The 72,089-nt window shown below is 43.9% G+C and overlaps 2 protein-coding genes and 1 long non-coding RNA gene across 13 annotated transcripts; all 3 read left to right on the top strand.

Moving 5' to 3' along the window:
• Positions 1 to 28,741: 28,741 nt before the first annotated feature.
• Positions 28,742 to 35,627, top strand: LOC109878342 (ganglioside GM2 activator). Its single transcript, XM_020470603.2, has 4 exons — positions 28,742 to 29,240; positions 29,346 to 29,498; positions 33,088 to 33,270; positions 34,367 to 35,627. The coding sequence occupies exons 1-4, from the start codon at positions 29,139 to 29,141 to the stop codon at positions 34,523 to 34,525; spliced, it is 597 nt and encodes a 198-aa protein (XP_020326192.1). The 5' UTR covers positions 28,742 to 29,138; the 3' UTR covers positions 34,526 to 35,627.
• Positions 35,628 to 45,376: 9,749 nt separating this feature from the next.
• LOC109878348 (coiled-coil domain-containing protein 69-like) lies at positions 45,377 to 67,750 on the top strand. Of its 11 annotated transcripts, XM_031797784.1 has the most exons (10): positions 45,428 to 45,664; positions 50,123 to 50,186; positions 55,644 to 55,828; positions 60,662 to 60,703; positions 63,827 to 63,914; positions 64,859 to 64,932; positions 65,068 to 65,169; positions 65,414 to 65,533; positions 65,829 to 65,926; positions 66,454 to 67,750. In XM_031797784.1, exons 1-10 carry the CDS (start codon positions 45,644 to 45,646, stop codon positions 66,620 to 66,622), a joined length of 963 nt encoding a protein of 320 aa, XP_031653644.1. In that variant the 5' UTR covers positions 45,428 to 45,643; the 3' UTR covers positions 66,623 to 67,750. The 11 variants fall into 11 exon arrangements, with proteins under 11 accessions (XP_020326199.1, XP_031653644.1, XP_031653648.1 ...); XM_020470610.2 differs by lacking the exon at positions 60,662 to 60,703 and having other exon boundaries at positions 45,377 to 45,664; XM_031797788.1 differs by lacking the exons at positions 45,428 to 45,664; positions 50,123 to 50,186; positions 60,662 to 60,703 and adding exons at positions 50,193 to 50,424; positions 50,466 to 54,116.
• On the top strand, positions 55,835 to 57,583 carry LOC116355014 (uncharacterized). Its single transcript, XR_004204235.1, has 2 exons — positions 55,835 to 57,026; positions 57,073 to 57,583. It is a non-coding gene; the product is annotated as an uncharacterized LOC116355014 (long non-coding RNA).
• Positions 67,751 to 72,089: the final 4,339 nt, after the last annotated feature.

Genomic DNA, 72,089 nt, shown 5'->3' with positions numbered 1-72,089 from the left:
AGCAATATGCCATCCCATCTGGTTTGGGCTTAGTGGGACTATCATTTGCTTTTTAAGACAATGACCCAAAACACCTCCAGGCTGTGTAAGGGCTATTTGACCAAGAAGGAGAGTGACGAAGTGCTACATCAGATGACCTGGCCTCCATAATCCCCTGACCTCAACCCAATTGAGATGGTTTGGGATGAGTTGGACCCGAAGAGTGAAGGAAAAGCAGCCAACAAGTGGTCAGCATATGTGGGAACTCTGTGGTTGAGAGAATGCCAAAAGTGTCCAAAGCTGTCATCAAGGCAAAGGGTGGCTACTTTGAAGAACCTCAAATATAAAATATATTTAAAGAAATGTTGGTTACAACTATATATGTTATTTCATAGTTTTGATGTCTTCACTATTATTCTACAATGTAGAAAATAGTAAAAATAAAGATATTTTGACCGGTAGTGTGTGTGTGTATGTATGTATGTATGTATGTATGTATGTATGTATGTATGTATGTATGTATGTATGTATGTATGTATGTATGTATGTATGTATGTATGTATGTATGTATGTATGTATGTATGTATGTATGTATGTATGTATGTATGTATGTATGTATGTATGTATGTATGTATGTATGTATGTATGTATGTATGTATGTATGTATGTATGTATGTATGTATGTATGTATGTATGTATGTATGTATGTATGTATGTATGTATGTATGTATGTATGTATGTATGTATGTATGTATGTATGTATGTATGTATGTATGTATGTATGTATGTATGTATGTATGTATGTATGTATGTATGTATGTATGTATGTATGTATGTATGTATGTATGTATGTATGTATGTATGTATGTATGTATGTATGTATGTATGTATGTATGTATGTATGTATGTATGTATGTATGTATGTATGTATGTATGTATGTATGTATGTATGTATGTATGTATGTATGTATGTATGTATGTATGTATGTATGTATGTATGTATGTATGTATGTATGTATGTATGTATGTATGTATGTATGTATGTATGTATGTATGTATGTATGTATGTATGTATGTATGTATGTATGTATGTATGTATGTATGTATGTATGTATGTATGTATGTATGTATGTATGTATGTATGTATGTATGTATGTATGTATGTATGTATGTATGTATGTATGTATGTATGTATGTATGTATGTATGTATGTATGTATGTATGTATGTATGTATGTATGTATGTATGTATGTATGTATGTATGTATGTATGTATGTATGTATGTATGTATGTATGTATGTATGTATGTATGTATGTATGTATGTATGTATGTATGTATGTATGTATGTATGTATGTATGTATGTATGTATGTATGTATGTATGTATGTATGTATGTATGTATGTATGTATGTATGTATGTATGTATGTATGTATGTATGTATGTATGTATGTATGTATGTATGTATGTATGTATGTATGTATGTATAATGAAAATGAATCCAAAAAGGTACTTAACACAGTTTTATTGAAGTATATACAGACAGTATGGTAATTATAAAAAAATGTTCCCATAGATAGAATAACCTATCTGTCTCTCAAGACAATAAAATAGGTAGGAAACAAGTCAATATAACCCATACAGATGTTATCCGGTAGGTCAGGTCCCGTATCTGACATGTTGGGAACCACTTTCCTCTCTAACCTCTAGACAGACAACCAGGTAATGGGCAGTAAGAGTCAGATAGTAGAATCTATTCTAACTCTTAAACACGTGAATGATGGATGAATGAAGGTCTCTCTGTTTAACCCCAGTCAGTCATACAACATAAATACGACTTTAACTTTTTGTTTAGTGTGTCTGTCAGTACGTTCCCTTCCTTTCCCCCAGGGTAAATAGGGTCATGTAGCACACGGGCTGGGGGGCAGAACGATGTAGCACATTCTAGAATATTCAGAAAGAGGAGAACATTTAAAGTTAAAATGGAACATTTCAAAAGCTAAATTCTAAACATTTAAAGTTAAAATGGATCATTTCAAAAGCTAAATTCTAAATTCCACATTGTAAACTCTAAATTCTAAATTCTAGTAAAAAAAAAACACTGCAATGTGTATTAATTTGTTAATAGTTTGATTTAGGTTTGTGTGACTAATATATGTTGGAGACATCAACTAACATTACAGTAATTACCCTCATTTGGGGCCAAACTGACTGAAATGTAACATGCCCATTCGCCCCTCCTAACAGATAAGGATCCATCCTGCAGGTTAATACAGGAGCCTTGTTTTACTGTCCCTGAGTGAATAGAAAGATACAAGATCTTTCTTAAGTCTGTTGGGCTGGGTTGTCAGAGTGGCCAAGGACACACACACACACACACACACACACACACACACACACACACACACACACACACACAACCCCTCTGGGCTTTCAGGAGTCTTCAACAAGTAAACACCAGCCTCCAACCACTGACCACCTAACCACCTGAACAGCGGATACACACACACACACACACACACACACACACACACACACACACACACTGTCTCTGTCTGTGTGGAGTATTTACTTGGTGGTGGCAGTCAGTCAGAGAACAGTGCTTCTAGGAAGACTGTTAGAGCTGTTAGCTTGTTAGGGAGGTTGAACACAGTATCAGATTACACCGTTAGTACAGATGTGGTATTTTAAGTTGCTAACCCTGTTGTTGCAGGAAATTTCAACCTGCACTGCAGGAAATGCAAACTTGTATTATATTCAAGGTTTAAAAAGGTTCTGAAGTTTGTCATTTAATTCAAAACATAACAGTTAACAACCCCTACAAAAATGCCCATTCACTATAATCCACACAATAATTCACATTTCCTGTTGGTACAGGATTATTTTCATGCTGTGAGAAACTGGTCAAATTAGGATTCTACATCTGTAGCTTCTCAACTAAGGGTGGAAATGGGAATTCATCAACGATCAAAAGAATAACGGTTGTCTTTAGTGTTGTCTTTGACTGCAGTGGAACATGTCAGTACCAGCCAAGACGGTCTGTTAACTCAGCATTCTTTTGGGAATGACTTGACAGAAGACAAAATAACCGTTAAAAATTTTCATAAATATGTTTTGACTAAATTCAAAGGTTAGTTGTGTTTATATTCCAGTGGATATGTAAAGATCTAATGACAATCTGGGAAAATACTTGAGGCCCCTGTTTCACAATTTGGGACGATCAAAGTTGTGAGACTTGGAATGTCAGTCCAAAAGACCAAAGTACTACTTTAGTGCTAAAATCAAATCAAATCTAATGTTATTTGTCAAATGTGCCGAATACAACAGGTTTACCGTGAAATGCTTACTTAATAGCCCTTAACCAACAATGCAGTTTTAAGAAAATATAGTTAAGATAATATTTACTAAATAAACAAAAGTTTTTTTTAAAACATACAAAAAAATTAACACAATAAAATAACAATAACGAGGCTATATACAGGGGATACCGGTACCGAGTCAATGTGCGCTGGTACAGGTTAGTCAAGGTAATTTGTACATGTAGGTAGGGGTAAAGGGACTATGTATAGATAATAAACAGAGAGTAGCAGCAGTGTAAAAAGGGGGGGGGTCAATGTAAATAGTCCGGTGGCCATTTGATATTGTTCAGCAGTCTTATGGCTTGGGGATAGAAGCTGTTAAGGAGCCTTTTGGACCTAGACTTGGTGCTCCGGTACCTCTTGCCATGCGGTAGCAGAGACAACTGTCTATGACTTGCGTGACTGGAGTCTTTGACAATTTGGGCCTTCCTCTGACACCGCCTGTATATAGGTCCTGGGTGGCAGGAAGCTTGGCCTCAGTGATCTACTGGGCCATACGCAGTACCCTCTGTAGTGCCTTATGGTTGAGATGCCGAGCAGTTGCCATACCAGGCGGTGATGCAATTGGTCAGGATGCTCTCGATGGTGCAGCTATAAAACGTTTTGAGGATCTGGGGACCCAGCCAGAATCTTTTCAGTCTCCTGAGGGGTAAAAGGCGTTATCCACTACAGCCCCGTCGATGTGAATGGGGGCGTGCTCGGTCCTCCTTTTCCTGTAGTCCACTAACAGCTCCTTAGTCTTGGTCACATTGAGAGATAGGTTGTTATTCTGGCACCACACTGCCAGGTATCTGACCTCCTCCCTATAAGCTATCTCATCATTGTCAGTGATTAGACCTACCACTGTTGTGTCGTCAGCAAACTGATGGTGTTGGAGTCGTGCTTGGCCACGCAGTTGTGGGTGAACAGGGAGCACAGGAGGGGACTAAGCACATACCCACGAGGGGCTCCAGTGTTGAGGATCAGCTTGTCAGATGTGTTGCTACCTACCCTCACCACCTGGGGCGGCCCGTCAGGAAGTCCAGGATCCAGTTTCAGAGGGAGGTGTTTAGTCACAGGGTCCTTAGTGATAAGCTTTGTGGGCTCTATGGTGTTGAACACTGAGCTGTAGTCAATGAACAGCATTCTCACATAGGTGTTCCATTTGTCCAGGTGGGAAAGGGCAGTGTGGAGTGCGATTGAGATTACATTATCTGTGGATTTGTTGGTGCGGTATGCAAATTGAGTGTGTCTAGGGTTTTCGGGATGATGTTGTTGATGTGAGCCATGACCAGCCTTTCAAAGCACTTCATGGCTACCGACGTGAGTGCTACGGGGCGGTAGTTATTTAAAAGATTGCGTGACTTGCAATTGTGTTTTTATTCAATACCTGTATGGGCCCTAATTTGTGGTTACAAGGAAATGATGGTATTAAAACACAATATGATCTCATGAAAGGCAGCACGATAAGAGGTTTATGAGGAGTTGATTGATTTGTTTGTCAGAACTTCTTCACACATTCTTCACACAAAAACATTGCTATAGCATAGAGATCTCTAGAGGGGTGGTGCTGTCTCACTAGGAACCATGTATAGCATAGAGATCTCTAGAGGGGTGGTACTGTCTCACTAGGAACCATGTATAGCATAGAGATCTCTAGAGGGGTGGTGCTGTCTCACTAGGATCCATGTATAGCATAGAGATCTCTAGAGGGGTGGTGCTGTCTCACTAGGAACCATGTATAGCATAGAGATCTCTAGAGGGGTGCTGCTGTCTCACTAGGAACCATGTATAGCATAGAGATCTCTAGAGGGGTGGTGCTGTCTCACTAGGAACCATGTATAGCATAGAGATCTCTAGAGGGGTGGTGCTGTCTCACTAGGAACCATGCATTGCATAGAGATCTCTAGAGGGGTGGTGCTGTCTCACTAGGAACCATGCATTGCATAGAGATCTCTAGAGGGGTGGTGCTGTCTCACTAGGAACCATGTATAGCATAGAGATCTCTAGAGGGATGGAGCTGTCTCACTAGGAACCATGCATTGTTTAGAGATCTCTAGAGGGATGGTGCTGTCTCACTAGGAACCATGCATTGCATAGAGATCTCTAGAGGGGTGGTGCTGTCTCACTAGGAACCATGTATAGCATAGAGATCTCTAGAGGGATGGAGCTGTCTCACTAGGAACCATGCATTGTTTAGAGATCTCTAGAGGGGTGGTGCTGTCTCACTAGGAACCATGCATTGTTTAGAGATCTCTAGAGGGGTGGTGCTGTCTCACTAGGAACCATGCATTGCATAGATATCTCTAGAGGGGTGGTGCTGTCTCACTAGGAACCATGTATAGCATAGAGATCTCTAGAGGGATGGAGCTGTCTCACTAGGAACCATGCATTGTTTAGAGATCTCTAGAGGGGTGGTGCTGTCTCACTAGGATCCATGCATTGTTTAGAGATCTCTAGAGGGGTGGTGCTGTCTCACTAGGATCCATGCATTGTTTAGAGATCTCTAGAGGGGTGGTGCTGTCTCACTAGGATCCATGCATTGTTTAGAGATCTCTAGAGGGATGGTGCTGTCTCACTAGGATCCATGCATTGTTTAGAGATCTCTAGAGGGGTGGTGCTGTCTCACTAGGAACAATGTATTGTTTAGAGATCTCTAGAGGGGTGGTGCTGTCTCACTAGGAACCATGCATTGTTTAGAGATCTCTAGAGGGGTGGTGCTGTCTCACTAGGATCCATGCATTGTTTAGAGATCTCTAGAGGGGTGGTGCTGTCTCACTAGGATCCATGCATTGTTTAGAGATCTCTAGAGGGATGGTGCTGTCTCACTAGGATCCATGCATTGTTTAGAGATCTCTAGAGGGATGGTGCTGTCTCACTAGGATCCATGCATTGTGTAGAGATCTCTAGAGGGATGGTGCTGTCTCACTAGGATCCATGCATTGTTTAGAGATCTCTAGAGGGGTGGTGCTGTCTCACTAGGAACCATGCATTGTTTAGAGATCTCTAGAGGGGTGGTGCTGTCTCACTAGGAACCATGTATTGTTTAGAGATCTCTAGAGGGGTGGTGCTGTCTCACTAGGAACCATGCATTGTTTAGAGATCTCTAGAGGGGTGGTGCTGTCTCACTAGGATCCATGCATTGTTTAGAGATCTCTAGAGGAGTGGTGCTGTCTCACTAGGAACCATGTATTGTTTAGAGATCTCTAGAGGGGTGGTGCTGTCTCACTAGGAACCATGCATTGTTTAGAGATCTCTAGAGGGGTGGTGCTGTCTCACTAGGATCCATGCATTGTTTAGAGATCTCTAGAGGGGTGGTGCTGTCTCACTAGGATCCATGCATTGTTTAGAGATCTCTAGAGGGATGGTGCTGTCTCACTAGGATCCATGCATTGTTTAGAGATCTCTAGAGGGATGGTGCTGTCTCACTAGGATCCATGCATTGTTTAGAGATCTCTAGAGGGATGGTGCTGTCTCACTAGGATCCATGCATTGTTTAGAGATCTCTAGAGGGGTGGTGCTGTCTCACTAGGAACCATGCATTGTTTAGAGATCTCTAGAGGGGTGGTGCTGTCTCACTAGGAACCATGTATTGTTTAGAGATCTCTAGAGGGGTGGTGCTGTCTCACTAGGAACCATGCATTGTTTAGAGATCTCTAGAGGGGTGGTGCTGTCTCACTAGGATCCATGCATTGTTTAGAGATCTCTAGAGGGGTGGTGCTGTCTCACTAGGATCCATGCATTGTTTAGAGATCTCTAGAGGGGTGGTGCTGTCTCACTGGGAACCATGCATTGTTTAGAGATCTCTAGAGGGGTTGTGCTGTCTCACTAGGAACCATGCATTGTTTAGAGATCTCTAGAGGGGTGGTGCTGTCTCACTAGGATCCATGCATTGTTTAGAGATCTCTAGAGGGGTGGTGCTGTCTCACTAGGAACCATGTATTGTTTAGAGATCTCTAGAGGGGTGGTGCTGTCTCACTAGGAACCATGCATTGTTTAGAGATCTCTAGAGGGGTGGTGCTGTCTCACTAGGATCCATGCATTGTTTAGAGATCTCTAGAGGGGTGGTGCTGTCTCACTAGGATCCATGCATTGTTTAGAGATCGCTAGAGGGGTGGTGCTGTCTCACTAGGATCCATGCATTGTTTAGAGATCTCTAGAGGGGTGGTGCTGTCTCACTAGGAACCATGTATTGTTTAGAGATCTCCAGAGGGATGGTGCTGTCTCACCAGGATCCATGCATTGTTTAGAGATCTCTAGAGGGGTGGTGCTGTCTCACTAGGAACCGTGCATTGTTTAGAGATCTCTAGAGGGGTGGTGCTATCTCACTAGGATCCATGCATTGCTTAGAGATCTCTAGAGGTGTGTTGCTGTCTCACTAGGATCCATGCATTGTTTAGAGATCTCTAGAGGGGTGGTGCTGTCTCACTAGGATCCATGCATTGTTTAGAGATCTCTAGAGGGGTGGTGCTGTCTCACTAGGATCCATGCATTGTTTAGAGATCTCTAGAGGGATGGTGCTGTCTCACTAGGATCCATGCATTGTTTAGAGATCTCTAGAGGGATGGTGCTGTCTCACTAGGATCCATGCATTGTTTAGAGATCTCTAGAGGGATGGTGCTGTCTCACTAGGATCCATGCATTGTTTAGAGATCTCTAGAGGGGTGGTGCTGTCTCACTAGGAACCATGCATTGTTTAGAGATCTCTAGAGGGGTGGTGCTGTCTCACTAGGAACCATGTATTGTTTAGAGATCTCTAGAGGGGTGGTGCTGTCTCACTAGGAACCATGCATTGTTTAGAGATCTCTAGAGGGGTGGTGCTGTCTCACTAGGATCCATGCATTGTTTAGAGATCTCTAGAGGGGTGGTGCTGTCTCACTAGGATCCATGCATTGTTTAGAGATCTCTAGAGGGGTGGTGCTGTCTCACTGGGAACCATGCATTGTTTCGAGATCTCTAGAGGGGTTGTGCTGTCTCACTAGGAACCATGCATTGTTTAGAGATCTCTAGAGGGGTGGTGCTGTCTCACTAGGATCCATGTATTGTTTAGAGATCTCTAGAGGGGTGGTGCTGTCTCACTAGGAACCATGTATTGTTTAGAGATCTCTAGAGGGATGGTGCTGTCTCACCAGGATCCATGCATTGTTTAGAGATCTCTAGAGGGGTGGTGCTGTCTCACTAGGAACCGTGCATTGTTTAGAGATCTCTAGAGGGGTGGTGCTATCTCACTAGGATCCATGCATTGCTTAGAGATCTCTAGAGGTGTGTTGCTGTCTCACTAGGATCCATGCATTGTTTAGAGATCTCTAGAGGGGTGGTGCTGTCTCACTAGGATCCATGCATTGTTTAGAGATCTCTAGAGGGGTGGTGCTGTCTCACTAGGAACCATGTATTGTTTAGAGATCTCCAGAGGGGTGGTGCTGTCTCAATAGGATCCATGCATTGTTTAGAGATCTTGAGGGGTGGTGCTGTCTCACTAGGATCCATACATTGTTTAGAGATCTCTAGAGGGGTGGTGCTGTCTCACTAGGATCCATGCATTGTTTAGAGATCTTGAGGGGTGGTGCTGTCTCACTAGGATCCATGCATTGTTTAGAGATCTCTAGAGGGGTGGTGCTGTCTCACTAGGATCCATGCATTGTTTAGAGATCTCTAGAGGGATGGTGCTGTCTCACTAGGATCCATGCATTGTTTAGAGATCTCTAGAGGGATGGTGCTGTCTCACTAGGATCCATGCATTGTTTAGAGATCTCTAGAGGGATGGTGCTGTCTCACTAGGATCCATGCATTGTTTAGAGATCTCTAGAGGGGTGGTGCTGTCTCACTAGGAACCATGCATTGTTTAGAGATCTCTAGAGGGGTGGTGCTGTCTCACTAGGAACCATGTATTGTTTAGAGATCTCTAGAGGGGTGGTGCTGTCTCACTAGGAACCATGCATTGTTTAGAGATCTCTAGAGGGGTGGTGCTGTCTCACTAGGATCCATGCATTGTTTAGAGATCTCTAGAGGGGTGGTGCTGTCTCACTAGGATCCATGCATTGTTTAGAGATCTCTAGAGGGGTGGTGCTGTCTCACTGGGAACCATGCATTGTTTAGAGATCTCTAGAGGGGTTGTGCTGTCTCACTAGGAACCATGCATTGTTTAGAGATCTCTAGAGGGGTGGTGCTGTCTCACTAGGATCCATGCATTGTTTAGAGATCTCTAGAGGGGTGGTGCTGTCTCACTAGGAACCATGTATTGTTTAGAGATCTCTAGAGGGGTGGTGCTGTCTCACTAGGAACCATGCATTGTTTCGAGATCTCTAGAGGGGTGGTGCTGTCTCACTAGGATCCATGCATTGTTTAGAGATCTCTAGAGGGGTGGTGCTGTCTCACTAGGAACCATGCATTGTTTAGAGATCTCTAGAGGGGTGGTGCTGTCTCACTAGGATCCATGCATTGTTTAGAGATCTCTAGAGGGGTGGTGCTGTCTCACTAGGATCCATGCATTGTTTAGAGATCGCTAGAGGGGTGGTGCTGTCTCACTAGGATCCATGCATTGTTTAGAGATCTCTAGAGGGGTGGTGCTGTCTCACTAGGAACCATGTATTGTTTAGAGATCTCCAGAGGGATGGTGCTGTCTCACCAGGATCCATGCATTGTTTAGAGATCTCTAGAGGGGTGGTGCTGTCTCACTAGGAACCGTGCATTGTTTAGAGATCTCTAGAGGGGTGGTGCTATCTCACTAGGATCCATGCATTGCTTAGAGATCTCTAGAGGTGTGTTGCTGTCTCACTAGGATCCATGCATTGTTTAGAGATCTCTAGAGGGGTGGTGCTGTCTCACTAGGATCCATGCATTGTTTAGAGATCTCTAGAGGGGTGGTGCTGTCTCACTAGGATCCATGCATTGTTTAGAGATCTCTAGAGGGATGGTGCTGTCTCACTAGGATCCATGCATTGTTTAGAGATCTCTAGAGGGATGGTGCTGTCTCACTAGGATCCATGCATTGTTTAGAGATCTCTAGAGGGATGGTGCTGTCTCACTAGGATCCATGCATTGTTTAGAGATCTCTAGAGGGGTGGTGCTGTCTCACTAGGAACCATGCATTGTTTAGAGATCTCTAGAGGGGTGGTGCTGTCTCACTAGGAACCATGTATTGTTTAGAGATCTCTAGAGGGGTGGTGCTGTCTCACTAGGAACCATGCATTGTTTAGAGATCTCTAGAGGGGTGGTGCTGTCTCACTAGGATCCATGCATTGTTTAGAGATCTCTAGAGGGGTGGTGCTGTCTCACTAGGATCCATGCATTGTTTAGAGATCTCTAGAGGGGTGGTGCTGTCTCACTGGGAACCATGCATTGTTTAGAGATCTCTAGAGGGGTTGTGCTGTCTCACTAGGAACCATGCATTGTTTAGAGATCTCTAGAGGGGTGGTGCTGTCTCACTAGGATCCATGCATTGTTTAGAGATCTCTAGAGGGGTGGTGCTGTCTCACTAGGAACCATGTATTGTTTAGAGATCTCTAGAGGGGTGGTGCTGTCTCACTAGGAACCATGCATTGTTTCGAGATCTCTAGAGGGGTGGTGCTGTCTCACTAGGATCCATGCATTGTTTAGAGATCTCTAGAGGGGTGGTGCTGTCTCACTAGGAACCATGCATTGTTTAGAGATCTCTAGAGGGGTGGTGCTGTCTCACTAGGATCCATGCATTGTTTAGAGATCTCTAGAGGGGTGGTGCTGTCTCACTAGGATCCATGCATTGTTTAGAGATCGCTAGAGGGGTGGTGCTGTCTCACTAGGATCCATGCATTGTTTAGAGATCTCTAGAGGGGTGGTGCTGTCTCACTAGGAACCATGTATTGTTTAGAGATCTCCAGAGGGATGGTGCTGTCTCACCAGGATCCATGCATTGTTTAGAGATCTCTAGAGGGGTGGTGCTGTCTCACTAGGAACCGTGCATTGTTTAGAGATCTCTAGAGGGGTGGTGCTATCTCACTAGGATCCATGCATTGCTTAGAGATCTCTAGAGGTGTGTTGCTGTCTCACTAGGATCCATGCATTGTTTAGAGATCTCTAGAGGGGTGGTGCTGTCTCACTAGGATCCATGCATTGTTTAGAGATCTCTAGAGGGGTGGTGCTGTCTCACTAGGAACCATGTATTGTTTAGAGATCTCCAGAGGGGTGGTGCTGTCTCAATAGGATCCATGCATTGTTTAGAGATCTTGAGGGGTGGTGCTGTCTCACTAGGATCCATACATTGTTTAGAGATCTCTAGAGGGGTGGTGCTGTCTCACTAGGATCCATGCATTGTTTAGAGATCTTGAGGGGTGGTGCTGTCTCACTAGGATCCATGCATTGTTTAGAGATCTCTAGAGGGGTGGTGCTGTCTCACTAGGATCCATGCATTGTTTAGAGATCTTGAGGGGTGGTGCTGTCTCACTAGGATCCATGCATTGTTTAGAGATCTCTAGAGGGGTGGTGCTGTCTCACTAGGATCCATGCATTGTTTAGAGATCTCTAGAGGGGTGGTGCTGTCTCACTAGGATCCATGCATTGTTTAGAGATCTCTAGAGGGGTGGTGCTGTCTCACTAGGATCCATGCATTGTTTAGAGATCTCTAGAGGGGTGGTGCTGTCTCACTAGGAACCATGCATTGTTTTGATATCTCTAGAGGGGTGGTGCTGTCTCACTAGGAACCATGCATTGTTTAGAGATCTCTAGAGGGGTGGTGCTGTCTCACTAGGAACCATGCATTGTTTAGAGATCTCTAGAGGGGTGGTGCTGTCTCACTAGGAACCATGCATTGTTTAGAGATCTCTAGAGGGGTGGTGCTGTCTCACCAGGAACCATGCATTGTTTAGAGCTCTCCAGAGGGATGGAGCTGTCTCACTAGGAACCATGCATTGTTTAGAGATCTCTAGAGGGGTGGTGCTGTCTCACTAGGAACCATGCATTGTTTAGAGATCTCTAGAGGGGTGGTGCTGTCTCACTAGGAACCATGCATTGTTTAAAGATCTCTAGAGGGGTGGTGCTGTCTCACTAGGAACCATGCATTGTTTAGAGATCTCTAGAGGGGTGGTGCTGTCTCACTAGGATCCATGCATTGTTTAGAGATCTCTAGAGGTGTGTTGCTGTCTCACTGGGATCCATGCATTGTTTAGAGATCTCTAGAGGGGTGGTGCTGTCTCACTAGGATCCATGCATTGTTTAGAGATGAATTATTATGAGGATTTTAATTAATAGGGTTGATGGGTGTTTAATTAGGGCCAATCAAGTCTGATATGTTAAAGTGGAAATGCATTTTAAACTTTGAATAGCTTACATCTTACATTTCCTTACATACTGCATTTGAATCATTTATGTAATCTGAAAAGATCAAACTGGCTCGCAAGGCTGTGGATATACGATGCATTCAGAAAGTATTCAGACCCTTTAATAATAATTTATGTAATCTGAAAAGATCAAACTGGCTCGCAAGGCTGTGGATATACGATGCATTCTGAAAGTATTCAGACCCGCTTCCACACTTTGTTACATTACAGCCTTATTCTAAAATAAAATAACATTTAAATGTCCCTTATCAACCTACACACAATACCCCATTATAACAAATCAAAAACGTTTTTTTGTTTATGTGTAAATGTATAAATAAAAATGAACAGAAATATCACATTTACATAAGTATTCAAACCCTTTACTCAGTACTCTGTTGAAGCACCTTTGGCAGCGATTGCAGCCTTGAGTCTTCTTGGGCATGATACTACAAGCTTGGCACACCTGGATTTAGGGGAGTTTCTCCCATTCTTCTCTGCAGATCCTCTCAAGCTCTGTCGGGTTGGATGGGGAGCGTCGCTGCACAGCTATTTTCAGGTCTCTCCAGAGATGTTAGATCGGGTTCAAGTCCGAGCTCTGGTTGGGCCACTCAACGACATTCAGAAACTTGTCCCGAAGCCACTCCTGCATTGTCTTGGCTGTGTGCTTAGGGTCATTGTCCTGTTGGAAGGTGAACCTTTGCCCCAGTCTGCGATGGGTGGCCATCTCTAGGAAAACTCTTGGTGTTTCCAAACAGCTTCTATTTAAGAATGATGGACGCCACTGTGTACTTGGGGACCTTCAATGATGCAGAAATGTTTTGGTATCCTTCCCCAGATCTGTGCCTCGACACAATCCTTTTTTGGAGCTTTTCAATTCCTTTTACCTCATGGCTTGGTTTTTTGCTCTGACATGCACTGTCAAGTGCTGGACCTTATGTAGACAGACAGGGGGCGGCAGTGTAGCCTAGTGGTTAGAGCATTGGACTAGTAACCGAAAGGTTGCAAGTTCAAATCCCCGAGCTGACAAGGTACAAAATCTGTCGTTCTGCCCTTGAACAGGCAGTTAACCCACTGTTCCTAGGCCGTCATTGAAAATAAGAATTTGTTCTTAACTGACTTGCCTAGTAAAATAAAGGTAAAAAAAAAAAAATCATGTCCAATCAATTGAATTTACCACAGGTGGACTCCAATCAAGTTGTAGAAACATCTCAAGGATGATCAATAGAAACAAGATGCACCTGAGCTCAATTTTGAGTCTCATAGCAAAGGAACTGAAAACTTAGGTAAATTAGTTTTTAAATGTTATATATATATATACATTTGCAAACATTTCTAAAAATCTGTTTTCGTTTCGTCAATATGGGATTTTGTGTGTAGATTGATGACGAACATTATGTAATCCATTTTAGAATAAGGCTGTAACGTAACAAGATGTGGACAGAGTCTGAATATTTTCCAAATGCACTGTGTTTACATTATCCTAAATGTCTCTAGAATGGTTGAAAGAATGCACTGTGTATACATTATCCTAAATGTATCTAGAATGGTTGAAAGAATGCACTGTGTATACATTATCCTAAATGTATCTAGAATGGTTGAAAGAATGCACTGTGTATACATTATCCTAAATGTATCTAGAATGGTTGAAAGAATGCACTGTGTATACATTATCCTAAATCTCTCTAGAATGGTTGAAAGAATTGGGTAAAGTTTTCAATAACCATATCTATTTCTTGCTTTAATGTATCTTGATGCGTGTGAATTAGACTGTGGCAGACCTGTAGGCAATGTTACTGTCCGACTGTTGTTGTTACAGCTGTTTACTATTAGACTTCACCTGAAAGACACCTGTCTGATGAGAATCACACACTGTGTCCTAATGACAGGGATATCTAACCAGTCTGCTGTCCTAATGAGAATCACACACTGTGTCCTAATGACAGGGATATCCAACCAGTCTGCTGTCCTAATGACAGGGATATCTAACCAGTGTGCTGTCCCAATGAGAATCACACACTGCGTCCTAATGACAGGGATATCTAACCAGTCTGCTGTCCCAATGAGAATCACACACTGTGTCCTAATGACAGGGATATCTGTTGTTACAGCTGTTTACTATTAGACTTCACCTGAAAGACACCTGTCTGATGAGAATCACACACTGTGTCCTAATGACAGGGATATCTAACCAGGCTGCTGTCCTAATGAGAATCACACACTGTGTCCTAATGACAGGGATATCTAATCAGTCTGCTGTCCTAATGACAGGGATATCTAACCAGTCTGCTGTCCTAATGACAGGGATATCTAACCAGTCTGCTGTCCTAATGACAGGGATATCTAACCAGTCTGCTGTCCCAATGAGAATCACACACTGTGTCCTAATGACAGGGATATCTAACCAGTCTGCTGTCCCAATGAGAATCACACACTGTGTCCTAATGACAGGGATATCTAACCAGTCTGCTGTCCCAATGAGAATCACACACTGTGTCCTAATGACAGGGATATCCAACCAGTCTGATGTCCTAATGACAGGGATATCTAACCAGTCTGCTGTCCCAATGAGAATCACACACTGTGTCCTAATGACAGGGATATCTAACCAGTCTGCTGTCCTAATGAGAATCACACACTGTGTCCTAATGACAGGGATATCCAACCAGTCTGCTGTCCTAATGACAGGGATATCTAACCAGTCTGCTGTCCCAATGAGAATCACACACTGTGTCCTAATGACAGGGATATCTAACCAGTCTGCTGTCCTAATGAGAATCACACACTGTGTCCTAATGACAGGGATATCTAACCAGTCTGCTGTCCCAATGAGAATCACACACTGTGTCCTAATGACAGGGATATCTAACCAGTCTGCTGTCCTAATGAGAATCACACACTGTGTCCTAATGACAGGGATATCTAATCAGTCTGCTGTCCTAATGAGAATCACAGACTGTGTCCTAATGACAGGGATATCTAATCAGTCTGCTGTCCTAATGACAGGGATATCTAACCAGTCTGCTGTCCTAATGACAGGGATATCTAACCAGTCTGCTGTCCTAATGAGAATCACACACTGTGTCCTAATGACAGGGATATCCAACCAGTCTGATGTCCTAATGACAGGGATATCTAACCAGTCTGCTGTCCCAATGAGAATCACACACTGTGTCATAATGACAGGGATATCTAACCAGTCTGCTGTCCTAATGAGAATCACACACTGTGTCCTAATGACAGGGATATCTAACCAGTCTGCTGTCCCAATGAGAATCACACACTGTGTCCTAATGACAGGGATATCTAACCAGTCTGCTGTCCTAATGAGAATCACACACTGTGTCCTAATGACAGGGATATCTAATCAGTCTGCTGTCCTAATGAGAATCACACACTGTGTCCTAATGACAGGGATATCCAACCAGTCTGATGTCCTAATGACAGGGATATCTAACCAGTCTGCTGTCCCAATGAGAATCACACACTGTGTCCTAATGACAGGGATATCTAACCAGTCTGCTGTCCTAATGAGAATCACACACTGTGTCCTAATGACAGGGATATCTAATCAGTCTGCTGTCCTAATGACAGGGATATCTAACCAGTCTGCTGTCCTAATGACAGGGATATCTAACCAGTCTGCTGTCCCAATGAGAATCACACACTGTGTCCTAATGACAGGGATATCTAACCAGTCTGCTGTCCTAATGAGAATCACACACTGTGTCCTAATGACAGGGATATCTAATCAGTCTGATGTCCTAATGAGAATCACACACTGTGTCCTAATGACAGGGATATCTAATCAGTCTGCTGTCCTAATGAGAATCACACACTGTGTCCTAATGACAGGGATATCTAACCAGTCTGCTGTCCTAATGAGAATCACACACTGTGTCCTAATGACAGGGATATCTAATCAGTCTGCTGTCCTAATGAGAATCACACACTGTGTCCTAATGACAGGGATATCCAACCAGTCTGATGTCCTAATGACAGGGATATCTAACCAGTCTGATGTCCCAATGAGAATCACACACTGTGTCCTAATGACAGGGATATCTAACCAGTCTGCTGTCCTAATGAGAATCACACACTGTGTCCTAATGACAGGGATATCTAACCAGTCTGCTGTCCCAATGAGAATCACACACTGTGTCCTAATGACAGGGATATCTAACCAGTCTGCTGTCCTAATGAGAATCACACACTGTGTCCTAATGACAGGGATATCTAACCAGTCTGCTGTCCCAATGAGAATCACACACTGTGTCCTAATGACAGGGATATCTAACCAGTCTGCTGTCCTAATGAGAATCACACACTGTGTCCTAATGACAGGGATATCTAACCAGTCTGCTGTCCCAATGAGAATCACACACTGTGTCCTAATGACAGGGATATCTAACCAGTCTGCTGTCCTAATGAGAATCACACACTGTGTCCTAATGACAGGGATATCTAATCAGTCTGCTGTCCTAATGACAGGGATATCTAACCAGTCTGCTGTCCTAATGACAGGGATATCTAACCAGTCTGCTGTCCTAATGACAGGGATATCTAACCAGTCTGCTGTCCCAATGAGAATCACACACTGTGTCCTAATGACAGGGATATCTAACCAGTCTGCTGTCCCAATGAGAATCACACACTGTGTCCTAATGACAGGGATATCTAACCAGTCTGCTGTCCCAATGAGAATCACAGACTGTGTCCTAATGACAGGGATATCTAACCAGTCTGCTGTCCCAATGAGAATCACACACTGTGTCCTAATGACAGGGATATCTAACCAGTCTGCTGTCCCAATGAGAATCACACACTGTGTCCTAATGACAGGGATATCCAAACAGTCTGCTGTCCCAATGAGAATCACACACTGTGTCCTAATGACAGGGATATCCAACCAGTCTGCTGTCCCAATGAGAATCACACACTGTGTCCTAATGACAGGGATATCTAACCATTCTGCTGTCCCAATGAGAATCACACACTGTGTCCTAATGACAGGGATATCTAACCAGTCTGCTGTCCCAATGAGAATCACACACTGTGTCCTAATGACAGGGATATCCAACTACAGACCAGTTAAGGTATGAATCATACTTCTTCTGTTGTAGTTATGATTGTACTCTAACAAATACTTTTTGTTTTGTTTTTTACTTTTACCCCTTTTTTCTCTCCAATTGTTTTTAGTAGCTACTATCTTGTCTCATCGCTACAACTCCCGTACGGGCTCGGGAGAGACGAAGTTCGAGAGCCATGCGTCCCCCGAAACACAACCCAACCAAGCCGCACTGCTTCTTAACACAGCGTCCATCCACCCGGCTCACCACAGGAGTCACTAGTGCACGATGAGACAAGGATATCCCTACCAGCCAAACCCTCCCCAACGACACTAGGCCAATTGTGCGTCGCCCCATGGACCTCCTGGTCGCGGCCGGGGCTCGAACCCAGAGTCTCTGGTGGCACAGCCGGAACACTGAGCCACCCGGGAGGAACAAATACTTGTAAAAGAAACCTCTTACAACTCTTTTATTTCAAAAAATATTTCTGGAAAATGTCTGAAATATTGTGGACGGGATATTCTATTCTTCCGTCATCAAATTAATCATCTGTAGATGCTAATCAGACGTCCTTTTATTAAGTCTGATTTCAATATCCAGTTCTCCTACAGTGTTCATGTCAAGCCTCCTGTCTCTGCCCGTCTGCATCTGTGGCCTGTTGAGAGAAATGGGGTTTGGGGGTTTTTTGAAGACAGAAAGAAAGTGTGCAAAAATGTACAGTACAAGTTTGAACAAAACCCTGCTGCACTGCGCTTTCAAAATAACTGAAGACTGTATAGTATTTAAGACTGAGTCCCCAATGGAACCCTCTTCCCTGTGTAGTGTACAATGGGCCCTGGTCTAATGGAGTGCACAAATATAGGACGCAGATCAATTTAACACGGTAGAATCAGCTCGTTTTAAATCTAAACACTGTTTGCATTAGAGGCTTTAACAAAGAACAATGGAGCTCATTTTCATCCTGAGATGAATGTACTTTGATAAGATATAATTAGTGATGCTTCGCTGTGATCCAGACTCGCAGGGTTCTCTTCAAGTATAAACCCTGGAACTGTAGGTGTTTAAGCTACACCTGATCCTCCTCTCATTCAACCTGTCCAAACTTGTTTACTTGTCTTCCCAAACATGCTTTTGGCTCCTGGTATTTTGTATTTGGTAAGCATAGCAAACCCAGGACACCCTCAGATTATAAGCTTAATGCTGACACACATCCATTAATGCTCGTCAGAGTTACATCAGAGAGGAATAGAGTTGGTTACACAGTGTGTGTATTGTTATTGTATTGATAGATATTACTGCGCTGTTGGAGTTAAAAAACATGAGCATTTCGCTGCACCTGCAAAAACATCTGCAAATCTGTTTACGTGACCAACAAAACTTCGATTTGGTTTTGAGTGATTCTGCCCATAGAAAAACCACGAGTGAACAACATGAAAGACAGAAACACGTTAGGTCTTAACAGAGCCATACTCAATCTCAACCACTGTGCTTTCTGAAAGGGAATTATGAGCTTCAGAGAAAACCATCATAGAGACAGGGTGCTGCATTTGTGACTCTCTTTCTACAAACCCAGAGAAACCTCATCGTATGTCACAAGCAAGCAGCATTTAGACAGACAGGCAGGCAGTCAGTCTGGCAGTCAGGCAGGCGGGCAGGCTTTCGTTCCCCTGCGGTGGGACAGATCCTGGGGACGTGGGGAACGCTGTCAGCAGCACTAAATATCACACAGCACACCAACATAGACTGGGGCTGGGAATGTAGTCATAAAATCTCATTCAAGTCAATGTTCCTGGCGGCCATATTGAGTCTATCCAGAGACTCTTCCTTTCTAGTAATTCTATTTCTATGGTTATTTCTACCACCACCATAACATCATAATCTAAGTCACCTATTATTAGAGGGGTTGGGTTAAAGGCGGAAGACATATTTCAGTTGAATACATTCTGGACAACTGACTAGGTTTCCCCCTTTCCCTATTCCCACCTGTTCCTTGGCCACAGTGTGGCGTGGGGAAGGGAAGGGGGAGGAAGCTGGATGGACGCTGGTGGAGGCTGGGTAGGGGGATAAGGCAGCTGGATGGACGCTGAAGGGGGCTGGTGGAGGCTGGGTAGAGGGATAAGGCAGCTGGATGGACGCTGAAGGAGGCTGTGTAGAGGGATAAGGCAGCTGGATGGACGCTGAAGGAGGCTGGGTAGAGGGATAAGGCAGCTGGATGTACGCTGAAGGAGGCTGGGTAGAGGGATAAGGCAGCTGGATGGACGCTGAAGGAGGCTGGTGGAGGCTGGGTAGAGGGATAAGGCAGCTGGATGGACGCTGAAGGGGGCTGGTGGAGGCTGGGTAGAGGGATAAGGCAGCTGGATGGACGCTGAAGGGGGCTGGTGGAGGCTCAGCACGCCCAGGAAACACAATCAAAATTCCAGCAGACCCACCGGGCCTTGAAATGTATCCTCTCTCAGAGAGGGCATTAGACACCATGGTATATATCTCTCTCTCTGTCTCTCTGTCTCTCTCTCTCCCTCCCTCTCTCTTTGTCTCTCTCTCTCTCTCTCTCACTCACTCACTCTCTCTCTCTCTCTCTCTCTCTCTCTCTCTCTCTCTCTCTCTCTCTCTCTGTCTCTCTCTCTCTCTCTCTCTCTCTCTCTCTGTCTCTCTCTCTCTCTCTCTCTCTCTCTCTCTCTCTCTCTCTCTCTCTCTCTCTCTTTCTTTCTCTCTCTATCACTTTCCCTCCCCCCCTGTCTCTCTGTCTCTCTCTCTCTGTCTCTCTCTGTCTCTCTCTCTCTCTCTCTCTCTCTCTCTCTCTCTGTTGCCAGTTCGTCTTGTCATGTCAAGTCAACCAGAGTGCTTTTTCTTATCTCGCTTTTGCTAGTCTGACTCTGAATCCGCCTGCCTGACCTCGAGCCTGCCTGATCTCGAGCCTGCCTGACCTCGAGCCTTCCTGCCACTCTGTACCTCCTGGACTCTGACCTTGTTTATGATCTTTTGCCTGTCCACGACATTCTCTTGCCTCCCCCTTGGATGATAATAAATATCAGAGACTCGAACCATCTGCCTCTCGTGTCTGCATCTGGGTCTCACCCTGTGCCCTTATAATGTGTGTCTCTAATATGGTCATACATTTGGCAGGAGGTAAGGAAGTGCAGCTCAGTTTCCACCTCATTTTGTGGGCAGTGAGCACATAGCCTGTTTCCTCTTGAGAGCCAGGTATGCCTACGGCGGCCTCTCTCAATAGCAAGGCCATGCTCACTGAGTCTGTACATAGTCAAAGCTTGGGTCAGTCACAGTGGTCAGGTATTCCCTGTATACTCTCCGTTTAGGGCCAAATATTGTTCCAGTTTCCAGTGAATTCTTTCCAAAGTGTCAATTAATTATATTTTTGTTTTCACATGATTTGGTTAGGTCTAATTGTGTTTCTGTCCTGGGGCTCTGTTCACAAATACAAACAGACTCCACAGAGCCCCAGGACAAGCTTGCTTAGGGGACTCTTCTCCAGGTTCATAGCTCTGTAGGTGATGGCTTTGCTATGGAAGGTTTGGGAATCGCTTCCTTTTCGGTGGTTGTAGAATTGAACTTTTCTGGATTTTGATAATTAGCGGGTATCGTCCTAATACTACTCTGCATGCATCATTTGGTGTTTTACGTTGAACTTCGGAGGATGTTTTTGCAAAATTGTGCTTGCAGAGTCTCAATTTGGTGTTTGTCCCATTTTGTGAATTCTTGGTTGGTGAACGGACCCCAGACCTCACAACCATAGAGGGCAATGGTTGATTTATGTATTTCTAGCCAGATCCTAATTGGGATGTCATTTTTATGTTCAGCAGGTCTGTTAGTCCCTTCAACTCCAGCTGTCCTATTGGTTAATTGCTGTCTTGGATCAGTTACAATGATTGACATTATTGAATAAACAAACAAACTAAAATAAGTTGAACTGCAAAATACTCAAAAGTTTTCTACTTTATCCTGATAATGACTAGCAAATAATATAGAGAAGAGTCTGTCTGGCTGAGAGGTGGTGCTGTAACATAATATAGAGAAGAGTCTGTCTGGCTGAGAGGTGGTGCTGTAACATAATATAGAGTAGAGTCTGTCTGGCTGAGAGGTGGTGCTGTAACACTGGTAATATAGAGAAGAGTCTGTCTGGCTGAGAGGTGGTGCTGTAACATAATATAGAGAAGAGTCTGTCTGGCTGAGAGGTGGTGCTGTAACACTGGTAATATAGAGAAGAGTCTGTCTGGCTGAGAGGTGGTGCTGTAACACTGGTAATATAGAGAAGAGTCTGTCTGGCTGAGAGGTGGTGCTGTAACACTGGTAATATAGAGAAGAGTCTGTCTGGCTGAGAGGTGGTGCTGTAACACTGGTAATATAGAGAAGAGTCTGTCTGGCTGAGAGGTGGTGCTGTAACACTGGTAATATAGAGAAGAGTCTGTCTGGCTGAGAGGTGGTGCTGTAACACTGGTAATATAGAGAAGAGTCTGTCTGGCTGAGAGGTGGTGCTGTAACACTGGTAATATAGAGAAGAGTCTGTCTGGCTGAGAGGTGGTGCTGTAACACTGGTAATATAGAGAAGAGTCTGTCTGGCTGAGAGGTGGTGCTGTAACACTGGTAATATAGAGAAGAGTCTGTCTGGCTGAGAGGTGGTGCTGTAACACTGGTAATATAGAGAAGAGTCTGTCTGGCTGAGAGGTGGTGCTGTAACACTGGTAATATAGAGAAGAGTCTGTCTGGCTGAGAGGTGGTGCTGTAACACTGGTAATATAGAGAAGAGTCTGTCTGGCTGAGAGGTGGTGCTGTAACACTGGTAATATAGAGAAGAGTCTGTCTGGCTGAGAGGTGGTGCTGTAACACTGGTAATATAGAGAAGAGTCTGTCTGGCTGAGAGGTGGTGCTGTAACACTGGTAATATAGAGAAGAGTCTGTCTGGCTGAGAGGTGGTGCTGTAACACTGGTAATATAGAGAAGAGTCTGTCTGGCTGAGAGGTGGTGCTGTAACACTGGTAATATAGAGGGTCAGCACACAACAGATAAGAAAGAATGTAGAGAGGGACTGTAGTGTAGATAGACAGACATCCTCCCGAGGCCCCCGGTGGCCATGAACTACACACATATGTATGTACGCACACACACACACACACACACACACACACACACACACACACACATACACATGCATACACACACACACATATACACGCATGCACACACACACACACACACACACATACACACGCATACACACACACACACACATACACACGCATGCACACACACACACACACACGCATACACACGCATACACACGCATACACACACACACACATACACATGCATGCACACACACACACACACACACGCATACACACACACACACACATATGCACCCGACACACATTTTTGACTCACGAAGTCAAATATAATGAACATGAGATTTATTAACTTTTTTTTTTACTTATTCAAGGTTGGGTCAAGTAATATATTTGCACTGTGAAGATATCATCAGGTCAATATTTATACACTTTCACTTGTCATGAGATAATAACATAGGGCCATAAAACATGTCATAAGAGTTATAAAGTATGTTACTCCTCCTGACATATCTCATGGAATGTGGAAACAGAGAGGGAGGTAGAGAGCAATAGATGGGGGAGAGAGGGAGAGGGAGCGAGGGAGAGAGAGACAGAGAGACAGAGGGAGGGAGGGAGGGAAGGAGAGATTGGGGAGAGTGATAGAGGGGGGAGAGAGGGAGAGAGAGACAGGGAGAGCGAGACAGAGGGAGAGAGAGACAGAGGGAGAGAGAGGCAGAGGGAGGGAGAGCGATAGAGTGGGGAGAGAGGGAGAGAGAGACAGGGAGAGCGAGACAGAGGGAGAGAGAGACAGAGGGGGAGAGAGGCAGAGGGAGGGAGAGCGATAGAGGGGGGAGAGAGGGAGAGAGAGACAGAGAGAGGGGGAGAGAGAGAGGGAGAGAGAGACAGAGAGAGGGAGAGAGAGAGACAGAGAGAGGGGGGAGAGCGATAGAGGGGGAGAGAGGGAGAGAGAGAGGGAGAGCGAGACAGATGGAGGGATAAAGAGAGAGAGTGATAGAGAGGGGAGAGAGAGAGAGAGGGAGAGGAGAGAGGGAGAGAGAGAGAGAGAGAGGGAGAGGAGAGAGGGAGAGAGAGAGAGGGGGAGAGAGGGGGAGAGAGGGAGAGAGAGAGAGAGAGAGAGGGGGGGGGGGGGAAGCGATAGAGGGGGGAGAGAGGGAGAGCGAGACAGAGAGAGGGGGAGAGAGAGAGAGAGAGAGAGAGGGTGGAGAGATGTGACATTACAGTTTGTCAACTGTCTGTCTGACTCATCATGTGACATTACAGTTTGTCAACTGTCTGTCTGACTCATCATGTGACATTACAGTTTGTCAACTGTCTGTCTGACTCATCATGTGACATTACAGTTAGTAAACTGTCTGTCTGACTCATCATGTGACATTACAGTTTGTCAACTGTCTGTCTGACTCATCATGTCACATTTTCTCAACAGGTTGATAGGTATACTGTGATTTACCAGCCAATAATATAACAAGAAGTTTCCAACTTCATCATGTGACATTTTGATATGGAACGACACCAAAACCTCCTTCACGTACAAAATAATTAACAGGAGGGTTCTCTAGATACGTGCAATGGGATTCAAGACCGTCAAGGCCACGCTGTAAGGACGCATGGCTTCACAGCTGGAGCCAGGTGGTAGAGACAGGATAGGGGCTAGAGAGATGTTTTGTTAAATCCTCTTTTGTACAGTTTAGTATGAGTTTAGTGTGAGTGATTTCCTAATGGCAGAGAGAGGTTGGAAGAGGAGAGACACGAGTGACGAAAGATCAGCTCAGACAATCAAGGAAGGTGCAAGATGAGACTTGGTCATGCATCCCAAATGGCACCCCATTCCCTATTTAGTGCACTGCTTTACTTATAGTAGTACACAATATTAGGGAACAGGGTACCATTTGGGACGCGGCTTTGGGACGCCAGAGAGAGGAGCCTGTCTGTTACACCCTGTCCTACCGTCTGTCTGAGTGACTGAGAAAAGTGGTTGACTGTTTGATAACATCACAGATGTGCTTACGCTCCAACAGAACTCATACAGGCCTATAGCGGTCTGGCTAATCTTGATTAGCTCATTTGTTTGTGTTTATTGTAGAGGCTTAGTCCTGCATAAAATAGAAAACACAGAATGAACTGCTCTTACACTATAGCTAGTCTGGCTACAACTTCAGCTCATATTGAGAATGAGAACTGACGACAGCAACACCAGGCAGTTGGATGTGTGCCAGACAACCTTAATCTGTGTCCAAAATGGCACCCAACTTCCAATATAGTGCACTACTGTTGACTAGAGCCCTATGGGGGACGGTCAAAAGTATTGCATTATATAAGGAATGGAGCACCATTTCAGACACAGGCAAGGTCTTGTTGGGGTTTGTTGGTGTTTGAAGAGCACATACGCCCTTTTGTGGCGCATCTCAATGCAAGAGGTGTCACTGTAGTCCATGGTTCGAAACCAGGATGCATCACAGCCGGCCGTGATCAGCAGTCCCATAGGTAGGCGCATAATTGGCCCAGCGTCGTCCGGGTTTGGCTGGGGGGTTGGACGTCATTGTAAATAAGAATTTGTTCTTAACTGACTTGCCTAGTTAAATAAAGGTTAAATAAAGAGATATATACCTGTATTAAAACAGTGAGCATCAGCATACATTCCTAACATCATACAGCCCTACCAGCCCTACCAGCCCTACCAGCCCTACCAGCCCTACCAGCCCTACCAGCCCTACCAGCCCTACCATCCCTACCAGCCCTACCAGCCCTACCAGCCCCACTAGCCCTACCAGCCCTACCAGCCCTACAAGCCCCACCAGCCCTACAAGCCCCACCAGCCCTACCAGCCCTACCATCCCTACCAGCCCTACCAGCCCTACCAGCCCCACTAGCCCTACCAGCCCTACCAGCCCTACAAGCCCCACCAGCCCTACAAGCCCCACCAGCCCCACTAGACCTACCAGCCCTACCAGCCCTACAAGCCCCACCAGCCCTACAAGCCCCACCAGCCCTACAAGCCCTACCAGCCCTACCAGCCCTACCAGCCCTATCCAGCCCTACAAGCCCCACCAGCCCTACAAGCCCCACCAGCCCTACCAGCCCCACCAGCCCCACCAGCCCTACCAGCCCTACCGGCCCTACAAGCCCTACCAGCCCTACCAGCCCTACCAGCCCCACCAGCACTACCAGCCCTACCAGCCCTACAAGCCCTACCAGCCCTACAAGCCCCACCAGCCCTACCAGCCCTACAAGCCCTACCAGCCCTACAAGCCCCACCAGCCCTACCAGCCCTACAAGCCCTACCAGCCCTGTGGTGTTCACAGAGAGGTGAGGCCATGCTGTGGTGTTCACAGAGAGGTGAGGCCATGCTGTGGTGTTCACAGAGAGGTGAGGCCATGCCGTGGTGTTCACAGAGAGGTGAGGCCATGTCTTGGTGTTCACAGAGAGGTGAGGCCATGCTGTGGTGTTCACAGAGAGGTGAGGCCATGCTGTGGTGTTCACAGAGAGGTGAGGCCATGCTGTGGTGTTCACAGAGAGGTGAGGCCATGCTGTGGTGTTCACAGAGAGGTGAGGTCATGCCGTGGTGTTCACAGAGAGGTGAGGCCATGCCGTGGTGTTCACAGAGAGGTGAGGCCATGCTGTGGTGTTCACAGAGAGGTGAGGCCATGCTGTGGTGTTCACAGAGAGGTGAGGCCATGCCGTGGTGTTCACAGAGAGGTGAGGCCATGTCTTGGTGTTCACAGAGAGGTGAGGCCATGCTGTGGTGTTCACAGAGAGGTGAGGCCATGCTGTGGTGTTCACAGAGAGGTGAGGCCATGCTGTGGTGTTCACAGAGAGGTGAGGCCATGCTGTGGTGTTCACAGAGAGGTGAGGTCATGCCGTGGTGTTCACAGAGAGGTGAGGCCATGCCGTGGTGTTCACAGAGAGGTGAGGCCATGCTGTGGTGTTCACAGAGAGGTGAGGCCATGCTGTGGTGTTCACAGAGAGGTGAGGCCATGCCGTGGTGTTCACAGAGAGGTGAGGCCATGTCGTGGTGTTCACAGAGAGGTGAGGCCATGCTGTGGTGTTCACAGAGAGGTGAGGCCATGCTGTGGTGTTCACAGAGAGGTGAGGCCATGCTGTGGTGTTCACAGAGAGGTGAGGCCATGCTGTGGTGTTCACAGAGAGGTGAGGCCATGCTGTGGTGTTCACAGAGAGGTGAGGCCATGCTGTGGTGTTCACAGAGAGGTGAGGACATGTCTTGGTGTTAACAGAGAGGTGAGGCCATGTCGTGGTGTTCACAGAGAGGTGAGGCCATGCCGTGGTGTTCACAGAGAGGTGAGGCCATGTCGTGGTGTTCACAGAGAGGTGAGGCCATGTCGTGGTGTTCACAGAGAGGTGAGGCCATGCTGTGGTGTTCACAGAGAGGTGAGGAAATTAGGACAACATCTCCATCTTGTGGAGAGAAGCAGATCAACAGTACTGTAGAATAAACTGGCCCATAGGCATGTCCACTACTATAGGCTAGAAAGCCAGTGTAGGTATTCAGAGTGTTGTCTACAAAATACAATGCCTCAGGCTAGCAACAAATTAAGCCTATCCCATGGGTTTAGCTGCAATGCCAAATGCTTGTTTTGGAACTTGGATGGGATACTAATGGATGTCAGTTATGTGTGGCTACTTGCCGAAGGTATCACAAAATCTGCATTTTCTCTATTTTGGGGACAGGTCAAATCAAATCAAATCAAATCAAATTTTATTTGTCACATACACATGGTTAGCAGATGTTAATGCGAGTGTAGCGAAATGCTTGTGCTTCTAGTTCCGACAATGCAGTAATAACCAACAAGTAATCTAACTAACAATTCCAAAACTACTGTCTTATACACAGTGTAAGGGGATAAAGAATATGTACATAAGGATATATGAATGAGTGATGGTACAGAGGAGCATAGGCAAGATACAGTAGATGGTATCGAGTACAGTATATACAAATGAGATGAGTATGTAAACAAAGTGGCATAGTTAAAGTGGCTAGTGATACATGTATTACATAAGGATGCAGTCGATGATATAGAGTACAGTATCTACGTATGCATATGAGATGAATAATGTAGGGTAAGTAACATTATATAAGGTAGCATTGTTTAAAGTGGCTAGTGATATATTTACATCATTTCCCATCAATTCCCATGATTAAAGTGGCTGGAGTAGAGTCAGTGGCATTGACAGTGTGTTGGCAGTAGCCACTCAATGTTAGTGGTGGCTGTTTAACAGTCTGATGGCCTTGAGATAGAAGCTGTTTTTCAGTCTCTCGGTCCCAGCTTTGATGCACCTGTACTGACCTCGCCTTCTGGATGACAGCGGGGTGAACAGGCAGTGGCTCGGGTGGTTGATGTCCTTGATGATCTTTATGGCCTTCCTGTAGCATCGGGTGGTGTAGGTGTCCTGGAGGGCAGGTAGTTTGCCCCCGGTGATGCGTTGTGCAGACCTCACTACCCTCTGGAGAGCCTTACGGTTGAGGGCGGTGCAGTTGCCATACCAGGCGGTGATACAGCCCGCCAGGATGCTCTCGATTGTGCATCTGTAGAAGTTTGTGAGTGCTTTTGGTGACAAGCCGAATTTCTTCAGCCTCCTGAGGTTGAAGAGGCGCTGCTGCGCCTTCCTCACGATGCTGTCTGTGTGAGTGGACCAATTCAGTTTGTCTGTGATGTGTATGCCGAGGAACTTAAAACTTGCTACCCTCTCCACTACTGTTCCATCGATGTGGATGGGGGGGTGTTCTATGGTCTAGATTTGTTCACAAAAGCCTGTACCACAATTTGTTAATCTAAAAATTAAAGATCAATTTCCTTATTGTAGGTATCAAGTGAGGGATTAAATTGATTACCAAAACTAATACATCCGGTAAGTATGCTTCTGACTGTGGGAAGATCTCACTTGCATACTCCTCGCGTCCTCTCTTCTCTCTCCTCGCCTCCTTCTCAAACTCCATTGGATGAGAGAGCCAGAGGTTCCGCCCAATTTGACCTTCTCCTCCAATGCGGTTTGAGAAGGAGGCGAGTAGAGAGGATGCGAGGAGATAGATATTGAGATTTATAATTTGTATTTGCGCATCCTTTATTTCTATAGGAAATTGGTCTTTAATCTCCTTTATTTACATAAAGGAGGCGCAAATACAAATAGGAAAATCTCAGTATCTGCTCCTCGCGAAGTCTGTCACGAGCCTCGGGAGTGATTTGATAAACACGGAAGTGAGATTGAACTTCATGGAAACAAATATTTACCGCACCGTCTCAACGTGTTGTGTCGCAGTCATTCTCGATTCGTTTTAGCTGTGCACGGTCTTAGTTTACGCGCTTTCTGTTGTTATCTTGAGTTAACCCTAATTATTTCTAGTTCAGTTGTAGATTAGTTGAGCACGATGAAAAATGTTATTGTTATTAATGTGATAATGCTATGCATTGGAATGCAGGTGAATTGCGCTTTGGATTTCGAGAAAACGCGCACAGCATATACTGTGAAGGTGAGTGAAATATCTTTACTTTTATTCAAATGTTGTTCATTAACCTACTCTATCATTTCATCATGTTTATTACAGTAACATAGACTATTCAATATTCTTGCACAGATCTTTGGGTTCTCATGGGAGAACTGTGGTAAGCCAGACGACCCAGCGGTTCTGAAGACCCTAACCCTGTCCCCGGACCCCATCACAGTTCCAGGGGACCTAAAAGCCAGTGCGTCCGGTAACACAACCGTCGAGCTGACCGCTCCCCTCGCTGTGAGTACTAAGCATGCACCAAGGGCCTCCTCTTCAAATACTAAAGTTAGATATTGAATGCTATTTGATTACTCATAAAGTATACTTGTTTGGTAAAGTTTTTGTAATTAACCAACCATTAGTTTGAGGTAGGCATATGGTATTGCCTGTCTTCAATATATACATACAGTATATACAAAGCCACAGGAAGTGAGGGTGCTGCAGCACCCCCTGTATAATCAGAATAATAACAAAATATATTTATTTATTTTTTACAAATGTAGTGCACTGGGCCTTTACTGGTCCTGTATAAGCAGAGATATAGACATCTGTAGCATTGGGCAAAAAAGGTAGTTATATAGTTAAGAACACCCCCGCCCCCAAACTACTTCCTGTGGCTATACAGTACATATTTATACTAATAAATGTCATTTAGCAGGTGCTTTTATCCAGAGCGACTTACAGGAGCAATTAGGGTTAAGTGCCTTGTTCAAGGAGCACATCGAGTGATTTTTCACCTAGTTGGTTTGGGGATTTGAACCAGCGACCTTTCAGTTACTGGCGAAATGCTCTTAACCACTAGGGAAATATATAGAATGAATAGGCTCTTCTTGGATTAAAATGGTCACAATCAAAGCAAGTTTGAAACACTATAGTCCGACTTCCTCCTGAAAAACATACCAACAGTGAATTGAAAGCTATTACTTTGCCATATCAGTCTGTAGGCCTATTCAGCCATGTGATAGCCTATTCCACTTTGTCTGTGTGTGTGTCAATTGTTGGCTCTGGGTTCTTCTGGGTGGCTCTGGGTTCTTCTGGGTGGCTCTGGGTTCTTCTGGGTGGCTCTGGGTTCTTCTGGGTGGCTCTGGGTTCTTCTGGGTGGCTCTGGGTTCTTCTGGGTGGCTCTGGGTAGAGTGTTGTTAAACAGGTAGAAACTTGGCTGGGGAGGTATGTCTTACTCAAGGCTGAGCTTCATGTGTGCAGCTCACCACATAAATGCCTGCTCTGCTGCACTAATGGCCCAAATAGATATATAATATACAGTAGACTTCCTGATTCAATGCTCACCCTTAAAATGCAGAGTTCACAAGAGAAGGGATGGCATTGAGAGTGGTGATGGCAATGTTCTGATTAAGAATGAGTTAATGTAATATTGTTGCGTTTTGTACGTTTTTTTTGCAACAGACAGCTTTCACATACTGGACATTCTGTTGTTCCCAACTTGTATTGGTTTAGTTGATGCAATGCAGAGAAGACTGACTTGACTGTTCTGCCCCTGAAATCGATCACGTAGATCAGTGTCAGATTTTTTTCTCTCTAACATCGGTGACATCATTGCAAGGGAGGAATAGAACAGTTTCTGCTTTGCTGTAAACAACTATGGTGCAACGTCCAAGTCAAGAATAGCCTGACATTAGACACGTTTTTCCAAACACCCCGGTACTGGTCCTATTTTCTCCTCTTAGGTAACTTGACCAAGCCTGGCGGTATGTCTGTAAAATAGTTTTATTGACACATACTTCGTTTTTCATAACATCCCCGTTAACATGTGGTATATGGTCTGATATACCACGGCTGTCAGCCAATCAGCATTTAGGGCTCGAACCACCCAGGTTATAACAGCATTTTGTCCATAGGTAAACGTAAACCTTGTGATGGCCTATTTTGTGGATAGGTGTACTGTTACTGTAGCCTGCTGTGTTGATCCAGACATCCCAGTTAACTGGTCCTCTCCCCCTACTGTATTTATTTATTTATTTTGCTCCTTTGCACCCCATTATTTCTCTCTACTTTGCACATTCTTCCACTGCACATCTACCATTCCAGTGTTTTACTTGCTATATTGTATTTACTTTGCCACCATGACCTTTTTTTGCCTTTACCTCCCTTCTCACCTCATTTGCTCACTTTGTATATAGACTTGTTTTTCTACTGTATTATTGACTGTATGTTTGTTTTACTCCATGTGTAACTCTGTTGTCGTATGTGTCAAACTGCTTTGCTTTATCTTGGCCAGGTCGCAATTGTAAATGAGAACTTGTTCTCAACTTTCCTACCTGGTTAAATAAAGGTGTTCTCAACTTTCCTACCTGGTTAAATAAAGGTGTTCTCAACTTTCCTACCTGGTTAAATAAAGGTGAAATAAATAAATAAAAATATACAGAACCAGTCAAAAGTTTGGACATGCTGTGACTCATTCAAGGGTTTTTCTTTATTTTTTACTATTTCTACATTGCAGAATAAGAGTGACAACGTCAACAATGAAATAACACACATGGAATCATGTAGTAACCAAAAAAAGTGTTTAAACAAATCTAAATCTATTTGAGATTCTTCAAAGTAACCACCCTTTACCTGGATGAGAGCTTTGCACACTCTTGGAATTCTCTCAACCAGCTTCATGAGGTAGTCACCTGGAAAGCTTTTCCAACAGTCTTGAAGGAGTTCCCACATATGCTGAGTACTTGTTAGCTGCTTTTCCTTCACTCTGTGGTCCAGCTCATCCCAAACCATCTCAATTGGGTTGAAGTCGGGTGATGCAGTACTCCATCACTCTCATTCTTGGTCAAATAGCCCTTACACAGCCTGGAGGTGTGTTTTGGATCATTGCCCTGTTGAAAAAACAAATTATAGTCCCACTAAGCACAAATCAGATGGGATGGCGTATCGCTGCAGAATGCTGGTTAAGTGTGTCTTGAATTCTAAATACATCACTGACAGTCACCAGCAAAGCACCCCAACACCATCACACCTCCTCCATGCTTCACAGTGGGAACCACACATGCAGAGATCATATGTTCACCTACTCTGCGTCTCACAAAGCCACGGCGGTTGGAACCAAAAATGTCCCATTTGGACATCAGACCAAAGGACAGATTTCCACTGGTCTAATGTCGACTGTTTGTGTTTCTTGACCCATCAAGTCTCTTCTTATTGGTGTCCTTTAGTGGTTTCTTTGCAGCAATTCAACCATGAAGGCCTGATTCACGCAGTCTCCTCTGGCTGCAATCTGAGGTGCAGTTAATTGCTGATTTCTGAGGCTGGTAACTAATGACTTTATCCTCTACAGCAGAGGTAACTCTGGTTCTTCCTTTCCTGTGGCGGTCCTCGTGAGAGCCAGTTTCATCATAGCGCTTGATGGTTTTTGCGATTGCACTTGTTGAAACGTTCAAAGTTCTTGAAATGTTCCGTATTGACTGATCTTCATGTCTTAAGCAATCTCTTACCAAATAGGGCTTTATTCTGTATACTCCCCATACCTTGTCACAAGCCAACTGATTGGCTCAAATGCATTAAGGAGGAAATAAATTCCACAAATTAACTTTTTAACAAGGCACACCTGTTAATTGAAATGCATTCCAGGTGACTACCTCATGAAGCTGGTTGAGAGAATGCCAAGAGTATGCAAAGCTGTCATCAAGGCAAAGGGTGGTTACTTTGTATAATCTCAAATATAAAATATATTTTGATTTGTTTCACACTTTTTTTGGTTACTACATGATTCCATATGTGTTATTTCATAGTTTTGATCTATTTACTATTATTCTATTCCCTTGAATGAGTAGGTGTGTCCAAACCTTTGACTGGTGCTGTATTTCTCTCCTCTTAGGTGAACGTGACACTGGAGAAGGAGGTGGCAGGGTTCTGGGTCAAGGTGCCGTGTGTGGAAGAGATCGGGAGCTGCCACTACGCAGACGGCTGTGACCTGCTCAACCAGCTGATACCGCCAGGACAGGACTGTCCTGAACCTCTACACACCTACGGCATCCCTTGCCACTGTCCCTTTAAAGCTGTGAGTCTATACTGTAGTTCATCCCCTGTCCACTGTCCCTTTAAAGCTGTGAGTCTATACTGTAGTTCATCCCCTGTCCACTGTCCCTTTAAAGCTGTGAGTCTATACTGTAGTTCATCCCCTGTCCACTGTCCCTTTAAAGCTGTGAGTCTATACTGTAGTTCATCCCCTGTCCACTGTCCCTTTAAAGCTGTGAGTCTATACTGTAGTTCGTCCCCTGTCCCTTTAAAGCTGTGAGTCTATACTGTAGTTCGTCCCCTGTCCCTTTAAAGCTGTGAGTCTATACTGTAGTTCGTCCCCTGTCCCTTTAAAGCTGTGAGTCTATACTGTAGTTCGTCCCCTGTCCCTTTAAAGCTGTGAGTCTATACTGTAGTTCGTCCACTGTCCCTTTAAAGCTGTGAGTCTTATCGTTTATGGTTGTGTTCATTAGGGCACAATCATTTGAAACTGTTCTGACAATGACAAATGATCACGGCCGTTTCTTATTGGACAGGTCCTGTTAGTCTCTCTATAAGCCTGTCTGTCCTTTTTCTTCCCTTTGTTGCCTTTTGAACCCACCCCCAAGAAAGAACCTGTTCCTCCAGTGGTCAATGCTTAGGCTACTTCCCTTGGCTACTTCCCTCTTTCGTATTCTGTTCAGTGCAATGTGGTGAATGTGTGTTGATAGCACTGTGAATGATTGGTACCAGAGTGTTTGTTGAACAGCAGTTAGCCAAACAACACAGTAAAAAAAAAAATGTTCTCTGAATGTTTTCAACATGTGCACTTAACGTTCTGTTGCTCAGTACTCATTCTGTTTTTCTCAAAGATCATTTTTTCTGTTTACTCAATTCATGTCTATTGGGCTCAAATGACCTATTTTCTGTCTCCTAAGGGTGCATACCTTTTCTATACAGTAAAACATGCTTCACTCTAAGGCTGTGTCCCAAATGACACCCTATTCCTAAATATACAGTACTTTGACCAAGGTGCACTACCCTTGAAAAGACCCCTATGGGCCTTGGTCATAAGTAGTGCACTATCTAGGGAATAGGATGCCATTTGGGACATAGTTAAAGTGTATTGGTTAAAACCTCTATTTCCTGTCTGTTCTAAGGGGATGTACACGCTACCAGAGTCAGACTTCTACCTCCCTGACATTGACCTACCCTATTGGCTGACCAACGGACACTACAGGGTACAGGGAGTACTGGGAGCTATGGGGAAAGAACTGGGCTGCCTCAAAATCACCTTTGCTGTCCACTCTAATAACTAAACAATGGATAAACGACCTCCTCTTTACACTGTAGTTAAATGGAGGCTACAGGGAACATAAATGTGCCATTCAGTGAGCTGCGGTACTGAACCTTTTTGTCTTCTTTATTCTCACGGGAACTTCTGCTCTCATCTCTTCTCATCTCTTCTCATCTCATCAAACTGCCAATTGAGAACGGGCCCTGTATAGACAAAGTCTCTCTGAGTAGGAGTACTGATCAGTTTTACCTTTACAATCGTAATGAATAGGAGGGTGGACCTGATCCTAGATCAGCACTCTGAGATACTTTGTGGATACTGGCCCTGTACCAAACAAGCAGTAACTGAGCTGCTACTGTAGTTTATGATATGATTCAGTCGACTCACTTTCAGGTCAAACAGTTGAGTGATTTGCATGGCTTCCTACTGTACTGCTATGAACTTGTCGTCACCTGTTCGATTCTTTTTCACAATGTTTTACACTGTCTTTTTTTATACAGAATGAATTTGATTAGATTCCTTGTCAAGGGTGAATGGCCGTGGGTATGCTTCTATTGCTCATTGGCTTCTACCCTAGGTAAGGTGCTGGTCACATGACTAGGAGTTTTTATTGTGCCATAGTCGTTTCTGGCTGACTTACTGTGTCATTTGTTTTTGGTTCTATGGATTGTAATGCTACTTCCTGTTGCTAGTGGTGACACTTTTGATTTTAGAACCCCTGGGAATATGTTGTTCTTCCTGTTGATTTGTGTATTGATCTATTTTTTTCTGAAGGTGTTTTACTGTTGACATATTCGAAGTGCCTAAGTAGACCTGCTGGAATTGAGGTCTACGAATCAAGTGTGACTGTGTGACGTTTCAAAGGGAAATGGGATTAATACAGACAATCAATTCCCTCCTTATAATACCAAAAGCCTAATCCCATTCTATAACCAGTTAAAGTGGTCTTAAATCAAAATTCAAATGAAATGGTAATCAAGTATCAAAGTTTTTAGGAATCAACATGAAAAATTGCACCTTGATTATTTAGAAATGACGTTGCTTACAACTGTAACAAATCAGCATTGCTGACCAATATTTTACTGTAAAACCCTTTTTTAAATAAAATAATATCCTATATGTTGGTAAGTCTCTTTGTTTTCTGAAATGCATGATTGTATTTTTCAATTGTGATTTGAGCTTCTGCAGTTTCACAGGATGGACACCGGATGGCGCTAGTGGTTAAATGTTGATAACATGACATTGGGTCATGGGAGATTGAGACTTATTCCTGGCTTCAGTCTACTAACTTCTTTGGTAGTTTCTTGAAAAGATGCTATGCAAATTATGTGGAGTTGTGTGAAGTACTGTAATTTGATTACTTGAACATTATGGTGCTAGTTTGGGCTCCCGAGTGGCACAGCGGTCTAAGGTACTGCATCTCAGTGCTAGAGGCGTCACTACAGACCTTAGTTCGATTCCAGACTGTATCACAACCGGATGTGATTGGGAGTCCCATAGGGCAGTGCACAACTGGCCCAGCGTCGTCCAGGTTTGGCCGGGGTAGGCCGTCATTGTAAATAATAATTTGTTCTTAACTGACTTGCCTAGTTAAATAAAGGTTAAATTAAATGTCTCACTCTCTTTCTCAAAACATTTCTCAGAGTAGATGTCTCAGTTAAGAAGCCTAGTCTGTCTTCTATAGCTAGCAACTGATCACAGTAATAATAGTAATGATTCCTGTTTGGGTTGAAGTTGTGCTTCCCCTTTATAACTCAGATATGAAATAGAAAGCAAGAAGGTTTTACATGTTCTGTTTGCTTCTGCAAACTGTTGTGTATTCTTAGACATTTAACAGGTTTATGATTTCCAGTAAATCCTGCATGTATATTCTATTCACTGTATGTACCCTCCCCTCATGTCTATAAACTTCTTGTGTGTACTGGAAAAATAAACCACTGTGTACAGTATCCTACTGTCCTCTGTTGAGGCTACAGGAAATATAAAGCAGTGTCCTCCTGTCCTCTGTTGAGGCTACAGGAAATATAAAGCACTGTGTACAGTATGTTACTGTCCTCTGTTGAGGCTACAGGAAATATAAAGCACTGTACAGTATGTTACTGTCCTCTGTTGAGGCTACAGGAAATATAAAGCACTGTGTACAGTATGTTACTGTCCTCTGTTGAGGCTACAGGAAATATAAAGCACAGTGTCCTACTGTCCTCTGTTGAGGCTACAGGAAATATAAAGCAGTGTCCTACTGTCCTCTGTTGAGGCTACAGGAAATATAAAGCAGTGTCCTACTGTCCTCTGTTGAGGCTACAGGAAATATAAAGCACTGTGTTACCCTTCCAGAGAGTTCTCACTCAGTCTCAGAGGGCAATGTTTGCATCCCAACTGGCACCCTATTCCCCAATAGACCCTGGTCAAAAGTAGTGCACTATATAGGGAATAGGGTGCCATTTGGGACGCATTGACGTTAAGATTGTTATCTGTTGGCCAGCAGGGTGGGCAGCTACCCTCCTGATGTCTGGTCCTCCTACCCTGCTGATGTCTGGTCCTCCTACCCTCCTGATGTCTGGTCCTCCTACCCTCCTGATGTCTGGTCCTACCCTCCTGATGTCTGGTCCTCCTACCCTGCTGATCAAATCAAATTTATTTATATAGCCCTTCGTACATCAGCTGATATCTCAAAGTGCTGTACAGAAACCCAGCCTAAAACCCCAAACAGCAAGCAATGCAGGTGTAGAAGCACGGTGTCTGATTTCTGGTCCTCCTACCCTGCTGATGTCTGGTCCTCCTACCCTCCTGATGTCTGGTCCTCCTACCCTGCTTCCCTGGGTCCCGTGCCTCAGCTTTATGAGGGTTTATTATATCCAAGACCTTTATGCCTTGACAATCACACTCTGTTTATTCTAGGGCTGAGGCATGCCTTTCCCTTTATATCCCCACAATCACACTCTGTTTATTCTAGGGCTGAGGCATGCCTTTCCCTTTATATCCCCACAATCACACCCTGTTTATTCTAGGGCTGAGGCATGCCTTTCCCTTTATGCCTTGACAATCACACTCTGTTTATTCTAGGGCTGAGGCATGCCTTTCCCTTTATATCCCCACAATCACACCCTGTTTATTCTAGGGCTGAGGCATGCCTTTCCCTTTATATCCCCACAATCACACTCTGTTTATTCTAGGGCTGAGGCATGCCTTTCCCTTTATGCCTTGACAATCACACTCTGTTTATTCTAGGGCTGAGGCATGCCTTTCCCTTTATATCCCCACAATCACACTCTGTTTATTCTAGGGCTGAGGCATGCCTTTCCCTTTATGCCTTGACAATCACACTCTGTTTATTCTAGGGCTGAGGCATGCCTTTCCCTTTATATCCTCACAATCACACTCTGTTTATTCTAGGGCTGAGGCATGCCTTTCCCTTTATATCCTCAAAATCACACTCTGTTTATTCTAGGGCTGAGGCATGCCTTTCCCTTTATGCCTTGACAATCACACTCTGTTTATTCTAGGGCTGAGGCATGCCTTTCCCTTTATATCCTCACAATCACACTCTGTTTATTCTAGGGCTGAGGCATGCCTTTCCCTTTATATCCTCAAAATCACACTCTGTTTATTCTAGGGCTGAGGCATGCCTTTCCCTTTATATCCTCACAATCACACTCTGTTTATTCTAGGGCTGAGGCATGCCTTTCCCTTTATATCCTCAAAATCACACTCTGTTTATTCTAGGGCTGAGGCATGCCTTTCCCTTTATGTCCCCACAATCACACTCTGTTTATTCTAGGGCTGAGGCATGCCTTTCCCTTTATATCCTCAAAATCACACTCTGTTTATTCTAGGGCTGAGGCATGCCTTTCCCTTTATGTCCCCACAATCACACTCTGTTTATTCTAGGGCTGAGGCATGCCTTTCCAAATACCAAGTCCTATAATCATACACTATACTGCTGATCACTTCGAAGACAATGTCTATTAGGCTACAGTAGACTACTTCAAAATAAAATCTAAATATTTGGTGTAAAACTATTGAATTCATTGTATTTGTGAATAGGGGATTTTGAACCCTAATGACTGTTCATACATGGTGTATATGGAGTCTCACATATCAAATCACACATTATTAGTCACATGCGCCGAATACAACAAGTGTAAACTTCACCGTGTAATGCTGAATACAACAAGTGTAGACTTCACCGTGTAATGCTGAATACAACAAGTGTAGACTTCACCGTGTAATGCTGAATACAACAAGTGTAGACTTCACCGTGTAATGCTGAATACAACAAGTGTAGACTTCACCGTGTAATGCTGAATACAACAAGTGTAGACTTCACCGTGTAATGCTGAATACAACAAGTGTAGACTTCACCGTGTAATGCTGAATACAACAAGTGTAGACTTCACCGTGTAATGCTGAATACAACAAGTGTAGACTTCACCGTGTAATGCTGAATACAACAAGTGTAGACTTCACCGTGTAATGCTGAATACAACAAGTGTAGACTTCACCGTGTAATGCTGAATACAACAAGTGTAGACTTCACCGTGTAATGCTGAATACAACAAGTGTAGACTTCACCGTGTAATGCTGAATACAACAAGTGTAGACTTCACCGTGTAATGCTTTACTTACAAGCCCTTAACCAACAGTACAGTTCAAGTGTATCATATAAACTCTTACACAAAGACATATAGTTTACAATGACATATTGTTTATCCTGTAGAAAGCATTGCAAACTCGACATTGCATCCGACAGCTTGTCACTCTGATTGCGACCAAGGGAATTACATGGCCCTGTACACACTTACGTTGTGCAACTGATCTGAAACACATTTGGGGGGGTTTCTGCACAAAAATAATCACACAAGCACTGTGGAGACACCACACAATGGTTGTGTAAACGTTTTTAGGTAGACAAAACTCTCTGTTGTATCATTTAAAAAAAATATCAGTTGTGTTGCAGATCAGTTGTATAACCAGAGTGTGTACTGGGCCTATAGGTCCAGCGGTAACTGAGACACTGCAGCTGCTACTGCTATGGAAAGTTTCACTGTTCACACACAGTTCTTAATGAACAACTGCTCTATATTGTCATGTGGGATTAGAGCTCACTAACCTATATATAAATAGAAAGGGTTTTGACCCAAAAAATGAAAGTGTTTGGGATTCCACGGATGGTCTGGTCTTTAGTACTGTAGAGGTAACACATCTATGGTCTGGTCTTTAGTACTGTAGAGGTACCACATCTATGGTCTGGTCTTTAGTACTGTAGAGGTAACACATCTATGGTCTGGCCTTTAGTACTGTAGAGGTGACACATTTATGGTCTGGTCTTTAGTACTGTAGAGGTAACACATCTATGGTCTGGTCTTTAGTACTGTAGAGGTAACACATCTATGGTCTGGCCTTTAGTACTGTAGAGGTGACACATCTATGGTCTGGTCTTTAGTACTGTAGAGGTAACACATCTATGGTCTGGCCTTTAGTACTGTAGAGGTGACACATCTATGGTCTGGCCTTTAGTACTGTAGAGGTAACACATCTATGGTCTGGCCTTTAGTACTGTAGAGGTAACACATCTATGGTCTGGTCTTTAGTACTGTAGAGGTAACACATCTATGGTCTGGTCTTTAGTACTGTAGAGGTAACACATCTATGGTCTGGCCTTTAGTACTGTAGAGGTGACACATCTATGGTCTGGCCTTTAGTACTGTAGAGGTGACACATCTATGGTCTGGCCTTTAGTACTGTAGAGGTGACACATCTATGGTCTGGCCTTTAGTACTGTAGAGGTGACACATCTATGGTCTGGCCTTTAGTACTGTAGAGGTGACACATCTATGGTCTGGCCTTTAGTACTGTAGAGGTGACACATCTATGGTCTGGCCTTTAGTACTGTAGAGGTGACACATCTATGGTCTGGCCTTTAGTACTGTAGAGGTACCACATCTATGGTCTGGCCCTAGTACTGTAGAGGTACCACATTTATGGTCTGGCCCTAGTACTGTAGAGGTAACACATCTATGGTCTGGCCCTAGTACTGTAGAGGTGACACATCTATGGTCTGGTCTTTAGTACTGTAGAGGTAACACATCTATGGTCTGGCCCTAGTACTGTAGAGGTGACACATCTATGGTCTGGTCTTTAGTACTGTAGAGGTAACACATCTATGGTCTGGCCCTAGTACTGTAGAGGTGACACATCTATGGTCTGGTCTTTAGTACTGTAGAGGTAACACATCTATGGTCTGGCCTTTAGTACTGTAGAGGTGACACATTTATGGTCTGGCCTTTAGTACTGTAGAGGTAACACATCTATGGTCTGGCCTTTAGTACTGTAGAGGTGACACATTTATGGTCTGGCCTTTAGTACTGTAGAGGTACCACATCTATGGTCTGGCCTTTAGTACTGTAGAGGTGACACATCTATGGTCTGGCCCTAGTACTGTAGAGGTGACACATCTATGGTCTGGCCTTTAGTACTGTAGAGGTGACACATCTATGGTCTGGCCCTAGTACTGTAGAGGTACCACATTTATGGTCTGGCCCTAGTACTGTAGAGGTACCACATTTATGGTCTGGCCTTTAGTACTGTAGAGGTACCACATTTATGGTCTGGCCTTTAGTACTGTAGAGGTACCACATTTATGGTCTGGCCTTTAGTACTGTAGAGGTACCACATTTATGGTCTGGCCTTTAGTACTGTAGAGGTACCACATTTATGGTCTGGCCTTTAGTACTGTAGAGGTACCACATTTATGGTCTGGCCTTTAGTACTGTAGAGGTGACACATCTATGGTCTGGCCCTAGTACTGTAGAGGTGACACATCTATGGTCTGGCCTTTAGTACTGTAGAGGTGACACATCTATGGTCTGGCCCTAGTACTGTAGAGGTACCACATTTATGGTCTGGCCCTAGTACTGTAGAGGTACCACATTTATGGTCTGGCCTTTAGTACTGTAGAGGTACCACATTTATGGTCTGGCCTTTAGTACTGTAGAGGTACCACATTTATGGTCTGGCCTTTAGTACTGTAGAGGTACCACATTTATGGTCTGGCCTTTAGTACTGTAGAGGTACCACATTTATGGTCTGGCCTTTAGTACTGTAGAGGTACCACATTTATGGTCTGGCCTTTAGTACTGTAGAGGTGACACATCTATGGTCTGGCCTTTAGTACTGTAGAGGTGACACATCTATGGTCTGGCCCTAGTACTGTAGAGGTAACACATCTATGGTCTGGCCTTTAGTACTGTAGAGGTGACACATTTATGGTCTGGCCTTTAGTACTGTAGAGGTGACACATTTATGGTCTGGCCTTTAGTACTGTAGAGGTGACACATCTATGGTCTGGCCTTTAGTACTGTAGAGGTGACACATCTATGGTCTGGCCTTTAGTACTGTAGAGGTGACACATCTATGGTCTGGCCTTTAGTACTGTAGAGGTGACACATCTATGGTCTGGCCTTTAGTACTGTAGAGGTGACACATCTATGGTCTGGCCTTTAGTACTGTAGAGGTGACACATCTATGGTCTGGCCTTTAGTACTGTAGAGATGACACATCTATGGTCTGGCCTTTAGTACTGTAGAGGTGACACATCTATGGTCTGGCCTTTAGTACTGTAGAGGTGACACATCTATGGTCTGGCCTTTAGTACTGTAGAGGTGACACATCTATGGTCTGGCCTTTAGTACTGTAGAGGTACCACATTTATGGTCTGGCCTTTAGTACTGTAGAGGTGACACATTTATGGTCTGGCCTTTAGTACTGTAGAGGTACCACATTTATGGTCTGGCCTTTAGTACTGTAGAGGTACCACATTTATGGTCTGGCCTTTAGTACTGTAGAGGTGACACATCTATGGTCTGGCCTTTAGTACTGTAGAGGTGACACATCTATGGTCTGGCCTTTAGTACTGTAGAGGTGACACATCTATGGTCTGGCCTTTAGTACTGTAGAGGTGACACATTTATGGTCTGGCCTTTAGTACTGTAGAGGTGACACATCTATGGTCTGGCCTTTAGTACTGTAGAGGTGACACATCTATGGTCTGGCCTTTAGTACTGTAGAGGTGACACATCTATGGTCTGGCCTTTAGTACTGTAGAGGTGACACATCTATGGTCTGGCCTTTAGTACTGTAGAGGTAACACATCTATGGTCTGGCCTTTAGTACTGTAGAGGTGACACATCTATGGTCTGGCCTTTAGTACTGTAGAGGTGACACATCTATGGTCTGGCCTTTAGTACTGTAGAGGTGACACATCTATGGTCTGGCCTTTAGTACTGTAGAGGTGACACATCTATGGTCTGGCCCTAGTACTGTAGAGGTACCACATTTATGGTCTGGCCTTTAGTACTGTAGAGGTACCACATTTATGGTCTGGCCTTTAGTACTGTAGAGGTGACACATCTATGGTCTGGCCCTAGTACTGTAGAGGTACCACATTTATGGTCTGGCCCTAGTACTGTAGAGGTACCACATTTATGGTCTGGCCTTTAGTACTGTAGAGGTACCACATTTATGGTCTGGCCTTTAGTACTGTAGAGGTACCACATTTATGGTCTGGCCTTTAGTACTGTAGAGGTACCACATTTATGGTCTGGCCTTTAGTACTGTAGAGGTGACACATCTATGGTCTGGCCCTAGTACTGTAGAGGTACCACATTTATGGTCTGGCCTTTAGTACTGTAGAGGTGACACATTTATGGTCTGGCCTTTAGTACTGTAGAGGTGACACATCTATGGTCTGGCCTTTAGTACTGTAGAGGTACCACATTTATGGTCTGGCCTTTAGTACTGTAGAGGTGACACATCTATGGTCTGGCCCTAGTACTGTAGAGGTACCACATTTATGGTCTGGCCTTTAGTACTGTAGAGGTGACACATCTATGCTTAGTATAAACTTGACAGAGACCAAGGCCAAAAATAGACTCAGTGTTTCAGTGAACTCATTGCCTGGTTGTGAAGAAGACAGCTGGTGTGTCAGAGTAAAGAACGACACTGAAATACATTGTTCTGTAGACGTTTGTTTTTATGTTTTTTTGTCTTCTATTTTGTGAGAAACGTTCTGTCTCTATTGTTCAAAGTTGAAATAATGTAATTGTTGATTGAGATAATATAGGTATTTTGTAAGGCTGGCAACTTTCAGCGTTGTGTCTTGAGTCATATCAATGAGATAAAATCTCTTTGTTCACTGTTGAAATGATTGAATGTTAATTGCAGGGAAAGTTATTTTTGTAAGAGGGACAACTTTCAGAGTCGTGTCTGTTTTAACCTCTTGTAGTTTTGCACTTTAACCGATGTCAGCTTTGGGAAACGTGATTGTAAACTAACAGCCACTAATGTTTTTGACTCATCACGTACGCTGCTTCTACTGTTTATCATCTGTCACTTTATTCCTAGTTATATGTACATATCTACCTCCATGACCTCGTACCCCTGCACATATCTACCTCCATGACCTCGTACCCCTGCACATATCTACCTCCATGACTTCGTACTCCTGCACATATCTACCTCCATGACCTCGTACCCCTGCACATATCTACCTCCATGACCTCATACCCCTGCACATATCTACCTCCATGACCTCGTACTCCTGCACATATCTACCTCCATGACCTCGTACCCCTGCACATATCTACCTCCATGACCTCATACCCCTGCACATATCTACCTCCATGACCTCGTACTCCTGCACATATCTACCTCCATGACCTCGTACTCCTGCACATATCTACCTCCATGACCTCGTACTCCTGCACATATCTACCTCCATGACCTCGTACCCCTGCACATATCTACCTCCATGACCTCGTACCCCTGCACATATCTACCTACATGACCTCGTAACCCTGCACATATCTACCTCCATGACCTCATACCCCTGCACATATCTACCTCCATGACCTCGTACTCCTGCACATATCTACCTCCATGACCTCGTACCCCTGCACATATCTACCTCCATGACCTCGTACCCCTGCACATATCTACCTCCATGACCTCGTACCCCTGCACATATCTACCTCCATGACCTCGTACCCCTGCACATATCTACCTCCATGACCTCGTACCCCTGCACATAGCCTCGGTCCTGGTGCCCCGTGTACACTGCCAAGTTATCATTACTCATTGTGTATTTATTATTACTTTTATTGTCACATATTTTACTTTTCTATTATTTCTCTATTTTCTTGCTCTCTGCGTTCTTGGTAATTTAAGTAAGCATTTCACTGTTAGTCTACACCGAAGCATGTGACAAATACAATTTGTTGTGATTTGATTTGTAAGTCACGAGGGCAACAATAATTTTTAGCTATGGGACATGATGAAATGTTGCAGGTTGGTAAGATATCCCAGAGGGCTATGTGCAGCCTACAGGGGCAAGGCTTTGATATGGAGTCTTTACAGCTGGCTACCCCTCCCTGCAAGATCAGCATGACCTGCTCCTCAGAGAAGGAATTAGTCTGTAAAGTAAAAACATGAAGGCCCATGCCCTTCTGACAACCCTCCCTCCCTGGCTGGCTGGCTGGATGGATGGATGGATCTACTGTGTGTCTATTACATTTCCATCGACTTTTTTGTGTCTTTCATATGGACTGTTCCCCAAAATGTATTATAAACAAAATGATAGATTCAGATCAATCCATACAATTCTTTATTTTTGTCTTATTACAGTGAGAATTCAATATTCCAGGGGACACATTATAGGCCTGCTATGATTAAATAGCTCAGGCAAAAGGAAACATTTTCCATGGATAAAACGCATGATTAGGTAACCTATTTTTTCGTTGAAAATCATTGTATTGTCTGATGGGTCGCGTCTTCGGTGTATTACGGTAAATTTCAAATCATTAGATTTGTGCGCAACAGGATGCGCAATCCACTGACCTTTAAAACTGTTTCCCCTTCTTGAACGTGGGTATTTAGGTTTGTCCAGATTGTTTTGAAATCAGTGATTGTGGTTTTGAAAAATAACCGCCCATCTGGTAGATTTGAGTGAGTTGTTGTGAGTGAGCTACACAGACGTCTTGAGAGACCCGACCACATCCCGGCGTTCAGAAGAGTTGGTAACTCTAGGAAAGGACTGGTAGGGGTGACGAGTGGACGCGGGGTGACGAGTGGACGCGGGGCAGGCATGGGTTGCAGCCACAGCAAGGTGTGTGGCGGAATTTGCACAAAAAAAATTGTTTTATTCATATTTGTTGTGAAATCATCTAGGAAGTCAATTAGCGAACCAAGTGATGTTTTGTTATTGTAGCTGCCATTGTCGCACCGATTCCTGGCACAGTACAGGCGTGTTGATAATTTATTTTTTAAATAGATAAAGAAAAACTGTTAGTGTAGCCTAATTTCCCACGTGCATTAATCTCGTAGATTTTACAACCGAGATTACATATTCATTAACATCAAACTTTTTGAAACGCGTGATTTAGTCTATCAGTCAATTTTGTGCGAAGTGTTCTACGTTTTGAAACCGCTGAAAATAACTGAAGATATGGAGTCGATCCTCTGATACTGACTACCCCACGAGTTTGAAACCTACTTGTCAATTGTAGCGGTGCAGGGAACTCATCTGATGCAATTCTTCCGTAATTACTTATAAGAAGTTGCAGGTTGGCCAGACCTTGACAGTCACTGATGATACAATGTATCAATGATCTCATCCTTCAGTGTCTTTGTGTCATCATTACCAGTATATTGTACATTGTATTCATTCATTGATTGACACCCTGTAGCCTTGCGTAGTCATTGGATTACATCTGTCAAAGTTTCTACTTTCTGGTCATGTGAGATGTTGGGTTTTTCTACATGGTTCAGATTGTATTTATTTATTTCACCTTTATTTAACCAGGTAGGCAAGTTGAGAAGTTCTCATTTACAATTGCGACCAGTTCGTGTTTTCTATGACAACAACCAATAACTACAAACTGCACTGTTTGTGATGGAAAGGAAGTGACTTGAGGATATGGCAACTGTAATATTTAATATGCAACTAAATGTCGTTTTTAGGCTACAGTTAATTAATGTGCTAGTACTGCCTCTGACATTTACAACCAGTGGCACAGGTTTATATTACATCCACAAATGATACCCCAGATTTGTTCCATCCACAAATGATACCCCAGATTTGTTCCATCCACAAATGATACCCCAGATTTGTTCCATCCACAAATGATACCCCAGATTTGTTCCATCCACAAATGATACCCCAGATTTGTTCCATCCACAAATGATACCCCAGATTTGTTCCATCCACAAATGATACCCCAGATTTGTTCCATCCACAAATGATACCCCAGATTTGTTCCATCCACAAATGATACCCCAGATTTGTTCCACTTCCCAGAGGCATAGAGGAGGTAGACCTAGATAAATCGTTGAGTTGAAGGGGATATAATTTCAATGTCTGTTTGCCAGATGAGTGAGACCACTTACACAGTTTAAAAGCAGAGGGAATTATTTGATTGTTTAGCCAATATTCTATGTGAGTGGATTTCTTCATTTTATCAATGGTACCTGGTGGTGCTTGATATAAACACTCCTAACTCTCCTTGAGATTGAAAATATTTTTCTCCTCCACAAAGTAAGCATGAACTTAGAGGTACTGCAAGCCACTGGCAAGCCACTGGCAAGATGTATGGCAGCTTCTGCAGAGCAGATCACAAAACCATCTGTTTGGCTGGTTGACGTAAGCAACTGGAGAAGTGTGAAGTTCTGCTAGAGAGTGCCTGGAGAGCGAGCGAGAGAGACACACACACACACACACACACACACAGCAATATGGCTCCATATGGACCATGATGAAAATGCCACATGAAGAGACTCAGCCAAGTGTTAATGAAATCTCAAGGAACATTTGTTTCTCTGCTAGACTCGACCACAGTCTAAATTAAATATCCCTTAAAACTAAGTCTGAATGTCCTATGTTGTATTGAAGATGTGGTTTTAGTTTTCTGAATTTCCTTTTGAGTTTAGGGGCTGTTTTTTGTTCTTCTAGTTCTATCAGCCTGGGGTACATGTCTGTCTCCTATGTGTGGTCCTTTGACAGGACACATCTTTATTCTACACTCTCCTTGGGATGTTTCTTTCAACTCTTGTGAGAGCATACCTGAACTAGATGTTTCTCACCAAACATTCAATCTTAACCTTGTACTCTTGGGGCCAGGAAGAACTTGTAAACATTAGGAGTCCTGTGTAGGATACAGTTTGCCATGGGGCTAGGATGTTCCCTGTGAGTTTAGTCAGTGAAGACATGCCTCCATGTTGCAGTTTCTCCTATGTTTAAAAAGACGGTGGAGACTGGCTCTCTGTCCCAAATGGTACCCTATTCCCTCTGTAGTGCACTACTTTGGGCACTGGTCTATGGGCCTTGGTCAAAAGTAGTGCACTATATAGGGAATGGGGTGCCGTTTGGGATGTGCATACTGAGAAGGAAGTGAAGATGTGATTTATGGTCGTGTTAAAGAGAGCCTTTCCAGACCCTCTTCAACATATGCTCCTGGACTTGTGTACTTAAGATCCTTTACTGGGACTTAAAGAAGGTAATAAAACAAACAGGCTGTACTGGTCTCTACATTATCTTCCAGGAGTCACTTGTCTTATTGGAATATTAGATATTATAGTATTTTATTGGGCTTGTGTCCCATATGACACACTCTTCCTGTTGTTGTGAACTCCCTATGAGACCAGGGTCCATAGGGCTCTAGTAAAAAGTAGTGCACTAATCAGGGAATAGGGTGCCATAGGGCTCTGGTCAAAAGTAGTGCACTATGTAGGGAATAGGGTGCCATTTGGGACACACACTGTTTTCCAGGCACAAATAAAACAGGTACGCCATGTTGTTTGGCATGTTGGTATGTGTTTCTACAGCGTTAGTGGTGGTGGAATAACGTTGTGTTATATCAGGAGGTGGCCGGTCTCCATGGACCGCCATACTGTATTGTGGCAGGTAGCCTAGCGGTTAGAACGTTGGCCCAGTAACCGAAATGTCGCTGGTTTGAATGCCTTTAACTCTAATTTGCTCAAGCGCACCTATCATACTACCATGACTGACCCTGTAAAACAACACCTAACACCTATCATACTACCATGACTGACCCTGTAAAACAACACCTAACACCTATCATACTACCATGACTGACCCTGTAAAACAACACCTATCGTACTACCATGACTGACCCTGTAAAACAACACCTATCGTACTACCATGACTGACCCTGTAAAACAACACCTATCGTACTACCATGACTGAACCTGTAAAACAACACCTATCGTACTACCATGACTGACCCTGTAAAACAACACCTATCGTACTACCATGACTGACCCTGTAAAACAACACCTATCGTACTACCATGACTGACCCTGTAAAACAACACCTATCGTACTACCATGACTGACCCTGTAAAACAACACCTATCGTACTACCATGACTGACCCTGTAAAACAACACCTATCGTACTACCATGACTGACCCTGTAAAACAACACCTATCGTACTACCATGACTGACCCTGTAAAACAACACCTATCGTACTACCATGACTGACCCTGTAAAACAACACCTATCGTACTACCATGACTGACCCTGTAAAACAACACATTACACTGCACCTATCGTACTACTCTGACTGACCCAGTACAACAACACCTATCATACTACTCTGACTGACCCAGTACAACAACACTTATCTGCTGTTTGTGACAATACAACTTTATTTTTTACAGTCTACACAGATGTAATACTTCAGTCTACACAGTGAGGACCGGACACAATGTAATGTGTGATCTGGTATCCTAGTCATGTCAGGAACCTTGGTATTGTTTGACAGTTTAGGAATAGTTTGGTATATTGAGTAGTGACCTATGCTAGAGTTGCCCTACTTACAAAACCAGTTATGATTGACCTGGCTGTAACTCCTTAGTGTAATAATCTATGCTCACCTAGTATAGGTTATTCTACACCAACATGATGTATCTAATGCAGACATGTTTATTAAGGCTCCACAAGTACTGGTATGATCAGTTTGAAGTAAAGCAGTGTAACACATTGTACAAATATGAACTCTGTAGCATGGACATGTTTATATAACTTTTGAACAAACAAATTATTAATTTAATTAGATTAATTTCCAGTCATGTGGGTACGACTCACTCCCAGTCAGAGAGCAATATGGGTCAAGCACCCATCAGAAGCTTTACATAAGCTCCTACCCTGCTTTAGTTTACAAAGTTATGGTTTCCCTGGTAACTTCAAAACATCTCAAATAGTGTTGAGGTATTCTCAGTGTTGAGGTATTCTCAGTGTTGAGGTATTCTCAGTGTTGAGGTATTCTCAGTGTTGAGGTATTCTCAGTGTTGAGGTATTCTCAGTGCTTTGGTGTATCTGTAATATGCTGAGATATAGTCATAATGTATTCCTACATCAGACCCCACGCTTTTCTCCTTGTAGAGGAAAAACAAAGTGAAACGGGGTGCGAACTGTCTTTAGGTATTTTGTGTACCATAATGTCCTCTAATTTACCCAGATATGGTTAAATAAGACCGTGTTTAATATTGTGGGAACTAGACCCGTGTTGATCAATGACAACATTGTCTTTTCTGTATATTTTTAGAGGAAAAACAAAGCGAAGGAGGAGAAAACAGTGAAGGAAGTCAACAACCATCAAGATGGAGGAGGTGAGTGTTGTAGAAGGTCAACAACCATCAAGATGGAGGAGGTGAGTGTTGTTGAAGGAAGGTCAACAACCATCAAGATGGAGGAGGTGAGTGGTGTGGTTTCCTGTAGTGTTGTAGAATGTCAACAACCATCAAGATGGAGGAGGTGAGTGGTGTGGTTTCCTGTAGTGTTGTAGAATGTCAACAACCATCAAGATGGTGGAGGTGAGTGGTGTGGTTTCCTGTAGTGTTGTAGAAGGTCAACAACCATCAAGATGGAGGAGGTGAGTGTTGTTGAAGGTCAACAACCATCAAGATGGAGGAGGTGAGTGTTGTTGAAGGTCAACAACCATCAAGATGGAGGAGGTGAGTGTTGTTGAAGGTCAACAACCATCAAGATGGAGGAGGTGAGTGTTGTTGAAGGTCAACAACCATCAAGATGGAGGAGGTGAGTGTTGTTGAAGGTCAACAACCATCAAGATGGAGGAGGTGAGTGTTGTTGAAGGTCAACAACCATCAAGATGGAGGAGGTGAGTGTTGTTGAAGGTCAACAACCATCAAGATGGAGGAGGTGAGTGTTGTTGAAGGTCAACAACCATCAAGATGGAGGAGGTGAGTGGTGTGGTTTCCTGTAGTGTTGTAGAATGTCAACAACCATCAAGATGGAGGAGGTGAGTGGTGTGGTTTCCTGTAGTGTTGTAGAATGTCAACAACCATCAAGATGGAGGAGGTGAGTGGTGTAGAATGTCAACAACCATCAAGATGGAGGAGGTGAGTGTTGTAGAAGGTCAACAACCATCAAGATGGAGGAGGTGAGTGTTGTTGAAGGAAGGTCAACAACCATCAAGATGGAGGAGGTGAGTGGTGTGGTTTCCTGTAGTGTTGTAGAATGTCAACAACCATCAAGATGGAGGAGGTGAGTGGTGTGGTTTCCTGTAGTGTTGTAGAATGTCAACAACCATCAAGATGGTGGAGGTGAGTGGTGTGGTTTCCTGTAGTGTTGTAGAAGGTCAACAACCATCAAGATGGAGGAGGTGAGTGTTGTTGAAGGTCAACAACCATCAAGATGGAGGAGGTGAGTGTTGTTGAAGGTCAACAACCATCAAGATGGAGGAGGTGAGTGTTGTTGAAGGTCAACAACCATCAAGATGGAGGAGGTGAGTGTTGTTGAAGGTCAACAACCATCAAGATGGAGGAGGTGAGTGTTGTTGAAGGTCAACAACCATCAAGATGGAGGAGGTGAGTGTTGTTGAAGGTCAACAACCATCAAGATGGAGGAGGTGAGTGTTGTTGAAGGTCAACAACCATCAAGATGGAGGAGGTGAGTGTTGTTGAAGGTCAACAACCATCAAGATGGAGGAGGTGAGTGGTGTGGTTTCCTGTAGTGTTGTAGAATGTCAACAACCATCAAGATGGAGGAGGTGAGTGGTGTGGTTTCCTGTAGTGTTGTAGAATGTCAACAACCATCAAGATGGAGGAGGTGAGTGGTGTAGAATGTCAACAACCATCAAGATGGAGGAGGTGAGTGTTGTAGAAGGTCAACAACCATCAAGATGGAGGAGGTGAGTGTTGTTGAAGGAAGGTCAACAACCATCAAGATGGTGGAGGTGAGTGGTGTGGTTTCCTGTAGTGTTGTAGAAGGTCAACAACCATCAAGATGGAGGAGGTGAGTGTTGTTGAAGGAAGGTCAACAACCATCAAGATGGAGGAGGTGAGTGTTGTAGAAGGTCAACAACCATCAAGATGGTGGAGGTGAGTGGTGTTGTTTCCTGTAGTGTTGTAGAAGGTCAACAACCATCAAGATGGAGGAGGTGAGTGTTGAAGGTCAACAACCATCAAGATGGAGGAGGTGAGTGTTGTTGAAGGTCAACAACCATCAAGATGGAGGAGGTGAGTGTTGTAGAAGGTCAACAACCATCAAGATGGTGGAGGTGAGTGGTGTTGTTTCCTGTAATGTTGTAAACTGACACTGTGACTCCTCTCCTACTGCTTGTCTGGTTTTCTTTATTACATCTGAGGGTTTTACACATCAATCTGCCTCTTGATGCATTATAAAATCTAGGCACCCATACTGACCTCTTTATTATTGGGCCCACTAATAACCAGTACATAATAACTGTCCTCCTGTATAGCTCAATTGGCATTGGTATGGTGCTTGCAACTCCAGGATTGTGGGTTTGATTCATATTTGGGGACTCTGTTTTGTTAAATTCAGTCTGGTATGAGAAAGGTATTCACAGTCTGCGGAAAGCTGAGTATCTTGGCTATTGAGCTGTGCCTTAAAATCGTTGCTGTGATTTGCTAATATATATGAGCATACGAATGTATAACGGCAGGCTGAGCCGATGACCTCATTTCAAGATGGCTGCTACCTACATTCCGGTTAGCGTTGTGAAGCATAACGTTGTGAAGCATAAACTAAATAAACACGGAACACGTCGATACACACCGAAAGCGGTGATTCCGCAGATCATGACGATGTGTTATTTATCTGCCTGTGACCTACCGTTATTGATCACCAGCCCCGAGGGTCAAAATGTTTATTTCACACAACGTTTTCACCAAACATCTTACAATGTACGCTTCGATTAGGTCTGTGTTTGAGCTATAGCCATATGTAGGGGTATGAAGTTAATCCTTAGGTTGGTAGGAACACATCTAGTCTATTGCTAATGTTATTTGATGATGTATGACTTAGTGGCCACGTCGAACGTCCACCCAGTGTCTATCTTTGCGCATCAAAAATGTGACGTTTTCTGCTTTACATCCCGTAGGCATCCATTACACACAGGATTGGCTACTATGGCACCTTGACAATCTTGTAGCCACTGAGATAAGCTTTTCAGGGATATGCAGTTGACCTGGGTGGAATAAAGCAAGCCTAACCTTTTTATGCGTAATGTGAACTATTGTTACCTGGCTCAGACACGAGACGCACCAATCACGCTCCACTATATTGTAAACATTTTATCGCTTTAACATAAAATATTGCTTCTCAAGGGCGGGGTAAGAACTAAGAATATTGAAAAGGAAGCTAAAAAGAAAACGGCTATGAGTAAGTATACCGACATAGAAGCTTTGAATATAATACTGGACGGACTCGGATCAGGGGAGCGATCTGGACAACAAGGATTTCGACTCGGCCGACAAAAGATAACTTTCTAGAAGGATTGGATCCACGTTTAGATCTGTAAGTAAATTATTTTCATGACTTGATACAGCTTATTTACTATATGTATTTGTTTTTTATAAGTTGTCTGCTTTTTATGATTTGGATTTAGTTTACATATGAAACAAGTCATTTCAATGTTCTATAATTCCAAAGTAGTTATTGTCGATGTTTCATATTCGTTTGCTGTTCAAAGTTTCACCCTTGTATCTTTGGAGAGGCCACTAAACTCTCATGGCCATTGTTTATTTGTGGTTCTCACCTCTTGCTTTGTCTCCAAAGTGTTACTGTTTGCAGTGTGTGTGTGCGCATGCGTGCTTCACACTTATGTGAGTCACTGTACAAATTAGAGTTTTTACTTTACAATAATGTTGTTTTTGTAAATGTAGTCAACTGTAATTCAGTTTGTCTTACAACAATATATCCCTTTATTTTATTCATCACAGGAGGATGCAGAGGATTTTGATGATGCTGTTTGGGGGTCACACCTCCCCAGCAAGCCCCCCCCCCCCCCCCACGGTCAAGGTCTTCACCCCCCCCCCACTGCTATGTCAATCACCCCGTCTGATGGTTCTTCATCCACTTATCACAGACCTCTTGAAAAAAGGAATGCCACTAGGGAAATAACCACGTCCAATCTTCTGTCAGAAATGCCAGTTCACTTTTTGTTTCCTGGTCAGAGTGGGACTTGCTTCAAAGACTATCACAACATGCACAAGCTACGGTGAAAGTGAAATCTAATCATCTACACCTGGGATGTAAAATGAACACGAACGCCATTTGTAAGTTGTTCAGCTTATTTATGTTTTTGCTAATTTTTTTAGTGAAGGACACGGTGTGTGTGTGTGTATGTGTATGTGTATGTGTATGTGTATGTGTATATGTGTGTGTGTATGTGTGTGTGTGTGTGTGTGTGACCAAGTTTGTTTGATAAGACCTTTTTTAAAATTATCTGTTGCTTTTTATATTGTTTTTGTGAAGCGTTCATTTGTATGTGGGACCAATACATTAGATATGCCTAGGCTAAATGTTCAGGCACTTTGGAGCGTGCCCCTGAAACCACCACAATGTTTGAGAGACGTTGGTGTTGTAGAAATTTAGCTTTTATAGTGAACAATAGTAGTTAGTTACTAATCCAGTGTGCAAAAACAGTGCAGTTACCAAATTAGGACACTTTCGGACACTTTGGAGAGGTTGAAAGGACACTTGAATGTACCCTGGACACTCCATAACTCCACAATGTTTGAGTGAGGTTCATATGGTAGAAATGTTTTATACTGAACACATAGCATTTAGGAATTGCAAATATGCAATCGCACTGGAATTATCTAATTTACAGACATATGCCACTTTGGAGAGGTTTAGGGACACTTGGAAACGTCCCGTGACCACAAATGACACCACTTACTAGAACATCTGCCCATTTTGAGTTGTCAGGTCTATCAATTCCATTTTTATTACTTATGATATTGTCCACATGTTGTTGGAAGCCATCTGATGTGTTTCCTGCTCTGGGCATCAGTAATTCACTTATAGCTTGTCAATGAAAGATGACTTTCAAAATAAATGTTTAAAAAACACCGGTTATTTTGTGTGTGTGCTTGATCTTGTGTATTCTGAACTATGTAACCCCCCCCCCCCATCTTCTGATTGAGGAAATAATCTCCCAGATGTCGTCTTTCCAAATATACCAAGTTTTGGCATGTCAGAATCATGCAATTACACATGAATAGCAGTTACTTGTGGCTTTGTCTATTTAGGCGGAAATCTACATTTTTGCCGTTACATTTGAAAGGTTAACCGATACACACTTTGCAATGATCCCGTTGGTTGAAATGATGTCACCCAGAAACTGGTTGGAATTACTCATTAAATTGACATCAAAATGACCTAATTTCAACCAGTCAGTTTTGGGTACTGGGATGGCCTTTTAAACACTGTGTAAACACTGTTCTGTCTGCATTAGAATGCTCAACAGGTGTACTTGTGTACTCTGTTGTACTCAAAGTGTTCTCTGTTGCCATGTAATTATGGGTCTCAGGATCATGCCTTCAACAACTGCCTACGTGAACAAGACTGTGTTAGCCTAGCATGCTGAGCTAAAACATAGGCATTAGCTAGTGGCGCTAGCACAAGTCTCCAGGTGAATCATCATTCGGAACGTGGTTCACCAAACTAGAGCATTACATGACTTCCTCAGAAGTTGAAAAAAAACAAGCATTTGTTATTGGACATGTCCAGGTAGTCCCTCCATGTTTCTGTTTTCTTCTGTTACCTACTGAATTATACAACCCTGGTTTCCTCTCAAGGTAAAGTCCCTCTGGAGGAGCTGAACGTGGGTCTAGAAACGGAGAAGCAGCTGGGTCAGTATGAGTGGCAGCTGAAGATCCTACGGGAGGTGCTGTCTGCCTCCGGGACCCAGGAGAGGGAGGAGCTACTAAAAGACCCAACCAAAGGAGAGCTCTGTTTCCTGGTCCACAACATCACTGAGAAGGTAGCTAACCCCATAGACCGCTCTGTTTCCTGGTCCACAACATCACTGAGAAGGTAGCTAACCCCATAGACCGCTCTGTTTCCTGGTCCATAACATCACTGAGAAGGTAGCTAACCCCATAGACCGCTCTGTTTCCTGGTCCACAACATCACTGAGAAGGTAGCTAACCCCATAGACCGCTCTGTTTCCTGGTCCACAATATCACTGAGAAGGTAGCTAACCCCATAGACCGCTCTGTTTCCTGGTCCACAACATCACTGAGAAGGTAGCTAACCCCATAGACCGCTCTGTTTCCTGGTCCACAACATCACTGAGAAGGTAGCTAACCCCATAGACCGCTCTGTTTCCTGGTCCACAACATCACTGAGAAGGTAGCTAACCCCATAGACCGCTCTGTTTCCTGGTCCACAACATCACTGAGAAGGTAGCTAACCCCATAGAGAGCCCTGGTCCACAACATCACTGAGAAGGTAGCTAACCCCATAGAGAGCCCTGGTCCACAACATCACTGAGAAGGTAGCTAACCCCATAGAGAGCCCTGGTCCACAACATCACTGAGAAGGTAGCTAACCCCATAGACCGCTCTGTTTCCTGGTCCACAACATCACTGAGAAGGTAGCTAACCCCATAGACCGCTCTGTTTCCTGGTCCACAACATCACTGAGAAGGTAGCTAACCCCATAGACCGCTCTGTTTCCTGGTCCATAACATCACTGAGAAGGTAGCTAACCCCATAGACCGCTCTGTTTCCTGGTCCACAACATCACTGAGAAGGTAGCTAACCCCATAGACCGCTCTGTTTCCTGGTCCATAACATCACTGAGAAGGTAGCTAACCCCATAGACCGCTCTGTTTCCTGGTCTACAACATCACTGAGAAGGTAGCTAACCCCATAGACCGCTCTGTTTCCTGGTCCACAACATCACTGAGAAGGTAGCTAACCCCATAGACCGCTCTGTTTCCTGGTCCACAACATCACTGAGAAGGTAGCTAACCCCATAGACCGCTCTGTTTCCTGGTCCACAACATCACTGAGAAGGTAGCTAACCCCATAGACCGCTCTGTTTCCTGGTCCACAACATCACTGAGAAGGTAGCTAACCCCATAGACCGCTCTGTTTCCTGGTCCACAACATCACTGAGAAGGTAGCTAACCCCATAGACCGCTCTGTTTCCTGGTCCACAACATCACTGAGAAGGTAGCTAACCCCATAGAGAGCCCTGGTCCACAACATCACTGAGAAGGTAGCTAACCCCATAGACCGCTCTGTTTCCTGGTCCACAACATCACTGAGAAGGTAGCTAACCCCATAGACCGCTCTGTTTCCTGGTCCACAACATCACTGAGAAGGTAGCTAACCCCATAGACCGCTCTGTTTCCTGGTCCACAACATCACTGAGAAGGGAGCTAACCCCATAGACCGCTCTGTTTCCTGGTCCACAACATCACTGAGAAGGGAGCTAACCCCATAGACCGCTCTGTTTCCTGGTCCACAACATCACTGAGAAGGGAGCTAACCCCATAGACCGCTCTGTTTCCTGGTCCACAACATCACTGAGAAGGTAGCTAACCCCATAGACCGCTCTGTTTCCTGGTCCACAACATCACTGAGAAGGTAGCTAACCCCATAGACCGCTCTGTTTCCTGGTCCACAACATCACTGAGAAGGTAGCTAACCCCATAGACCGCTCTGTTTCCTGGTCCACAACATCACTGAGAAGGGAGCTAACCCCATAGACCGCTCTGTTTCCTGGTCCACAACATCACTGAGAAGGGAGCTAACCCCATAGACCGCTCTGTTTCCTGGTCCACAACATCACTGAGAAGGGAGCTAACCCCATAGACCGCTCTGTTTCCTGGTCCACAACATCACTGAGAAGGGAGCTAACCCCATAGACCGCTCTGTTTCCTGGTCCACAACATCACTGAGAAGGTAGCTAACCCCATAGACCGCTCTGTTTCCTGGTCCACAACATCACTGAGAAGGGAGCTAACCCCATAGACCGCTCTGTTTCCTGGTCCACAACATCACTGAGAAGGGAGCTAACCCCATAGACCGCTCTGTTTCCTGGTCCACAACATCACTGAGAAGGGAGCTAACCCCATAGACCGCTCTGTTTCCTGGTCCACAACATCACTGAGAAGGGAGCTAACCCCATAGACCGCTCTGTTTCCTGGTCCACAACATCACTGAGAAGGGAGCTAACCCCATAGACCGCTCTGTTTCCTGGTCCACAACATCACTGAGAAGGGAGCTAACCCCATAGACCGCTCTGTTTCCTGGTCCACAACATCACTGAGAAGGGAGCTAACCCCATAGACCGCTCTGTTTCCTGGTCTACAACATCACTGAGAAGGGAGCTAACCCCATAGACCGCTCTGTTTCCTGGTCCACAACATCACTGAGAAGGGAGCTAACCCCATAGACCGCTCTGTTTCCTGGTCCACAACATCACTGAGAAGGGAGCTAACCCCATAGACCGCTCTGTTTCCTGGTCCACAACATCACTGAGAAGGGAGCTAACCCCATAGACCGCTCTGTTTCCTGGTCCACAACATCACTGAGAAGGGAGCTAACCCCATAGACCGCTCTGTTTCCTGGTCCACAACATCACTGAGAAGGGAGCTAACCCCGTAGACCGCTCTGTTTCCTGGTCCACAACATCACTGAGAAGGGAGCTAACCCCGTAGACCGCTCTGTTTCCTGGTCCACAACATCACTGAGAAGGGAGCTAACCCCGTAGACCGCTCTGTTTCCCGGTCCACAACATCACTGAGAAGGTAACGTGCCTTCGGAAAAGTATTCAGACCCCTTGACTTTTTTTCACATTTTGTTACATTACAGCATTATTCTACACACACTACTCCATAATGAGAGCGAAAACGGCTCTATTAAAAATAAAAATCTGGTACCTTATTTACAAAAGTATTCAGACCCTTGCTATGAGACATGAACTTCAGGTAATGTGCATCCTGTTTCCATTGATCATCCTTGAGATGTTTCTACAACTTGATTGGAGAACACCTGTGGTAAATTTAATTGATTGGACCAAAACATTTCTTCAGCGTTGAACACAGTGGCCTCCATCATTCTTAAATGGAAGAAGTTTGGAACCACCAAGACTCTTCCTACAGCTGTCCGCCCGGCAAAACTGAGCAATCGGGGGAGAAGGGCCTTGGTCAGGGAGGTGACCAAGAACCCGATGGTCATTCTGACAGAGCTCTACAGTTCCTCTGTGGAGATGGTTGTCCTTCTGGAAGGTTCTCCCATCTCAGCAGCTCTCCACCAATCAGGCCTTTCTGGTAGAGTGTCCAGACGGAAGTCACTCTTCAGTAACAGGCACGTGACAGCCCGCTTGGAGTTGGCCAAAAGGCACCTAAATACTCTCAGACCATGAGAAACAAGATTCTCTGTTCTGCTGTGGGGCTGTTTCTCAGCGGCGAGTAGCTTCGGGACAAGTCTCAATGTCCTTGAGTGGCCCGGACTTGAACCCGATTGAACAACTCTGGAGAGACCTGAAAATAGCTGTGAAGCAACGCTTCCCATCCAACCTGACAGAGCTTGAGAGGATCTACAGAGGAGAATGGGAGAAACTACCCAAATACAGGTGTGCCAACTCAAGCTTGTAGCGTCATACCCAAAAAGACTCAAGGCTGTAGTCACTGCCAAAGATGCTTCAACAAAGTGCTGAGTAAAGGGTCTGAATACTTCAGAAATGTGTTATTTAGGTTTTTATTTGTAATACATTTCTAAAAACCTGTTTTTTTTATTTTTTTTATTTATTTTTTGCTTTGTAGTTATGGGGTATTGTGTGTCAATTGATGAGGCGGGAAAAAATGTATGTAACCAATTTTAGAGTGAGGCTGTTACCTCACAAAATCTGGATCCTTTCTGAAGGCACTGTAGGTGATCCAGGGAATTGGGCTCATAACATTAGACCGTTTAGTCATTTTAGCAGATGCTCTTATCCAGAGCGACATACAGGAGAATTTAGGGTTAAGTGCCTTGCTCAAGGGCACATTGGCAGATTTTTCACCTAGTCAGCTTGGGGATTCGAACCAGCATCCTTTCTGTTACTGGCCCAACGGTCAGAAAATGTTGCCCTCGTCAATCTGCCGCCACAAGCGGCTGCCTAGTCCTGCCTAATGAGCGGGCCGGCCGTGCTTCTCCGTGATGCTGTGGTTCAGAGCACACTTAATGTAGTAGTGGATTTATGGTCTATAAAAAGTGGTTTAAAGAGTTACCTATCCATCCTGGTTGCCCATCCTATCTATTTGGTTAGAACAGACATGCATCATCTGTGGTCTAAGGCTCACCCCGTTGTCATGATCAGTGTTTTCAAGTTTGTATCTATACATTTTTGACAAGCTGATCATAGTGAAAAATAAAATAGTTCTGCATTTCCTGCCAACAGGCTCACGATAAGTCCTGATAAAGTTGGGTAGCTGATATTCAGAGCTTAAATAGCCAAATCAATAAGTCACAAGAATCAGGACTAATAAAGCTTGTTTTACAAATGGTGGGCCTCTACCACATGGGTGGGCCTCTACCACATGGGTGGGCCTCTACCACATGGGTGGGTGTTTATAATATGTAGTTTCGGGCAACACTGTAGGCTACACCTTGGTAAGCACGGACTGAAGCTAATGCCTTTCAATCTCTTCAACATCTAGAAAATACACATTTTCAACATCCTGGAAACAGAATGTTGAAAACATCCTGGAAAATAATTCACCTTTCATTCAGAACCTAAATTAGGTTCAACTTCAACGTCTGGAAAATGTTTTTCACCTGTCTTTTCAACATAATTTTGCTTACTGGGACTATTCTAGTTTTGTGGCAGAACGGCAAGGACCACCGGCCCTGCTGAGAAGGTAGGTAGTAACTGCTAGCACCCTTCCCTAACCCCTAACCCTCAGCTCACTAGTGTTTCCCAAGCCTCTTCTCCAGCTGGAGTTTTACCTCCAGCCCTTCATATACCCTTTACCTTATACCTATACCCTGTACCATTTTTACATTCACCATATACCGTATACTCAGCAAAAAGAAATGTCCTCTCACTGTCAACTAAGTTTGTTTTCAGCAAACTTAACGTGTAAATATTTGTGTTTTGTACATAACAAGATTCAACAACTGAGACACAAACTGAACAAGTTCCACAGACATGTGACTAACAGAAATTGAATAATGTGTCCCTGAACAAAGGGGGGTCAAAATCAAAAGTAACAGTCAGTATCTGGTGTGGCCACCAGCTGCATTAAGTATTGCAGTGCATCTCTTCCTCATGGACTGCAAATGAGGGAGGAGGATGTCTTCCCTGTAATGCACAGCGTTGAGATTGCCTGCAATGACAACAAGCTCAGTCCGATGATGCTGTGACACACCGCCCCAGACCATGATGGACCCTCCACCTCCAAATCGATCCCGCTCCAGAGTACAGGCCTCGGTGTAACGCTCATTCCTTCCACGATAATCTCAAATCCGACCATCACCCCTGGTGAGACAAAACCGCAACTTATCAGTGAAGAGCACTTTTTGCCAGTCCTGTCTGGTCCAGTGATGGTGGGTTTGTGCCCATAGGCGACGTTGTTGCCAGTGATGTCTGGTGAGGACCTGCCTTACAACAGGCCTACAAGCCCTCAGTCCAGCCTCTCTCAGCCTATTGCGGACAGTCTGAGCACTGATAGAGGGATTGTGCATTCCTGGTGTAACTCAGGTGTGATGTTCGGATGTACCGATCCTGTGCAGGTGTTACACGTGGTCTGCCACGGTGAGGATGATCAGCTGTCCGTCTTGTCTCCCTTTAGCGCTGTCTTAGGCATCTCATAGTATGGACATTGCAATTTATTGCAGTCCTCATGCCTACAGCATCTTTATTATGGTGTTTTTCAGAGTCAGTAGTAGGGCCTCAGGATCTCTTTTTTTTTTTTTTTTTTTTTACCTTTTTATTTAACTCGGCAAGTCAGTTAAGAACAGATTCTTATTTTCAATGACGGCCTAGGAATAGTGGGTTAACTGCCTGTTCAGGGGCAGAACGACAGATTTGTACCTTGTCAGCTCGGGGGTTTGAACTTGCAACCTTCCGGTTACTAGTCCAACGCTCTAACCACTAGGCTACCCTGCCGCCCCAGGGTGGCCAACAATAAAATGAAATTGTGTTCGTTGTCTGTAGTTTATGCCTGCTCATACCATAACCCCACCACCACCACGGGACACTGTTCACAACGTTGGCATCAGCAAACCACTCGCCCACACGATGCCAAACACATGGTCTGCAGTTGTGAGGCGGGCGAGACATACTACAAAATTCTCTAAAACAATGTTGGAGGCGGCTTATGGTAGCGAAATTAACATTAAGTTCTCTGGCAACAGCTCTGGTGGACGTCCTGTAGTCAGCATGCCAATTGCGTGCCCCCTTAACTTGAGACATCTGTGGTTGTGTGTTGTGAGACAACTGCACGTTTTAGTGGCCTTTTTATTGTCCCCGGCACAAGGTGCACCTGTGTAATGATCATGTTGATATGCCACACCTGTCAGGTGGATGGATTATCTTTGTAAAGGAGAAATGCTCACTAACAGGGATGTAAACACGTGTGAACAATCTGAGAGAAAAGCTTTTTGTTCGGATGGAACATTTCTGGCATCTTTTATGTTGGAAACATGGGACCAACACTTTACATGTTGCGTTTTGATATTTTTGTTCAGTGTACATTCACCATGTACCCTTTCCACACTACTTTGCTGAGCAGAGCCTAACCAACTGTACTGGACTGGCCTGTTTATACAGTATATCCTCTATAGTTGCCGGAACCGGGTTGGAGAGGATAATGTGAAAAGAACATATCCTTGCCAACACAGTACAGTTGGAACAATAGTATGAAAAGGGCATTAGTATTAATTAGTGTGAACCACATAGCCACTACTAAGGTATATGTGGACATCATTATTATTACTAAGCAGATCAGAGAAAATATTTCTGCTCTTCCTGCAGGATTGCATTGTGATTTTGCATTTTAATTACAGAGTTTCTTTTTGAATTGAGGTCTCATAGTGGTTGTGTCCAAAATGGCACCCTATTCCCTATATAGTCTCTATGAGCCCTGGTAAAAGTAGTTCACTACATAAGGAATAGGGTGCCATTTGTGACACGACCTATGTTTCCAGGATGTGCAGCTTCAAGTCGGCACAAGCTGAAATGCAGAATAACCAGAGCAGCACAATAACATGATGTCAAGTCCTATATATTTTACAGCTGTCAGAGATAATAAACACATGCTTTTCCATTACACAATCTATTTGGTGTGTTTGTATTGTGACTACCTACAGCGGGTGCGATCGCCTGCAAAGTTCTCTGGCTATGGATTTGTAAACCTGTCAACAGAGCAAGAGGGTGCCGTTGTGGACACAACATCTCATAGGGCTCTGCTCAAAAGTAGCGCTCTAAGTAGGGAATAGGGTTCAGTTTGGGATGCTGCCTAGACCTGTTTGGGTGCTTTGGGATCACAATGCCTTTCCAGAAAGGGGGGGGGCAGTGATTTGTGCAAACATAGTTGACAAAGTAAGAATGAGAAGTCTTGGAAGGTTTATGGTGTATTGAGTGATTGGTTTGTAGCAGCCAGTTGGATTGTTAAATGTTGTCTGTCCTCATATTGGCATGGTCTGGTTGAGCAGTGAGTTATGGCTGGCTCATCTGGTATTATACACCTGGCACAACAGTGAGTTATGGCTGGCTCATCTGGTATTATACGCCTGGCACAACAGTGAGTTATGGCTGGCTCATCTGGTATTATACACCTGGTATACAGTGAGTTATGGCTGGCTCATCTGGTATTACACACCTGCTACAACTGAGTTATGGCTGGCTCATCTGGTATTATACACTTGTTTATATAACAAAGATCTCACTGTTTACTTGATATTCACTTTGTCTAGCTCCTATGACAAGTGAGGCTGTACATGGCTTCAACCCCTTTCCTTGTGGTGTTGATCATCTCCAGGTGGAAACAGAGACAGCTGCTGACCTGACTGTTCTCTATGTGGAGAAGAGCCAGAGGATCGCAGAGCAGCACAAGAGACAGCTGGAAGGCAAGACTACAGCATGTGAAATAACTTCTGTACATCTAATAACCATATTGATTATTTTGTTTTGGAACTGCATTTTGTTTTCTATTTGTTCTAGAATGAGTAGTCATTGATGTTATTCTGTTGGTTCTAGAATGAGTAGTCATTGATGTTATTCTGTTGGTTCTAGAATGAGTAGTCATTGATGTTATTCTGTTGGTTCTAGAATGAGTAGTCATTGATGTTATTCTGTTGGTTCTAGAATGAGTAGTCATTGATGTTATTCTGTTGGTTCTAGAATGAGTAGTCATTGATGTTATTCTGTTGGTTCTAGAATGAGTAGTCATTGATGTTATTCTGTTGGTTCTAGAATGAGTAGTCATTGATGTTATTCTGTTGGTTCTAGAATGAGTAGTCATTGATGTTATTCTGTTGGTTCTAGAATGAGTAGTCATTGATGTTATTCTGTTGGTTCTAGAATGAGTAGTCATTGATGTTATTCTGTTGGTTCTAGAATGAGTAGTCATTGATGTTATTTTGTTTGTTATTCTGTTGGTTCTACAATGAGTAGTCATTGATGTTATTTTGTTGGTTCTAGAATGAGTGATCATTGACTGTTATTCTGTTGGTTCTAGAATGAGTGATCATTGACTTATTTTGTTGGTTCTAGAATGAGTAGTCATTGATGTTATTCTGTTGGTTCTAGAATGAGTAGTCATTGATGTTATTCTGTTGGTTCTAGAATGAGTAGTCATTGATGTTATTTTGTTTGTTATTCTGTTGGTTCTACAATGAGTAGTCATTGATGTTATTTTGTTGGTTCTAGAATGAGTGATCATTGACTGATGTTATTCTGTTGGTTCTAGAATGAGTGATCATTGACTTATTTTGTTGGTTCTAGAATGAGTAGTCATTGATGTTATTCCGGACCGTGTAATTACATAATAAATCCCTATTATCCCCTACAGAATGGCAGATGATACAGAGTGATGAGACAAAACTACTAACAGAGACCCACCAGGCAGTTGAGAGAACGTTGAAGGTGTGTGTTTAGTTGTCTCTTTAACTTGATCAGTTTGTATCACCTGTTTTGATGTACTGTGGTCTATACACTACCCCTTACCTTCTAACTGTGTACTAGGACGTACAGAACTGACCAGTAGGTTTTCTTTTAAAGGAGGAGGTAGAGGAGCTGACTACAGAGCTACATGTGTACAATCAGTTAAAGAAGAGAGTTGACCAGTCTACCTTCAAGAAGGACCTGCAGCGGAACATTCAGGTGTGTGTGTGTGTGCACACACAGTGTGTTTGTTTCTGCGTGGCGTGTGCATGATCCTGTAACCAGTTCACTTAGTTGGACTGTTGCTTTAGACATCTGGTCTCCAGGTTTCATTAGTATGCTGTTTAATGTTATACTCTTCCTCTCCTCCTCTCTCTCTTTTCCCCTCCCTCTCTCGCTCCCTCTTTCCCCTCCCTTTCTCGCTCCCTCTTTGCCCTCCCTCTCTCGCTCCCTCTTTCCCCAGGCCCACGGCAGTCCTGGGGCATTCTGGGAGCTGGAGCAGGAGAGTCTGCTGTTTGTCATTGAGATGAAGAGTGAACTTATTCAGGCGCAGGGGAACAAACTGCTACAGATGCAGGTTCTGGTAGGGAACTGGGACATGGACTGGCCGACAGACTAGTCCAGGCACCTGACTCTTTGAGATTTCTGCTATAGTCTAATTCAAGTCATTCTTTATTTAAACTGTATAATAAAGAAGACGAGTCTACCTTCAATACTTTACGGAGGAAATCAAACCGAAACGAGAAATCTGAGGTCCTCTGCGTTGTCAAAAAATACTCTGGGTTATAGTTTCACAAAGTCTGTGAATGTCAACATGTTGTCTTCACCACCCTGATTGCTTTTTGGGTCCTTACTTTTTTTTCTTTCTACCCTGACAGGTGGAGAAGAATCTGTCTCTAGAAGACCAGGTCATAAATGTTCTACAGAACAATGAGGACCTGAGGGTTCGTATCGACAACCATCAAAGCCTTCTACAGTAAGACCATATGATATCCACACCGTCTCTGTCTCTCTGTTTGGAACAGTCAGTTACCCTGGAGTTAATGTTGTTACCAGGAAGTCACATTGTAGAAGAATACATGGCAACAAGGCTGTAAATAGATTAACAAAGTTAACAAGTTCTGTTCAACCGAACTCAAATGTAGGAAATGGCTATGGCTTTTACATAAGATGTGAATCTGGCGCCACTTGGTGGAGAAAGTGGAAAGGATATTTCATAGTGGAAGCAAGTTATGGCAGTTTACAGTACTTGAGAGTGTAAAAGTAAAATTTCACTATCCAAACTTGTGTAGTTAATATAGATGAGTTTTTGGTGCTACTTCTACTTATGACAATGCATGTAGGATTTTGGTGAAGAATAGTCATTTGAGGTCAGCAAAAGACTGATTATAAAGTACTTTGCTACAGATTTGTTTTATCAATGTCTTTCTGTGCTAAACTATCAATGTTGATAAATATGTGTTCTCTTCTAATATATCTCCTTCCCTGTGCTCCTGTCTGTAGGCAGCTCTCCAAGGAGCACCAGGACCTCCAAGGGGCATTAGACAGGCAGGCAGGTCTCTGTCAGAGGCTCACCCAGGAGAAAGAGCAACTCATGTTTAAACTGAAACACAGAGACTCCTGTCCTACGTTCCCATCCTTCCCCATAGTGTCTGAGATCTCCCCCAGCTGATCCGAACAGGACAGTCAGGGTTACCTCGATCTTAATCCTGTCTAGGGTTGTAAACATGGAGCCTGAATCTGGAACATTTCCCAAAATTCTGAAAGTATTTTTTCTTCAGAATTCCCTGCTTGGAGGATTCTAAGAATCATGAAGGAATATGTAATGAATGATTCCTCAAACCTGAAATTCTTCCAAGTGGGATTTCTGAAAAAGCAGGGGCCGTTGGGAATGTTTCGGGACTTTTTTGCAACCCTAATCCTACATTAACAACCAAAGTCCAGGTACCTTTACAAAGGGCTATAGTCACATGTTTGATGGAACCTGATGCCAAATAATGTTTTTAGTCCAGTTGTGTACCTGCTGTGCCTTACAGTACATCATGTTTTCTATAGCAGTATGGTGCTCATACAAAAGGACTGGTTTTTTTGGGGGGGGGGTAGTGGGTATAGCCATGCGCTGTTGGACTTAACTGACTCCTGCTGTACAACTGAGATTATTATTCAACTGACATTCTCATAGTTGTTACTGTTCAACTGAGCATATTCTAGGTGAATGTGACCGTGTTCACTTTGATGGTTTGACTTGCGGTTGTAGACGGATGTACAAACTTAGTAGCTATTTTTATATATATATGTATCTAGCTACCTGCCGAGACACTATGACGTCTATCAAAATGCAGTGTCAAGGTTTTACATCACTCAGTTTGGACGTTACAGAATATAATGCCATTTAAACAGTTACTGTAGACAACTGCCTTTGTATTGGGAGATGTTTATACTCTTGTTTTATAGAATATGGAAAATAGATTGCCATGTTGGCAGTTGGATTTTGTTCTTTTTTTTTTGCAGATGAGGACAATGCATATTTTTGTGACTTTTTTTAAGTAACAAAGAAACGGAAGCAATTCTGTGTTTAAAAATATATATTTTTTTTCTTCTGATGCACTAGCACTTTTAATCAGTATTTTACTAGTACTAAATGTGAGAGGAAGTTGATGTCATTTTTTTGTTATTCTTGCGTTTACATCTAGTTGGTTTTACATTTTTATTTGAATCATTTAGCTAACGCTCCTTTCTTCAAAGGTAGCGGATAGATCTAGAAGGAGAGAGGAAGTCACAATAAACAGTTTCATCTGAACCACTGGACTGCAAGTGTGTGAAATGTGTCAGTGTCGCCACTAGGAGGCAGGTTGTGAAATGTGTCAGTGTCTCCACTAGGAGGCAGGTTATGTGAAATGTGTCAGTGTCTCCACTAGGAGGCAGGTTATGTGAAATGTGTCACACTAGGAGGCAGGTTATGTGAAATGTGTCAGTGTCTCCACTAGGAGGCAGGTTATGTGAAATGTGTCACACTAGGAGGCAGGTTATGTGAAATGTGTCACACTAGGAGGCAGGTTATGTGAAATGTAAATTGTGTTCATTAATTTGTTTTAACTGGGCAAGTCACTTAAGAACAAGTTCTTATTTACAATGACGGCCTACACCGGCCAAACCCGGATTACTCTGGGACAATTATCCTATGGTACTCCCAATCACGGCCGGTTGTGATACAGCCTGGTTTCGAACCAGGGTGTCTGTAGTGACACCTATAACACTGAGATGCAGTGCCTTCGACCGCTGCGCCACACGAGAGTAATAAGCTAGTGTTAATTCTTTTAACTTTTATATTCCATCTGATAAAGGGGGAAGTCATATTCTCTAGCTGTATTATTTAGTGTGTATTCTCTTCCTATTTCTACCAAAAGGCTCTTCTCCATATATATATGTGTTTTTAGTGACAAGTAGCACGTGGTTGTATTTCCATACTGTGTGTAATTCACTGTGATAAACGCTAGGGGGCAGAACAGGACAGTTGGGTGGAAAGAGTTAATGAGTATCGCTTTGGTTGTCCTTTTCCATTTTATCTTCTCTACTGTCATCTTTTTTTGATTTCTCTGGTATGTTTTCACTGAAAGAAAAAGGCCGTCATAATGAACATTATGTATTCGTCTAATCGATGTGAATGTGCAGCAAAGATGCTGACCATGTTTTTTTTTTTTTATGTGTTAAGGTATACTTTATAATGTAGAAAAAGGTTTATAAGTAGTTTAGAAACTGTTAATAAACTATTAATTAGTTCATAACCTATACACTAATTTTACCCTGCAGTCATGACCTCATCCACTCCCACTGTGTGTTATAATGAGGTGATTTGAAAAGGTGTTAGACGTGACTAACAACAACCACTAAGGTGAAGCTGATTGACACATTCATTGGTGGCTTTTGCACCCTGGGGCTTGATTCCCCCATCCCTTCCTGGTGCTTTGCTCGGGGCAGATGGGAGCAGAGGAGGTGAAAGTGGGACCCCTCTCACCCCTACCTCTGTCTTGTTGCGGCCGGCAGCGGAACCGTTTGCTCAGCGGATGTAAAAAAAGGATCACTATGTCAATGGATGTTTGACAAGCCAGGACAATACCTGGTGGGGCTCCACGCTAACTGCAGGTCAAACCCCTGGCTGTGATGTCACCCAGTTCCCAGGGCATTTCACAGGACTGGAGGAACTGAGGAGGAACTGCCTTTCTGTGTTTACATCCCCAATGACACAGACTGCAGCATCATGTTACAACTCCCAGTCACAACGAGGAGCATGTCAACCCCACCTGCACACAGACACAAACATGCAGCCTGGTTAGCATGACAACTAACCCTAGACCGGAGGCCGAACCTGTGGAGGCTGCCGAACCTGTGGAGGCTGCCGAACCTGTGGAGGCTGCCGAACCTGTGGAGGCTGCCGAACCTGTGGAGGCTGCCGAACCTGTGGAGGCTGCCGAACCTGTGGAGGCTGCCGAACCTGTGGAGGCTGCCGAACCTGTGGAGGCTGCCGAACCTGTGGAGGCTGCCGAACCTGTGGAGGCTGCCGAACCTGTGGAGGCTGCCGAACCTGTGGAGGCTGCCGAACCTGTGGAGGCTGTTCTTTGTTACTTCCTCCTCACTTTCATTTTTTACTATTATATTTTTCCTATAAGTTGTCTTTGTTTATTGTCTAGAGGTTAACAACATTTTAAAGTTATCACCAAGCCAAACGCCCACAATGCTTCCTGGTGAAACGGGCGTCTCTACCGTTAATATTTCCTGGGAGGTGGAGTACAAAGAGAGACGAGGAGCTGTGTCTGGTGTCATGACCGTGTTTTGAACACACCTGAATTGTCTTGGTCCCTCTGTGCATTATTAGCTGTGTGAATTTAGTGCCATACCTGTCCCTGCCTCATCATCATTTGCTAATTGCTCAGAAATAAAAGCATATCCCCATATTCATTAACAGACGACTGAAAATAATGTTGCCATTACCTCTGCTCTGTGTCTTCGTGGCTGATTAATAACGTGTGAAATGCACTGCTTCTGGTGCCTTTATTTATTATAATTTCCATTATTTTATTACAGGCAACGATAACCCCTTAAATTACCAAGTGGGGAATTAAAAACCTCATGCACATTTCTGTAGGTTATTGCCAACTGCTATTTGTGGCAACTGAGGTGTTTTTCATCGCATTTGCTTAGAACAAAAAAGGTGAAAATTGCACCCTAGGGAAAACAGCTTTGAGGGAAAGAAGGTGTAGTCGCCCCCACCATCTCTCTCTCTCTCTGTATTCTGCCTGTTCTCTACCCGCCTAGGGTTTTAGTAGATTTTGGTGACATCCTAACAATTCTTTTACCTTTATTTGTTTTAAATTCAGACAAAAATGCAACTCGGCAAGTCAATTTCTCCGTTCTCTCCAGTGTGTTTCATTTCAGGAATTGATGGCCAAGACAGACCGTGAAAAAAAACATCACAAATTCATTAAAAGCAAATTATATATATTTGAGTCGTTTATTTTACACTGTGTACCCAGATAAACCTCTGTGAGAAAAACACTGAAGTGAGGTGAGGAAAACCCTGTCCAGACATGACCAGCACCAACCCTGTCCAGACATGACCAGCACCAACCCTGTCCAGACATGACCAGCACCAACCCTGTCCAGACATGACCAGCCCCAACCCTGTCCAGACATGACCAGCACCAACCCTGTCCACATATGACCAGCACCAACCCTGTCCACACATGACCAGCACCAACCCTGTCTAGACATGACCAGCACCAACCCTGTCCAGACATGACCAGCCCCAACCCTGTCCAGACATGACCAGCCATTCACCAGCACCATCCCTGTCCAGACATGACCAGCCATTCACCAGCACCATCCCTGTCCAGACATGACCAGCCATTCACCAGCACCATCCCTGTCCAGACATGACCAGCCATTCACCAGCACCAACCCTGTCCAGACACGACCAGCCATTCACCAGCACCAACCCTGTCCAGACACGACCAGCCATTTACCAGTACCAACCCTGTCCAGACATGACCAGCACCAACCCGGTCCAGACACAACCAGCCATTCAGCACTAGCAGGTCCTACTATACCACCTGACCCAGAGCCAAATGGTCTTGTAGGCAGGGCTCCATGTACAGATGGTCTGCCTCGCACCCTCCTGTCCAACCCCATCTTCTGCTTTCTACATTTACAAATGACTCAAACCGTAAATGTCCACAAGGCTTTGAACATACGGGCCATTTAGATTTGACATCTCACTTTTTTCTTTTAGTTCTGTATACTTTGTTCAATATATTCATGTTCGTATGTGTATAGTTAATATTTGTTCATATACATACAGTATTTGTATATACCAGTATGTACTGTTTGTCCTTGCAACATGAGTTCCTGAGATAAAACATTAGAGGTCTCAGTGTTGTTCTGGAGCGTATTACAACGGGAGTCTTGTCTTGTGGTCATGGTTAACCTCCATCAGCGTAAGAGACCGTGGTGTTGTTTGTTCAGCCGTCCCATCAAATGAGGCAGATTAATGGCTTAAACAAGTCAGTTACAGTGTATAAATCAACAGGCTTTTGGAGGCAGCCCTGCCTGTCCTCCAATGAAACCCAATCCCGCTCTGTCCCAGGTGCATGTCACTCAAGTCTGTGTCTGTACGTCAGTCCTATGACTGATCCGGCCCCAGTAGATGATTTGGGGTCTGGATTTATGCATATGTCACATTATTAAGATGTTATATTCATTGATCACAAGAAGAAAAATTGTATAGAAAAACTCAAAATGTTCAAAATGTCACATTTGTTTTATCCGAGTTTTATACAGAAATACACATAGAAATAGGTATTTATAGGGATACAAATCAGATTTTATCCTTAATATTAGGGTCATACTAATATGGCATTCGTTAACAGCTTTTGACGTGATAATGTCTTTTATTACATGGCTAAAATCCATCTCATAGACAAAGAAATACTTCAATCCTCCTATTATTTATTACTGTAAAATCCCTCAAACTGGAGACAACAATGATGAATTAATTATATTTACTCTCTCATTTGTCTGCCAGAATAACCTGCCAACACTTCTACTGTTCTGCCAGTCACTGGATATGCCATGACACAATTAAT

The sequence above is a fragment of the Oncorhynchus kisutch genome, linkage group LG19 (genome assembly GCF_002021735.2).
Source record: "Oncorhynchus kisutch isolate 150728-3 linkage group LG19, Okis_V2, whole genome shotgun sequence".
NCBI lineage: Eukaryota > Metazoa > Chordata > Actinopteri > Salmoniformes > Salmonidae > Oncorhynchus > Oncorhynchus kisutch.
The sequence above is the reverse complement of the archived record's forward strand: the minus strand, read 5'-3'. Positions and strand labels throughout refer to the sequence as shown.

Excerpts from the sequence above, each read along its gene's own strand:
- LOC109878342 (XM_020470603.2), top strand. The coding sequence starts at position 29,139 with ATGAAAAATGTTATTGTTATTAATGTGATAATGCTATGCATTGGAATG. Across the intron at positions 29,241-29,345 it reads GCACAGCATATACTGTGAAG|ATCTTTGGGTTCTCATGGGA; the intron begins GTGAGTGAAATA and ends ATTCTTGCACAG. Across the intron at positions 33,271-34,366 it reads GCCACTGTCCCTTTAAAGCT|GGGATGTACACGCTACCAGA; the intron begins GTGAGTCTATAC and ends GTCTGTTCTAAG.
- LOC109878348 (XM_031797784.1), top strand. The coding sequence starts at position 45,644 with ATGGGTTGCAGCCACAGCAAG. Across the intron at positions 45,665-50,122 it reads TGGGTTGCAGCCACAGCAAG|AGGAAAAACAAAGCGAAGGA; the intron begins GTGTGTGGCGGA and ends GTATATTTTTAG. Across the intron at positions 55,829-60,661 it reads TCCACAACATCACTGAGAAG|TTTTGTGGCAGAACGGCAAG; the intron begins GTAGCTAACCCC and ends GGACTATTCTAG.